At 41.6% G+C, this 72,089-nt stretch overlaps 3 protein-coding genes and 1 non-coding gene across 6 annotated transcripts; 3 read left to right on the top strand and 1 right to left on the bottom strand.

The window, feature by feature from the left end:
- The first annotated feature begins 18,636 nt into the window (after positions 1–18,636).
- LOC125523099 (uncharacterized) lies at positions 18,637–21,335 on the top strand. The gene is made up of 5 exons (XM_087535609.1): positions 18,637–18,944; positions 19,795–19,845; positions 19,930–20,063; positions 20,517–20,608; positions 20,888–21,335. The coding sequence occupies exons 1-5, from the start codon at positions 18,684–18,686 to the stop codon at positions 21,073–21,075; spliced, it is 726 nt and encodes a 241-aa protein (XP_087391735.1). The 5' UTR covers positions 18,637–18,683; the 3' UTR covers positions 21,076–21,335.
- Positions 21,336–21,342: 7 nt separating this feature from the next.
- Positions 21,343–21,500, bottom strand: LOC125526213 (U1 spliceosomal RNA). Its single transcript, XR_007291625.2, has one exon. It is a non-coding gene; the product is annotated as a U1 spliceosomal RNA (small nuclear RNA).
- On the top strand, positions 21,472–25,916 carry LOC147958729 (uncharacterized). The gene is made up of 3 exons (XM_087535608.1): positions 21,472–24,615; positions 24,798–25,018; positions 25,114–25,916. Exons 1-3 carry the CDS (start codon positions 24,306–24,308, stop codon positions 25,702–25,704), a joined length of 1,122 nt encoding a protein of 373 aa, XP_087391734.1. The 5' UTR covers positions 21,472–24,305; the 3' UTR covers positions 25,705–25,916.
- A 14,808-nt stretch (positions 25,917–40,724) lies between these two features.
- Positions 40,725–49,984, top strand: LOC125525764 (ABC transporter G family member 48). Of its 3 annotated transcripts, XM_087536832.1 has the most exons (18): positions 40,725–40,875; positions 41,290–41,374; positions 41,471–41,761; positions 41,844–41,934; positions 42,177–43,077; positions 43,178–43,338; positions 43,462–43,565; positions 43,703–43,868; positions 43,962–44,075; positions 44,205–44,320; positions 44,455–44,787; positions 44,899–45,189; positions 47,683–47,766; positions 47,974–48,107; positions 48,268–48,495; positions 48,600–48,771; positions 49,178–49,432; positions 49,537–49,984. In XM_087536832.1, exons 2-18 carry the CDS (start codon positions 41,291–41,293, stop codon positions 49,804–49,806), a joined length of 3,795 nt encoding a protein of 1,264 aa, XP_087392958.1. In that variant the 5' UTR covers positions 40,725–40,875; position 41,290; the 3' UTR covers positions 49,807–49,984. The 3 variants fall into 3 exon arrangements, with proteins under 3 accessions (XP_087392958.1, XP_087392959.1, XP_087392960.1); XM_087536833.1 differs by lacking the exon at positions 48,268–48,495; XM_087536834.1 differs by having other exon boundaries at positions 40,792–40,875; positions 41,290–41,761.
- The last annotated feature ends 22,105 nt before the right edge of the window (positions 49,985–72,089 follow it).

Here is a 72,089-nt window from a genome sequence, read left to right as displayed (position 1 = left end):
CTAAATAGTTACACTATCGGGCAGTCTAGCGGGCGCGGCGAAACTCTATACAGAGACTTATGAAGGCTGGTGGTTCATGGTGTGTGGCTCCATCAGAGATGGAACGGATGGCCAATTCATACTTCAAGGAGGTTTTTACTAAAGACCCGACCTTGGATCCGAACGAGGTGCTGGATAGTATCGCCCCTAAAGTCTCCGCGAAGATGAATGAGGCCTTGTGTCAAGAATATATGGAGGAGGAGATATCCAATGCGCTGTTTAAAATCAGTCCGTTGAAAGCACCAAGATGTGATGGGTTTCCGGCCAGGTTTTATCAGCGGAATTGGGTTGTTCTCAAGGATGAGATAGTGGCAGCTGTGCAGGAGTTTTTTACCACTGGTGTCATGCCGGATGGAGTTAATGACATGTCCATTGTGCTAATTCCTAAAGTACCACACCCGAGAGAGCTGAAGGATTTCCGGCCCATTAGCTTGTGCAATGTGGTGTATAAGATCGTGTCAAAGTGCATGGTAAATAGGCTTCGGCCTCTCTTATCTGAGCTTATTTCTGAAAATCAAAGTGCCTTCATCCCCAGGAGGCTTATCTCTGATAACTCCATCATCGCATTTGAGTGCATTCATCACATCCAAACCGCCAAAGCAAATTCACCATCGTTGTGTGCTTACAAACTAGATTTGTCAAAGGCTTATGACTGTGTTGATTGGAACTTCCTAGAGAGGGATCTTTCTAAGTGGGGATTCTCCAATGAATGGATCTCCCGTGTTATGGCATGTGTTACATCAGTGAAGTACTCGGTGAAATTCAATGGGAAATTGTTGGAGCCCTTCTCCCCCTAGAGAGGGCTCTGCCAAGGTGATCTGTTATCTCCCTTCCTCTTGCTCTTTGTGGCTGATGCTCTTTCTATTCTTTCGAATAAGTCAATGAGAGAAGAAGGACTACAAGGGGTCAAGATATGCAGGAGTGCTCCGGTTATATCACATCTTTTGTTTGCGGACGACTCATTTCTGTTTTTTCACGCATCGGAACAACAAGCTAGTTTGGTTAAAGGTGTGTTCAACACGTATACGGCAGCGACTGGACAATTAATCAACCCGTCGAAGTGGTCCATCCTTTTCTCGGATAATTGCTTGCCAAGTGTGGTGCAAGAGGTTACGTCTGTTCTGGAGATTACACAAGAAGTTTTTGAACCAAAGTACTTGGGTCTCCCGGCCCCGGAAGGAAGAATGCACAAAGGGAATTTTGAAACCATCCATGATCGATTGCGCAAGAAACTCATTGATTGGAGTGAGCAATATGTGTCCTCTAGCAATAAGGAGATTTTGATCAAGGCTGTGGCACATGCCCTGCCTACTTATGTCATGAGTGTCTTTAAGCTCCCTGCTTCGGTTTGTGATGAGCTAACTTGTATGATCCGTCAATATTGGTGGGGTGTTGAAAACGGGAAGAAGAAGATGGCATGGATGAGTTGGGACAGATTGAGGCTACCTAAACCTATGGGTGGCATGGGGTTTAAGGATATGAGGGCCTTTAATCAAGAATTGTTGGACAAACAAGCTTGGTGCCTAATAGACACGCCAGATAGCCTCTGTGCATGACTTATGAAAGCCAGATACTACCCTTCGGGACAACTGTTCGATACGTCGTTCTCAGGCAATGGTTCTTCAGTTTGGAAGGGTATTTTACATGGTCTCGATCTGCTGAAGAGAGGTGTTATTTGGAGGGTTGGCAATGGAGCTGATATTCGCACGTGGAGAGGCCCTTGGATCCCTCGGCCGTCGATGTTTCGCCCTATTACACCCAAGGGTAACTGTCGGCTGAACCGGGTGGCGGATTTTATCGATGATAAGGGTGCTTGGCGTGTTGATCGCCTATGGGAATTCTTTTGGCCTATGAACGTGGATTACATACTGAAAATCAGAACTTCTCCCTGCAACCGCGATGATTTTGTCTCCTGGTTCCCGGAGAAGACTGGAGTTTTCACGGTAAGGAGCGTGTACAAGTTGGCCACATGCGATCATAACGTCACTTTTGCTAATGGATCATCTAGTACAAACCCGGAGGGTGACCGCTCAGTGTGGAACCGTATTTGGTTGGCCAATGTGCCTCAGAAGATGAAAATCAATGCATGAAGAGTGGCAACCGGCACATTGGCAACTCAACAGTGCAAAAATCAGAGGCACTTGGCTACACGTTCTCTATGCCCTCTCTGTGGGATAGATGAGGAGACTACTTTTCATGCTCTGATTGCATGCACGCAGGCGAGGATCTTGTGGATTAACATGCGTAGAAGATGGCTGCTGCCTAATGATGATGTTCTTATCGATAACGGGAAGGAATGGCTCTTGTTCCTTCTCAGCTCTTGCTCTGAGGCGGTTGCAGACATGGTGCTTTTGCTGATTTGGAGGATTTGGCAGATCCGTAATGACATATACCATGGCAAGGAAGCCCCTCCTGTGCTGGCCTCGGCAGAGTTCTTGGATAGCTACTATAAATCTATCAACCTGGCGGGCAAGTTCACCGTGGAGGAGATTGTTAAAGGCAAAATGCCCTCGGTGGCCCTTGTGTCGCCGCGCCAAAAAGCTTCAACGACTGTCACGCCGCGGCCGGCACCACGGCAAGGCTCTGTGGCCCTGTCCGTCGATAGTTCTTTCCATCTGTAGGACGACACTACGGCGGTTGGGCTGGTCCTAAGGAACCACGAAGGGGTGATTCTTTTTGCAGCGTACATATATGTATTTCACTGCAATGATTCTCTAGAGGCGGAACTACATGCGATGATGCAAGGTACGACGCTGGCTATTGAGCATTCCGATGCTCCGGTGATACTTCAATCGGACTCTTCTGAAGCGTTGTCATGCCTGTCTACGGATGCTCTCCAGCGTTCAGCTTATGGCCACTTAGTATTGGAGATCAAGTACTTATCTGGTAATAGGGAGTTTGTTCCTCAAAAATTTAGTCGTTCTCATGACAGACTCGCTGATCGTCTGGCAAACTATAGCCGTACGAAGCGAGCTACCGCTGTCCGGCTACGCTCAGTTCCTCCTTGTATTGAGGATGTATGGCCTCTCGACTGTAACTCTATGAATTTGCAATAAAACTCCTTTTACCCTCGAAAAAACTATATAACTGCTTTACTGACATGTGGTCGGTCAATCTATGCAGCGTCTATCCCTGCCATGCCACACGAATCCTGCCTCTGATTGCTCGGCCGAGGCCATGGGCACTCTGTAGATTACGTCAGTCAAAGTTGCATCAATCGGAGGGGTATTGCACTGGCCACTGCATGTTTTGGTATCGTTGCTGCACGTGATTACTTGGATCGTGGACTCACTGCCAAACCATAACTCAGGATGTTCGTATTTAGCTCTCATCTCCTCTCTTAGTTTTGTCTCATCATCTTGGTACTATGTGCAAACTTTTCTGTTAATTGTACGCATTTTTTCTTCCACATTTGCCATTGCTAAATTCGGTTATTGAAGCGATCATAAACAACCTTTTCTACATTTGTTGCTGTCAGATTTATTAGTAATTCAAGTTAGATGATTAAGTTCTAGTACATCTTGCCATTTTGCTGTTAAAAGTATAATATACATTGAATATTCTACTTCAGAGTTGATTGCTATTTGATGAAATGAACATTTTTTTTCTGGAAATGGAGGCATGCCCAGCCTCTGCATCATGAGATGCATGCAGCCCTGTTATTAAAAAGTCTCGAAGTAGCACAAAGTCGTTAAAGTATTACAGCTCGCAAAAGGAGTGGAAAAAAAAGAAAAATACATGCTTAAGATCGCAACCGGTATGGCAATGTAAAGGACAAGCTCCCTAGACTCCTATCCTGTTATGTGACCGCCATCCGAACCGGTCGAATATAGCCCGTGCTACCATCTCTCACTGGTTGCACCCGGTAACCAAAGGCTCCCTGGAGTCCATAGGAGTGAGTAAGGACCACATATGGATCCACGCGGTAGCTCTGAAGATAACCTTCCAGAAAGTTAAAGTATGTTGTCTGTTAAAAATCATATCGTTCCTGCAATTCCGTATAGCTCATATGAGCGCACATATTCCAATCCGGATACGATCCGCGGTGATAGTCTTGACCCCAGCTAACCACGTTCCAAACAATGATTCAATGTTAACTGGAGGAGTAATGTTAAAGACTATATGAATCGATCGCCAAAGCAATTTGGCAAGTGGGCATTCTAACAATAAGTGTTGTATTGTTTCATCATGATCGCAAAAACAACAACATGAACTACCTACCCACTGCCTCTTTATTAAGTTATCTTTAGTGAGGATCACTTGCTTGTGGATGAACCACATCAATATTTTAATACGCAAGGGAACCTTAACCTTCCAAATATGTAACGATCTCGAGATTGGGCCGGAATTAATCAGATCCATGTAGAAAGATTTCACCGTAAATACCCCATTTTGGATAACCTCCAGTGCAATGAATCAGGTTGGTCTGATAATTGAACCTCTATCAATTGCCGGACCAGGTGCATCCAGGCCGTCTATCGTTCACCAACTAATGCACGTCTGAACTGAATATTCAAGGGAGTTGTTTGAAAGACTGTGCCTACGTAGTCCTCCTTACATTGCACAATGCTATATAGGATGGGGTATTGTATGGCTAGGGGCGTCTCTCCTAACCACGTGTCTTCCCCAAATCTGGTTGACATCCCATTGTCAATCAAGAATTTGACCCTACGAAAGAAACATTCTTTCGTTCGCATGAGTCCCTTTCAAAATGGCGAATCAGTTGGTCTCACGGTGACCTAGGCAAGCGTTTTTGAATGTAAATACTTATTGCGTAGAATCTGAGCCCACATACCTTCCGGCTCAGTCTCTAACCTGTAGAGCCATTTACTCATAAGGCATTTATTCTTGATTTCCAAGTTCTCAATACAGAGCCCCCTTGGTCCTTGGGTAGGCAAAGGATATCCCAACGAGCGAGACAGTATTTCTTCTTGGCCTCATCTGACTGCCAGAAGAACCGAGATCTAAAGAAATCAAGTCTTTTCCACACCCCTTTCGATATCTCAAAGAAAGATAGCAGGAACATCGACATACTAGTAAGTACTGAATTTATCAATACTAGACGACCTCCATAAGACATTAGTTTGCTCTTCCAGCAACTAAGCTTTTTTCAATTCGATCTTCGATGCACTTCCATTCTTTATTAGATAACTTACAGTAATGGATCGGTATGCCCAAATAATTGAAAGGAAAAGAACCAAATTCACACCCAAACAATTGCATGTATGTGTCTTGTTCATCTTTGGCCTTACCAAAGTAGAACAACTCGCTCTTGTGAAAATTTATTTTTAATCCAGACAATTGTTAGAAGAGACATAGTATGAGTTTCGTATTTCGCGCTTTTGCAATGTCATGATCCGTAAACAGGACAGTGTCGCCAGCATATTGTAAAATGGAGACTCCTCCATCCACTAGATGAGGGACTAGCCCCTCCACTTAACCGTTTTGCTTGGCTTTGCCTATCAGAATGGTCAACATATCAGCCACTATATTAAATAGGAGAGGAGACATTGAATTCCCTTGTCTCAATCCCTTGCGTGTCTGAAAGTAGTGATCGATATCATCGTTAACCTTAATACCGACACTCCCCTTCTCAACTTGAGAACTCACTAAATCCTTTCATGTGCATTGCCTGTTGAAGAAATGGCCATTTTACTTTATCATATGCCTTCTCAAAATACACTTTGAAAATAACCCCATCTAGCTTCTTCGAATGAATTTCATGCAATGTTTCATGTAGGACGACAACCCCTTCAAGAATGTGTCTCCCAGGCATGAAAGCTATTTGGCTCGGTTGCACTACTGAGTGAGCAATCTGCGTCAATCTATTCGTGCCCACTTTCGTGAATAATTTAAAACTCACGTTAAGAAGACATATTGGCCTGAATTGTTCGATCCGAACTGCCTCCTCCTTCTTTGGCAACAACGTAATCATGCCAAAGTTAAGATGGAACAGTTCTAAATGACCGTTAAAAAATCATGAAACATAGGCATAAGATCTTCCTCAATAATATGCCAACATTTCTTATAGAATTTCGCGGGAAACCCATCTGGTCCCGATGCTTTGTTTGGTTTCATTTGTGAAATTGAATCCAACACCTCTTTCTCAGTAAACGGTGCAGATAGAATATCGTTCTCCTCTGCTCGAAGCAGAGGTACATCTCCAATAACAGATTCATTAAGGGACACCGTGCTTGCCTCCAGAAGACCAAAAAGTTGTTTATAATAATTAGAGATATACGCTTTTAGATTATCATGACCGACAATTGTCCCTTCATCCTGTTCAAGCTGAATTATTTTCTTCTTTCTATGTTTACCATTCGCAATCATATGAAAGAATTGTGTATTGTCACCCCCTTGGACAACCTTGATCACCTTAGCATGCAATGCCCACTTGAGTTCTTCTTCTCTAAGAAGACAAATTAGGCGTTGCTCGGCTTCGGATTTCGAGCTTCACTCAGCTACAGTAAGAAGGTTGACTTCTTGTTTTAAATCTAGAGCATCTATTAATTGGGTGAGTCGCTCTTTTTCTTGTCTGTATATCTCACTCTTGTCTCTAGCCCAACCTCATAAAAACTGTCGTAAATGTCTAATTTTGTTTTTCCATCTCTCAACACTCGATCTTCCCCTAACAGGTTTTGCCCATTCATGTGCGATAATCTCCATAAAGTTTATTTTCTCTCTCGAACCAACCTAGTTTGAAAGTGAAAGCATTCTTGTTTGCAATATGTGTCGCAACTCCCGAGTCTACTAGTAATGGTGTGTGGTCTGAGATCGCCCTCTGCATCGCATGCACCGACACTAATGGGTATTTTTGTTCCCATTCCACACTAGCTAGCACCCTATCCAGCTTCTCATAAGTTGGATTGGGCAATGAATTGGCCCATGTATATTGTCTACCTGTGAGCTCTATTTCTCTCAAGCTTAGACTTTCAATAATCATGTTAAACATCATAGACCAATGACCATCGAAGTTATCATTATTCTTTTCATCTCTCCTTCGAATTGTGTTAAAATCCCCTCCGACTAGGATTGGAAGGGTCTTGTCCCCACAAATCCGTACCAAGTCTACTAAAAAATCTGGTTTAAGTTCGGGTTGTGCTGCCCCATAGACCGCTATGAGAGACCATCGGAAGCCATCCAATTTCGATCTCACCCGAAACATGACCGCAAAGTGCCCCCAAACCACATTAATTACCTCAAGCATTTCGCACCGAACCCCTAGCAAAATCCCACCGGATCTTCCTCTAGGAGGTAAACAGTGCCAGTCAAAATCAATTCCTCCGGACAAACTTCTAAGGAATTGTGAGGTGAAATTATCCCGTCCTATTTCAAGTAGTGCAACGTAATCTAATTTTTGCTCTATCATTGTCTCTGCCAAGAACCTTCTTTTAGCCAAGTCAGCTAGACCTCTGCTATTCCAAAAGATTCCTTTCATAGATCCTCATGAATTTTTTTCTTAAGCTTAATCCTATCACTCCTACGAACCGCCGAAGTTAGATATATTTTCCGTTTCTAGGGTCTCTTGGGATTCTCCCCATCACCCTTCGAGAATGCATGATCGGCAGAACTCGAGACATTACCCTCCGCCATGAGAGGCTCTACAATGTCCACATTCTCCGACCCATCCTCATCTTCGACCTCCGTACTAGGCAATAGATTATTACATATGTTTGCAAGAGCGGCCATTCCTAAATTTTGAACATTAATATTTAGTTAAATTGTTTTTCTGCCCATGTAGGATTGCTACCTAGCAGGCTTAGCACGCTGGAAATTCAATATGCTCATATTTACCACTCGGTGGAGGCCACAGTCTTCATAAGAATCATTGGCGGGTCGTGGCCAGATGGTTTTCGGGGTGTATTCAGTGCCGCCTCCAGTAGTGATGACAACCTAAAATTCAAGTTACTTGACTCTGAAGATGGTGGGTTGCCTGTTGATGCCAATGGTGTGATCGCGCTCTCACGACGTGTGGTCTCCATTGGACTTGAGAGGATCCTGAAGGTTTCTGTAATGGCATCTTCAATTAATGAGGGACATGCTGCTGAGACTAGCGAAGCTATTTTGAAACCTCGTAGAGCCGGTGTAAGCCCTCCAGGCATCAATCTATGTGTTGGATCCTGTAGTATGGAAGTTTGTGTTGCTTGGCCTTGTTTTTGTTACGAGTGTTGACATGAGACCATCTTTAACTCATTTAACCTATGCATTATATGTTGGTGTAGTGGTGCAGTTGCATTTGTTCTATTGGTGTATGCAGGAAACTTGTTCCTAGTTTGTAGTAGTGGTAATGTGGCATTTGTTCTAGTGGCCAGGTGGTGTTTTAGTGGTGTATATGCTAGAATCCCGTTCCAAGTGGTATTTTGTACTAGCTTTAGTGAGACTAGTTGGAAGGAGATCGGTAGTTACTTTCAAATGTTGTTCATTTGTTGTATCCATCATCCACTGACATGGCTTTCTCTGAACCTGTAATCTGATTACCAGATGCTACCTTTTTTTCTTAGAGTATTGGATGCTAACTCATAACTTTGTGCACATTGTAGCAACCTTTACATTAGTACATTCCTATCGTGTAAAACAATTCTGTTCCGTAAAAGAGGGAAAGGGTAAATATTTTTGGGATAAAACTACCAAAATAATCATGCCTTAGATCAGTCAAGAATTGAGGAATGTTGTCATTAGTTCATTGAGGACATAACCTTCCAGCCTTCCGCACGGCTATTGGTCACCACATGAGGTCTAAGAAAAGGAGACCTTGGGCATTGTTGAGCACTAGATTTTGTATGTTCCCTGGAAATGGCAATTCATACGTCCTAGAGTTACTCCTAAAAATACTGATAGAATTAGAATCAGTTCATGGGTAGTACTCCCTTCGTTTCTTTTTAGTCCGCATATAAGATTTGTCTTAAGTCAAACTTAGTGAAGTTTAATAAAGATTATAGAGAAAATATCAACATTCATAATGTAAAATTGATATCATTAGATGTATCATTGAATTCACTTTCATATTGTATATATCTAGTATTGTAAATATTGATAATTTTGTATGTAAATTTGATCAAATTTTATGAATTTGACTTAGGACTAACATTATATGCGAAGTAAAAAATAAAATGGAGGGAGTAGTTCAATTTGAAGTGTTTACAATCATCATTAGTGCATTTGGTTTTGAATTCAAGAATTGGTAGGGGTCACGCGAACTCATACCCCCTCTACCACAAATTATAACATACACTCGATAAACTAGTGTGTCTACAAAATGCAATGTAGGCCATTGTTCTAGGCTGCTACCTCTTGAGCATGCGTTGGTTTTCCCTTGAAGAGGAAAGGGTGATGCAACAAAGTAGCGTAAATATTTCCCTCAGTTTTTGAGAACCAAGGTATCAATCCAGTAGGAGACTACATGCAAGTCACCTAGTACCTGCACAAACAAACAAGAACCTCACCACAAACGCGATAAAGGGGTTGTCAATCCCTTCACGGTCACTTACGAAAGTGAGATCTGATAGAGATAATAAGATAAATATTTTTGGTATTTTTGTTGTATAGATTGAAAAGTAAAGATTGCAAAATAAATAGTAAACTAGAGTTGTAGATTGGAAACATATATGATATAAAGTAGACCTGGGGGCCATAGGTTTCACTAGTGGCTTCTCTCAAGATAGCATATATTACGGTGGGTGAACAAATTACTGTCGAGCAATTGATAGAAAAGCGCATAGTTATGATGATATCTAGGCATGATCATGAACATAGGCATCACGTCCGTGTCAAGTATACTGAAATGATTCTGCATCTACTACTATTACTCCACACATCGGTCGCTATCCAGCATGCATCTAGAGTATTAAGTTCAAAAGAACAGAGTAACGCATTAGGCAAGATGACATGATGTAGAGGGATAAACTCAAGCAATATGATATAAACCCCATCTTTTTATCCTCGATGGCAACAATACAATACGTGCCGGTTCCCTTTCTATCACTGGGATCGAGCACCGCAAGATTGAACCCAAAGCTAAGCACTTCTCCCATTGCAAGAAAGATCAATCTAGTAGGCCAAACCAAACTGATAATTCTAAGAGACTTGCAAAGATATCAAATCATGCATATAAGAATTCAGAGAAGAATCAAATATTGTTCATAGACAATCTTAATCATAAACCCACAATTCATCGGATCTCGGCAAACACACCGCAAAAACAATTACATCGAATAGATCTCCAAGAACATCGAGAAGAACTTTGTATTGAGATCCAAAGAGAGAGAAGAAGCCATCTAGCTAATAACTATGGACTCGAAGGTCTGTGGTAAACTACTCACACATCATTGGAGAGGCTATGGTGTTGATGTAAAAGCCCTCCGTGATCGAATCCCCCTTCGGCAGATCGCCGGAAAAGGTTCCCAGATGGGATCTCACGGGTACAGAAGGCTGCGGCGGTGGAAAAGTGGTTTCTTGGCTCCCCTAGATGTTTTCAGGGTATAAGAGTATATATAGGCGAAAGAAGTAGGTTGGTGGAGCTGCGAGGGGCCCACGAGGGCGGGGGGCGCGCCGCCCTACCTCGTGGCCGCCTCGCTACTTCCTTGACGTCCACCCCAAGTCTCCTGGATTGTGTTTGTTCCAAAAAAGATCCTCACGAAGGTTTCATTCCGTTTGGATTCCTTTGATATTCCTTTTCTGCGAAACACTGAAATAGGAAAAAAAAACAGCAATTTGCACTGGGCCTTCGGTTAATAGGTTAGTCCCAAAAATAATATAAAAGTGCATAATAAAGCCCATTAAACATCCAAAACAGAAAATATAATAGCATGGAACAATAAAAATTTATAGATACGTTGAAGACGTATCAAGCATCCCCAAGCTTAATTCCTGCTCGTCCTCGAGTAGGTAAATGATAAAAACAGAATTTTTGATGTGGAATGCTACCTAACATAATTTTCAATGTATTTCTCTTTATTGCGGCTTGAATGTTTAGATCCGAAAGATTCTAGATAGAAGTTTAATATTGACATGAAAATAATAATACTTCAAGCAATGATAACCAAGCAATCATGTCTTATCAAAATAACATAGCGAAAGAAAGCTTATCCCTACAAAATCATATAGTTTGGCCATGCTTCATTTTCGTCACACAAAATGCTCCCATCATGCACAACCCCGATGACTAGCCAAGCAATTGTTTCATACTTTAGCCTTTTCAAACTCTTTCGACTTTCACGCAATATATGAGCGCGAGCCATGGACATAGCACTATGGGTGGAATAGAATATGATGATGGAGGTTGTGTGAGAAGACAAAAGGGGAGAAAGTCTCACATTGACGCGGCTAATCGACGGGCTATGGAGATGCCCATCAATTGATGTCAATGCAAGGAGTAGGGATTGCCATGCAACGGATGCACTAGAGCTATAAATATATGAAAGCTCAACAAAAGAAACTAAGTGGGTGTGCATCCAACTTGCTTGCTCACGAAGACCTAGGGCATTTTGAGGAAGCCCATTATTGGAATCTACAAGCCAAGTTCTATAATGAAAAATTCCCACTAGTATATGAAAGTGACAACATAAGAGACTCTCTATCATGAAGATCATGGTGCTACTTTGAAGCAAAAGTGTGGAAAAAGGATAGTAACATTGCCCCTTCTCTCTTTTTCTCTTTTTTTTCTTTTTCTTTTCTTTGGCCTCTCTTTTTTATGGCCTTTCTCTTTTTTTTTCAAAGAACTTTCCTCACATGGGACAATGCTCTAATAATGAAAATCATCACACTTTTATTTACTTACAACTCAAGAATTACAACTCGATACTTAGAACAAAATATGACTCTATGTGAATGCCTCCGGCGATGTACCGGGATATGTAATGAATCAAGAGTGACATGTATGGAAGAATTCTGAAGGTGGCTTTGCCACAAATACGATGTTAACTACATGATCATGCAAGGCAATATGACAATGATGGAGCGTGTCATAATAAACGGAACAATGGAAAGTTGCATGGCAATATATCTCGGAATGGCTATGGAAATGCCATAATAGGTAGGTATGGTGGCTGTTTTGAGGAGGATGCGAGGAGGCTTATGTGTGATAGAGTGTACCATATCACGGGGTTTGGATGCACCGGCGAAGTTTGCACCAACTCTCGAGGTGAGAAAGGGCAATGCACGGTACCGAAGAGGCTAGCAATGATGGAAGGGTGAGAGTGCGTATAATCCATGGACTCAACATTAGTCATAAAGAACTCACATACTTATTGCAAAAATCTACAAGTAATCAAAACCAAGCACTACACGGATGCTCCTAGGGGGATAGATTGGTAGGAAAAGACCATCGCTCGTCCCCGACCGCCACTCATAAGGAAAGCAATCAAAGAACACCCCATGCTTCAAATTTGTCACACAACTTTTACCATACGTGCATGCTACGGGACTTGCCAACTTCAACACAAGTATTTCTCAATTCCACAATTACTCAACTAGCACAACTCTAATATTACCATCTTTATATCTCAAAATAACTATCAAGTATCAAGCTTCTCATAACATTTAATGCACTCTATATGAAGGTTTTTATTATACCTATCTTGGATGTCTATCATATAGGACTAATTTCATAACCAAAACAAATTACTATACTGTTCTAAAAGACTCTCAAAATAATATAAGTGAAGCATGAGAGATCAATAATTTCTATAAAATAAAACCACCACCGTGCTCTAAACAGATATAAGTGAAGCACTAGAGCAAAATTATCTAGCTCAAAAGATATAACTGAAGCACATAGAGTATTCTAATAAATTCCGATTCATGTGTATCTCTCCCAAAAGGTGTGTACAGCAAGGATCATTGTGGTAAACTAAAAAGTAAAGACTCAAATCATACAATACGCTCCAAGCAAAACACATATAAAAATATAGCCTCAAGTAAAGTTACCAATAGATGAAGACGAAAGAGGGGATGCCTTCTGGGGCATCCCCAAGCTTAGGCTTTTGGTTGTCCTTGAATTTTACCTTGGGGTGCCTTGGGCATCCCCAACCTTAGGCTCCTGTCACTCTTTGTTCCGAAATCCATCAAATCTTTACCCAAAAACTTGAAAACTTCACAACACAAAACTCAACAGAAAATCTCATGAGCTCCGTTAGTATAAGAAAACAAATCACCACCTTAAGGAACTGTGATAAACTCATTTTTTATTTATTTTGGTGTTAAATCTACTGCATTCCAACTTCTCTATGGTTCATACCCCCCGATACTAGCCATAGATTCATCAAAATAAGCAAGCAACACACGAAAAACAGAATCTGTCAAAAACAGAACAGTATGTAGTAATCTATGAGTTTAGAATACTTTTATAACTCCAAAAATCCTGAGAAATTAGGAAGTCCTAAATAATTTGTATATTGATCTACTGCAGTTGGAATCAGTATTTTATCGCTCTCTGGTTAAAAATTAAAATTATTCTCGTGAGCACATATTTTTTTTTCAAGAAGATCAAATAACAATCATCCAAGAAGATCCTAAAGGCTTTACTTGGCACAAACACTAATTAAAACATAAAAAACAATCATAACAGAATATAGATGATTTATTTATTACTAAATAGGAACAAAAAGAGAGGAACAAAAATAAAATTCGGTTGCCTCCCAACAAGCGCTAGCGTTTAACACCCCTAGCTAGGCATAAAAAACAAGAATAGATCTAGGTATTGTCATATTTGGTATGCAATCCATATGTGGCTCTCATAATAGATTCATAAGGTAATTTAATTTCTTTCTAGGAAAGTGTTCCATGCCTTCCCTTAATGGAAATTGGAATCTAATATTTCCTTCTTTCATGTCAATAATTGCACCAATCGTTCAAAGGAAAGGTCTACCAAGAATAATAGGACATGTAGGATTGCAATCTATATCAAGAACAATGAAATCTACAGGCACATAATTCCTATTTGCAACAATAATAACATCACTAATCCTTCCCATAGGTTTCTTAATGGTGGAATCTGCGAGATGCAAATTTAAAGAACAATCATCAAATTCACAGAAACCCAACACATCACACAAAGTTTTTGGAATCATGGAAACACTAGCACCCAAATCACATAAAGCATAGCATTCATGATATTTAATCTTAATTTTAATAGTAGGTTCCCACTCATCATAAAGTTTTCTAGGGATAGAAACTTCTACTTCAAGCTTTTCTTTATGGGATTGCATTAAAGCATCAATGATATGTTTAGTAAAAGTTTTATTTTGATCATAAGCATGAGGAGAATTTAGCACAGATTGCAACAAGGAAATACAATCTATCAAAAAGCAATTATCATAATTAAATTCCTTGAAATCCAAAATGGTGGGTTCATTGCTATGTAAAGTTTTGACCTCTTCAATCTTTTACCAATTTTTGCATCAAGATCTAAAAATTCTGAATCATTGGCACACCTTCTAACTAAAGTTGACTCATCTCCAGTCCCATCTTTATTAAGATTCATATTGGCAAACAAAGATTTAATAGGAGACACACGAATCACGTTTAGATCTTCATCATTATTATCATGAAAACTAGAAGAACACACCTTCACAAAGCAATCTTTTTTAACACGCATCCTAGCGGTTCTTTCTTTGCACTCATCAATGGAAATTCTCATGGCTTTGAGAGAACCATTGATATCATGCTTAGGTGGAATAGATCTAAGTTTCAAAGAATCAACATCAAGAGAAATTCTATCCATGTTCCTAGCCAACTCATCAATCTTAAGCAATTTTCTTCAAGCAAAGCATTGAAATTCTTTTACGAATTCATAAATTATTTAACACTAGTCTCAAAATCAGAGGGCATCTTATTAAAATTTCCATAAGAGTTGTTGTAGGAATTACCATAATTATTAGAGGAATTACTATGAAACGGCCTAGAATTAAAATTTCGTCTATATGTGTTGTTAGCAAAATTGTTCCTACCAACAATATTCACATCCATAGATTTATTATTATTCTCAATCAAAGTGGACAAAGACATATCATTAGGATCAGAAGAAGAACTCTTATTAGCAATCAATTTTATAAGTTCATCCATCTTTCCACTCAAAACATTAATCTCTTCAATCGCATGAACTTTTTATTAGTAGATCTTTCGGTGTGCCATTGAGAATAATTAACCATAAAATTATCTAGGAGTTTAGTAGCTTCTCCTAAAGTGATTTCCATAAAAGTGCCTCCCGCGGACGAATCTAAAATATTTCTAGAAGAAAAATTCAATCTAGCATAAAAATTATGTATAATCATCCATAAATTCAAATCATGTGTAGGGCAATTACATATCATTAATTTCATCCTCTCCCAAGCTTGTGCAAAATGCTCATGATCAAGTTGCTTAAAGATCATAATATCATTTCTAAGAGAGATGATATTAGCGGGAGGAAAATACTTAGAGATAAAAGCATCTTTGCAGTTATTCCATGAATCAATACTATTTTTAGGCAAAGAAGAGAACCAAGTTTAAGCATGATCTCTAAGAGAAAACGGAAATAACTTCAATTTAACAATATCATTATCCACATCTTTCTTCTTTTGCATATCACATAAATCAACAAAGCTGTTTAGATGGGTAGCGGCATCTTCACTAGGAAGGCCAATAAATTGATCTTTCATGACAGGATTCAGCAAAGCAGTATTAATTTCACAAGATTCAGCATCGGTAAGAGGAGCAATCGGAGTGATAATAAAATCATTATTGTTGGTATTGGAAAAGTCACATAATTTAGTATTATCTTGAGCCATCGTGACAAACAATCAATCCAACAAACAGTCACACAAGAGGCAAGCGAAAGAAGGCGAACGAAAAAAGGGCGAACAGAAAAGAGGCGAATAAAACGGCAAGGGTGAAGTGGGGGAGAGGAAAACGAGTGGTAAATGGTAAATAATATAATGCGAGGGATAAGAGTTTGTGATGGGTACTTGGTATCTTAACTTGGCGTAGATGTCCCCAGCAACGGCGCCAGAAATCCTTCTTGCTACCTCTTGAGCATGCGTCGGTTTTCCCTTGAAGAGGAAAGGGTGATGCAGCAAAGTAGCGTAAGTATTTCCCTCAGTTTTTGAGAACCAATGTATCAATCCAGTAGGAGACTACACGCAAGTCACCTAGTACCTGCATAAACAAACAAGAACCTCGCAACCAACGCAATAAAGGGGTTGGCAATCCCTTCATGGTCACTTACGAAAGTGAGATCTGATAGAGATAATAAGATAAATATTTTGGGAATTTTTGTTGTATAGATTGAAAAGTAAAGATTGGAAAATAAATAGTAAACTAGAGTTGTAGATCGGAAACTTATATGATGTAAAGTAGACCCGGGGGCCATAGGTTTCACTAGTGTCTTCTCTCAAGATAGCATATATTACGGTGGGTGAACAAATTACTGCCGAGCAATTGATAGAAAAGCGCATAGTTATGATGATATCTAGGCATGATTATGAACATAGGCATCACGTCCGTGTCAAGTATACTGAAATGATTCTGCATCTACTACTATTACTCCACACATCGACCGCTATCCAGCATGTATCTAGAGTATTAAGTTCATAAGAACAGAGTAACGCATTAGGCAAGATGACATGATGTAGAGGGATAAACTCAAGCAATATGATATAAACCCCATCTTTTTATCCTCGATGGCAACAATACAATACGTGTCGGTTCCCTTTCTATCACTGAGATCGAGCACCACAAGATTGAACCTAAAGCTAAGCATTTCTCCTATTGCAAGAAAGATCAATCTAGTAGGCCAAACCAAACTGATAATTCGAAGAGACTTGCAAAGATATCAAATCATGCATATAAGAATTCAGAGAAGAATCAAATATTGTTCATAGATAATCTTAATCATAAACCCACAATTCATCGGATCTCGGCAAACACACCGCAAAAAGAATTACATCGAATAGGTCTCCAAGAACATCGAGGAGAACTTTGTATTGAGATCCAAAGAGAGAGAAGAAGCCATCTAGCTAATAACTATGGACCCCGAAGGTCTGTGGTAAACTACTCACACATCATCGGAGAGGCTATGGTGTTGATGTAGAAGCCCTCCGTGATCGAATCCCCCTTCGACAGATCGCCAGAAAAGGTCCCCGGAAAGGATCTCACGGGTACAAAAGGTTGCGGCGGTGGAAAAGTGGTTTCTTGGCTCCCCTGGATGTTTTCAGGGTATAAGAGTATATATAGGCGAAAGAAGTAGGTCGGTGGAGCTGCGAGGGGCCCACGAGGGTGGGGGGCGCGCCGCCCTACCTCGTGGCCGCCTCGCTGCTTCCTTGACGTCCACTCCAAGTCTCCTACATTGCGTTTGTTTCAAAAAAGATCCTCACGAAGGTTTCATTTCGTTTGGATTCCGTTTGCTATTCTTTTTCTGCGAAACACTGAAATAGGCAAAAAAACAGCAATTTGCACTGGGTCTTCGGTTAATAGGTTAGTCCCAAAAATAATATAAAAGTGCATAATAAAGCCCATTAAACATCCAAAACAGATAATATAATAACATGGAACAATCAAATTATAGATACATTGGAGACGTATCATAGGCCATGAGACTTTCTTGATCTCTTCTTGACCCAGTCGGTAAGTAAGTTTCTAGGCCACCCTGCCTGGCGTCTAAATAGTCAGCTCTCCTCTCGAGGGTGCTTGAGCCTTCGATATGAGACATAACGGGAGTACAAGAATCCTTGTGGCTCTGAATCGCCTTACCTTTATTAATTAATTTATTTTTTAAACATAAAAATATTTTTATTCACTTGGCAACATTTTACATAGAACATTTTACAGAGAGGAGTGTGAATGGACTCATACTTGACCTGGAGAGAACATCCCTACCAAGAGAAAGACCTACATATGAAGAAAGGCATCTAACAGCTAAAGGCCCAGTCTGAATTTTAAGGGCTAGCTTTGCGTGATGATGTGTCTTAAGTCTTAACATTAAAGTGCCTGTTGACTGAGCTATCCCGTTGCTATGGAATATCCATGATCTAAAAATCTTTGTGGTGCCATGAGGGCGATTTGAAGGCCAAGCTCCATAGAGACTGAAATTTTAAAACATTCAAAATGCAAACATTTTAGTTTTAAAAAATTCTAAAAACAAATATACACACAACAAGGATGTAGTGTATATGTGTGTAAAATTTCATAGTGAAATACCTTGAATTGTGAGTCGCATACAAAAATCATGGATTTTTTTTTTTGAAAGTTCCAACCCAACTTTATTAAACTAAATTAGGAATTTCGTCTGAAACAATGCTAAGAATACAATCTGGGGAGACCAAGTCCCAAAAAACCGAATCACTAGAACTCACACCCAGTTTAGCCAACGCATGTGCAGCTCCATTTGCCGTTCTCCGAACCTAGGTGAGCTTGAATTGATCTCTTGACTTGATCAGAACTTTAATTTGTTCTTATAGAGTGAACAATGCATGTGCTAAAAAGCCACATATTTATTTCTTTGAAGTCCTCATTTTAACATATTTCATAATGAAAATGTACACACATACTCCATAGTGTCTAAACACTTTTATATTTCTTTAAGGGGGAGTACTTCTTATGAGCTCGGCCTCCGTTTTGGCATTAGACATAGACATTCTTCCGTTTCCATCACTCGAACTCGCGACTACCAGATGTTGTCCCTTCCTCTTCCTCGCCACGCCGAAGCCCCCAACCCCAAGCTCCCGACCACCTCCGCCTGCCTCCTCCGCCCGCGCGGCCGTCTCCTGCTCGGGTCCAGCAGATGCAGAGCTGCCACGAAGTATCAGTCGGCTGAGTCCCCGGATGCTTCGAGCCTGCGCCTCGCCTCCGTGGCCGCTCCCTCCCCGCCCGCCTCTGTCCGACCCCCAGACGGCGGCGGCCTCCTCCTCCTCCTCTCCGTCGCTGCTTCCGCGGTACGGCCCCCTGCCCCGTGCTCCTCATTTTAAAGCTCGTATCAAGCTCTTAATCCAGAGCTTTATCCAAAACCGCTCGCTCAGATGATTTTTGCTAACTAACGCGTGGTAGACTAGTGTCACTGCACTGAAATAATGCAGGCATAGCAGATTCAGATTCCTAACCAACTTATGTTTTTGTGTGCCCAACGGGTCTCTTTTAAAGCAATGTTCAGGGTGGAAAACTTACTCGAAACTGAAAGCATGTTTGGAATGCATCTACGTGCTGCACGTACGTTAGGGATTGGCTTATGACAGATATAGGCTGAAGTTTTGTACCCTGATTACAATGGATACTTGTAGTACGAATATTCATGACTTTAGATTGTTTATTAATTGACATATCAAGGAAGTCAGCAGTCCTCCTGCGGGGGAAAAACGGAAGCCAAATGCTCTCCATTTTCCAATCTGAAAATAGCACGCCGCAAGTTAAGTTGCAGAAAATTCAGTCACTGACCCAGTCCATAAATAATATGTATGCATATTTTGAGTTTCTTTCTAGGTGCGCAGGTACTTAGTTTGGATGCAGGAGCACTTCCCATACAAGCGAAAGTGCTTTTGTCAATTAAATAGTTCTGATAAGAAAAAATCATTGCAAACGTATATGTTGGTAAAAAAGATAGTGATGGGAAAACTGCACGAGCATGGTTCATCCAAGTGAAAGTCGCAGTTTCTCTTGTGAAGAATACTTCTTATATAGAACCATATCTTGTCAGGTTTATTCTGGATAATTTGGCTCCCATCTTTAATTTGCGCTTGTCAGCGTCGGGAGCCTACTGTCTCTGTTGATCACAGTTACTATCTTATGTAGGTTGCAATATCTGCCAGCTTCATATTCTTTTCGGCGATTCCCTCCATGTTGGTAGGTTGGTCCATTCGGTAAAACTTAAAACTTCTAAATGAAACATGTAGCAACTATGGATATTGATATGCTAAACATTTTCAGGACTGTAAGAGGGCAGCAGAGTCTCTTGAAAAGTCATTTGACCTCACAAGAGAGAAGCTTCCTGAAAGTATGGCTTCAGTGAGACTAGTTGCAAAAGAGATTGGTGCCTTGAGTGTTGATCTCAGTGACCGAAGGCAAGTAACTAAACACTTCTCACACCTGTTTCCTTTAATCTTTTCTTTTATATATATTATTAGATGATCGGCTGATTTGCATATATGAAACTGCATTAACTCGAAGTGAATCTTTTCTTTTATATATATTATTAGATGATCGGCTGATTTGCATATATGAAACTGCATTGACTCGAAGTGACCTGGATGTGTAATTACTTTTGGCTATGGTAGTTAATTCCAGATATTGTTCACTTGCTGTATCTGCCATCCACAGACATAACTCTTTTCTGAGATTGTATTCTGATTACTGGATGCTGCCTTTTTTTCTTCTCAAGAGTACTAGATCGTGACTTTGTGTCCACACATGTTGGCAACTTTTGCAGTATTACAGTGTGTTGTGTAAAAGAGCTCAAATTCCTTAATAGGGGATAATTTCTGGATAACTAACAATATAACCATTCCCTAGATCAGTCAAGAATTGACGAAGGTTGTGAGGAGTTCCTTGAGCATTGTTCATACAGCTGACGCTCAACTTCGCCAGCTGGCAACCTCAGCCCAACAAGGTGATCTCTGCTCTGGTGGCATTAACTTCTACTCCATCCGTTCCTAAATATAAGTCTTTGTAGAGATTTCACTATGAACCACATACGGATGTATATAGATGCATTTTAAGTGTAGATTCATTCATTTTGCTCCGTATGTAGTCCACCTAGTGAAATCTCTACAAAGACTTGTATTTAGGAATGGAGGGAGTACATGGCTTACCCAGCAAAAAAAACTTCTAACATGGCTTAAGAACCATGCCCAAGGTTTTTTGCCTTAGCATTTGTTCCGTTTTTTAGGAACCTCTCAGGGGGTGGCTAACCGGAACAAAGCAGTAGGTGAGCCATTGGTGGCTACTACTGTGAGAGAAGTCCGTGAGTTGATTGCGGACATCCGGTCAGGATTTGGAGCAGCCTCTGGCATCACCAGCCTTTTCATGTGGGCATCAAAAGTTTGGTCAAAGCGCCCTACGAATAACTCACAGTGATATAACACGATGTCTCTGAATTTATCTCGTTACTGATGCTATGAGCATATGGTCTAACCAGGCAGGACATAACTTAGTCTTCGGCACGGCTATCGGCCACCACTCGTGAGGTCTAAGAGAAGGAGATCGCAGTTAGTGTGTCCTAAACTGGGTGAACTGAATTATGTGTGCTCATCTGTTGTTGCATCATCTTTGTTGATACTGAATAGTTTGATATTTCTGCTTGAAATCTTTGAATAACAGGTAATTTTTCAGTTTAAGTGTTGGTAGGGGCCGCGCGAACACGTACCCCCTCTGTAACAAATTACAACGTCCACTCTCCCGGAGGGAGATGGTAAACCAGTGCGCCCACAAGGTGCAATGTAGGCCACTGATCTAGGCCATGAGACTTCTTGATCTCTCATCGACCCCGTCCAGGTAAGTGAGTTTCAAGGGAGCCCTTGGTGGCGTCTAAATAGTCGGCTGTAGCTCCCGATGATGCTCAAGTCCCCGATGTGGGACTAAACGTCCGTACAAGAATCCTGGTTTTTCTTTTAGCAAAGGTACAAGAAGGGCCACAAACCTGCTAACTCAGGCCCACCGTGTCTATTAGTAGTAATCCAGGCCCAATAAGCTGCAGCTTATACGTGCATCGGTCGGTGCTTGAGTTCGAATCGGGAACGGCTGCTTGCTTCGATTGCGTTCCCTCAAAGAGCGGCGGCGACGGAGACCGATCGACCAAGGGGAGTCTTCGATAGAGTTGATGGCGGCTAGGAAGAAACCCAAGGCGAGGCCTCAAAGACCAGCCGTGGTAACGCCTGAGGTGGGGATGGCTGAAGGGGCTGCGATGACAAGAAAGCTGACGCCTGAAGAAAGGGAAATGATTATGATCAGCCGGCCGATTCAACCCAGGGGCGTCCGCCACCACTAGCACGTGACGCGTGTCCTCTATGGGCCGCTGCACCGCTCTACTCTTTCTTGCATCGCTCAGTTGAGTTGATCCTTCCTTACCCATCCAGATCCCCTTTTCTCACTCATCTCCCTCCGTCATCTCTTTATGCGTGGTCATGCGTGGACACCTCCCTGGCCGTCGGACGCGTCCACTACGACCACCGGCAGCCACAGGGCTGCAGTGGAGCGCCCGAGCTTGTCACAGTCCGACCGACCTCCTCCATGCAGTTTCCAACCATCACTGCCAATGCGACGGAGACGATGCTGCAACATGCGTCGGCAAGGGTGGGCGGCGTTTATGCAGCATCATCTTCGTTGCAAAAAATTCAACAACATCAACTATGTTGCAAAAATGATGCACAAAAGAAAAAAAATGTTGTAAAAGTTTTCTGCAACATGACCTCTGTTGCAAAAGTTTCTTCCGCGACAGTCCCTATGTTGCAAGAAGACGAAGAAGAAAAAAAATCTGCAATCTAACCTATGTTGTAAAAGTTTTCTGCAACATGACCTTTGTTGCAAAAGTTTCTTTCGCAACAGTACCTATGTTGCAGAAAGACGAAGAAAAAATTCCGCAACTTGACCTATGTAGCAAAAGTTTTCTGCAACATGACCTTTGTTGCAAAGATTTTTGCGGCACGACCTTTGATGCAAATGTTTCCGCAACATTACCTATGTTGCAAAGATGAAGAACGCCACTCGGCCCTCGATGGACATAGGATCTGACGGTGCGCGACCCGACCGATCTTTTAAAAAGATCAGCCGGTGGACGTGTAGCAGCCCCCTTACTATTGTGTAAAAGAATTCCATAAGATAACGGTAAGTATTTTCTAGATAAAACTATCACTTTCATCCATTAATTAAGAAGAGAATTGCATATCTCCCCCGGCAGCCATTAGATCTGGCGTTATCCAACGACCCAACTCCTTTCAACTGAGCTCATATATTGCAGAAACATCTGTAACAGAAGTTGTGTTATAGATTTTTTTTTTCTTCAGCTTCACCTTTTTGCAACAGAGTTGATGTTGCGGAAAGAACTTTTGCAACATGAATGATGTTGCAGGTTTTTCTTGCAATGAAAAGGATGTCGCGGCAGCACTGTCGTGGTGTCGCCGTTTTGCAACTTCGTCGTTGTTGCAGAAACTTGTCGGCGTGCGAACGCACAGCCTAGTGGGCACGGGCGTCTTTCGTTGCGCGAAGCCGACCCGACCGTGCCTTGACGCTGGTCTTGCACCGGCTTTGCCGCCGGCGACAAGGATCTCCGGCCGGGATAACACCGCCGCGAAGGCGGCTAGGAGGACACGCATCATTCTCCATGGACTTGTTGTGTCGTGGTCCCAGCTTCTCCTGGGCTCGCCAGACATGGCTCTTCCTGTCAGCACTACCTGGGTGGCTTCGACGGCGACAACTCGGGTCGACCGCCCTTGTCGCCCCACTGTGGTTTGGGAGGCCACCGACGATGGAGGTTGTGTCGTTGTCGTTGCCCTCCCTCACGGTTCTCTCCTGGTGGGTGGGCAACAAACCGTTGGTTTCAGTGTGCCTTTTGAAATATGAGTCCAGTTACAAGAATATATGTGGCTAGCGTTTTAGTGAAGATAATAAGGATGAAAGAAGAGATGTGGTGCGCTGCCATAAAGACGCGTGGCAGAGACATAGAACGCCGCGGACATTAGAGAAACGATTGGTGGATTGAGCAGATCTTTTTTCAAGGAGGCAAGTTTGATCATTCAGGGCTTTTTTAGGTGACTTCGATCGATCAGTTTTGTTTTTCCTTTTGAGCAGAGGATCCATCAGTTTTTTTTTCTTTAGAAATCGACCAGTTTTTTCTTTTAGAAAAAGAATATCGACCAGTTTTTTTAGGGTAAAGAATATCGACGTTCCTTCGAGCGTCCACGTTCCCGATCCAAGAATTGCTTGGCCCGGCCCGCTAGGCGTCTCCTTGGAGCGCCAGAAGCCTAAACCGGCGTTCGCTCAGAAAAAAAAATGCCTAAACCGGCGCTGAGAGCGAGCTCTCCGACATCGACGCCGAATTTGAATCGGAGGCAGTTTCTTGAGCCGATCGCGTTCCAATTAATACGCTGGCCAGCACGAACCCTCGATCTCTCTACGGTTTTCTCCTTTTTATAACCCACGGAGAGCGGCGGCGGCGACTGCGATCGATCGACCGACCGACCGTGCCCACGGTGCTCTTGAGAAATTTGAGATTCAGATTCAGGCGACAAAACGAAATCAGAGGAATCGGATTGTTGAACGAGGCGTGGCTGGAGAAGAAGCCGCTGAGGCCGATCGAGAGAGCGAAGCCGATGGCGGCGACGAAGAAACCCAAGGCCAAGCCTCAAAAACCAGCCAAGGTGACGGCTGCGAGGATAGCAAAGATGATGGCTGAAGGGGACGAGATGATAAGAAACATGACGCCTGAAGAAAGGGCCAGGCTTATTGCCGAGTCCATGGCTAAAAAATCGGCCGAGGAAGCTGCTGCGGCGAAAGATGAAGTTGGAGATGACGAGGAGGAGACTGCACCGACACAATGCGAGGAAGAATGGCTCGCTGCCAAGTTTCGCTCTATGTGGAGAAGATACCTAGCTCCCTGTGGTGTTACCTTCGACCAAACCAGTAAGCCCCCTCCCCGCTCAATCACTTTCCTTGATCCTTGCTCACGAACGTCCTCGTATGTTCTGCTTGTCACTCAATTTGATAAGATAAGTTGCAGCATATACATCAATGGATCTGAATTTATCTCCTGTAGCTAACTAATTACCTGCTTTATTTACATGTGATGTGGTCAATCTATGCAGCATCTATCCCTTCCATGCGTCATGTGAATCCTGCTTCGGATTGCTCGGCCAAGGCCATGGACACTCTGCAGATTATGTCAGTCAAAGTTGCAGCAATCAACGGGGGCTTGCACTGGCCACTGCAGGTGTTTGGTATCGTTGCCGCGCGTGATTACTTGGATCGTAAGCGCAATATTATTTTCCACCGGCCGAGGACTGACTGCCAAACCATCACCCAGGATGTTCGTATTTAACTCCTCTCTTGGTTTTGTCTTTAACATCTGATGAAATGAACATTATCATTTAGTTAACTGTTATTCTACGCATGCGCATGCAGGATTGCTACCTAGCACTGTCGGGTCCAACCCGTGCCATTGTCGTGTCATATGATCCTACATACCTTGAGGTATCGCTCAAAGTGAAGGGCGCTACTGAATCTGAGGATAAAGATTTAAGTGCTCTTGTTGTGGTGTTTAGAGCTGGAGCCTGTCCTCAAAGTGTCTTCCCTAGCAGGCTTAGCACGCTGGAAATTAATTTTGATCACATTTATCGCTCGGTGGAGGCCACGGTCTTTATAAGAATCATTGGCGGGTCGTGGCCGGATGGCTTTCGGGGTGTATTTAGTGCTGCCTCCAGTAGGGATGACACCCTGCAAGTCAAGTTACTTGACTTTCAAGATGGTGGGTTGCCTGTTGACGCTAATGGTGTGATCACGCTCACACGACATGTGGTCTCTGCTGCGCTTCAGAGGAACCTGAAGGTTTCTGTAATGGCATTTCCAGTTAAGGAGGGATTTGCGGCAGAGGTCAGCGAAGCAGTTTTAGAACCTCATAGAGCCGGTGTAAGCCCCCCAGGAGTCAATCTCTGTGTTGGCTCGTGTAGTATGGAAGTTCGTGTTGCTTGGTCCTGTTTCTGTTGTGAGTGGTGACATGAGACCATCTTTAACTCATTTAATCTGTGTATTATATGTTGGTGTAGTGGTACTGTGGCATTTGTTCTATTGGTGTATGCAAGAAACCTGTTCCTAGTTTTGTAGTAGTGGTAATGTGGCATCTGTTCTAGTGGCAGGTGGTGTTTTAGTGGTGTATATGCTACAATCCTGTTCCAAGTAGTAGTGTTTTGTACTAGCTTCAGTGAGACTAGTTGTGGATCTGGTAGTTACTTTCAGATGTTGTTCATTTGCTGTATCCAGCATCCATTGAGATGGCTTTTTCTGAACCTGTAATCTGATTACCGGATGCTACCTTTTTTCTTCTCAGAGTACTGGATGCTAACTCATGACTTTGTGTGCACACGGCTATTGGTCACCACTCATGAGGTCTAAGAAAAGGAAACCTTGGCCATTGTTGAGCACTGGATTATGTATATTCCTTGGAAATGGCAATCCATACGTCCTAGAGTTACTCCTAAAGTTATTGATAGAATTAGAATCAATTCATGGGCAGTACTCCCTCTATTTCTTTTTAGTCCGCATATAAGATTTGTCTTAAGTCAAACTTAGTAAAGTTTGATTAAGATTATAGAAAAATATCAACATTCACAATATAAAATCGATACCATTAGATGTATCATTGAATTGTACATATCTAGTATTGTAGATGTTGATAATTTTGTATGTAAATTTGGTCAAATTTTATGAAATTTTATGAAATTTGACTTAAGACAAATTTTGTATGTGAAGTAAGAAAGAAACGGGGGGAGTAGTTCGATTTGAAGTGTTTACAATCATTATTAGTGCATTTGTTTTTAATTCAAGAATTGGTAGGGGCCACGCCAAACACATAACCTCTCTACAATAAACGTCCACTCTACCGGTAGGCAGATGGTAAACCAGTGCTCCTACAACGTGCAATGTAGGCCATTGATCTAGGCCATGAGACTTCTTGATCTCTTATTGACCCGTTTAGCTAAGTAAAAAAAAGGTAAGTAAGTTTTTACGTCGCCCTAGCGTCTAAATAGTCAATGGCGTCTAAATAGTCAGCTCTCCTCTCGAGGGTGCTTCAGCCTTCGATGTGGGACAAAACGTGAGTATACAATAATCCTCGTGGCGACTTATTGGAAGTTGAATGCTAATGCTGTCGTCTTTGGTAATTAGGGCCACTCAAACTTGCTAATTCAGGCCCACGTTGTATAGCTTAGTAGACGTGGCGGAGACTATGGCATTTAGGCCCGATATAAGGTGCAACTTGCAGATACAAAGCTTGTAATAAAATGCAAACAACCATTTTGGTATACCTCTTACAAAGGTCCCCCCCCCCCCCCCCACCACCACCACACACACACCTTCTCTTGTTTGACAAATGACGCATTTGTGTGCATCACTTGTCGCAACCTACGAACTTTTTTTTTTACGTTTTTTAAACGTTTTATCTCTTGAACCCTGCATCCAGATATAGAACCGTTTTCATTGTTGAATTTCTCGCGTTGAGATCTTCGAAACTAGATCCTATGTTAATAGGTTTCGATGGACTTTTTTCACGAAAAAAATGAAATTCGTGAGAAAACGATACCGGAAGATAAAAAAACCCCAAAAAAAGAAGACAAAAACATGTTAGTGCAAAAAAATGAATACCAAAAAGGAAGAAAAAAACTGGAGCCTGGAAACATGGTTGTGCTTTTTCACTTTTTTTTGGAAGCATATGCTGTGATTTTTTTTTGGAGAAGCACAACACGGAAACAAATCTATGCGCTTCTCGCGGAAGCAAATTAGTGCTTCCACGTGAAGCAAATCAGTGCTTCCTGTGCCAGCACATATTTTTCTGCGCAAAAAAAAACTCCAAAACCTAGGGAAAATAGGCGAAAACCAAAAAGCTGAAAATCCCCGAAAAATAAACCCATTTAAAACCCAAAAATGCATCAAAAAATAAAAATAAAAAAAATCCAGAGAAAGCATCCAGCACCCAACATGTAGTGGCGGCTAAACACACCACTTGATGCGCTCCCAGACCACCAAAAATGACCCCAGGAGGTCGCCCGCAAGGGGTAACCGTTGGTTAGTTATTTGCAGACAAGAGGGAAACAAGCCTGGTACATATTAAAGGACCCGTCTGATTCCATGAAATATGGCCAGAAGTAAAATGGGCCTAAATGTTTACTACTCCGGTATATTGTTGTGCCTTAGCGGCCACTGCTGGACATGTTCATCTTCAATGCTCGTCCTCCGCACACAACTCCACCTCTCGCCGGGCGGCCGGCAAGAATCCTCCTCTCCGCGACCTCGTTTTTTCCCTTCTCCTCCAAGCATTGATTTGTCACCGATTTTTATGTGTCACTGCTAGAATGCCACCATTTCTTGAGACGGATACATAGGGAGAGATCGATCGCAGGCGACCGGAGACAGAGAGGATGAAGGTGCTTCTCACACGTGCAGGTGGCGAGCGGGCGATGCTTGCATCCTTCCGACGATGTGGAAAGCAGGTTGTCCACATTAAAAACAAGTCCCATTTTAAAGGTGCAACAAACTGAGCATGGACGAAGGATGCAGTTATTATCTTTCAACTTCTCTATTAACTTTACTTTTGTCTCTTCCTGAAGCATATAAAGGATTTATATGTATTTCTTCTTTAACCTCTATTTTTTGACAAATGTAACTGTTCAATCCCACTTTTTCATAAGGATGCTTCCTAGCATGTAGTTTATACATGTTGCCGCGTTATGATTTTCATGTTAACGTGAAGTTTAATGTTTATGTATGTTAGCATTTAGTTTAGTAGTACTTGTCTTAAGTAGTGACTTGCACATGTACTTGACAGTTTACCTGCATGAACCGATAAGATCTTGTACACACACACACACAAAGAGAGAGAGAGAGAGAAGATCAATTGTAAAAGTTCACCGAAAGTACAAAGCATCTTAAACATAAAAAAAATTATATTGAGATTTTGAGACCACCGAACGATCAATACGTCTGCCAGAACGAGCCACCGCGCCGATGTCGCCACTCCTCTATCGGAGCCGGCTTGACCTTGTCGATGACAGTCGGGAACTCTTTATGCAGGTGGCCCTAAGAACCAACGTTCTGGAGCAGTAGTCGTCGCTGTTGAACTCTTGCATAGATCTGGAGCACTTGACATCAAATCTCGCCACATAACAAGAAACCTAAACCTCACCAACCAAAGGAGATGGCAGAAATCTACGCCGGACCTCCATTGTTTATGTCCAAACGAACAAACTTGAGGGAGGGTCGAACCCCGGAAGACAAACTCGAAGAAGAAATGCTGCCATCCACCCAAGCGCTGCACCTGCGAGGACTAAAAAAAACTAATGTAGACTACTAACTGGAGCGGAGGAATTGGGATTCCCCTCCCTGCCACCGGCTTTCGGAGCGACAGGCAGATGGGAGGCCAATCCATTGGCTCGCGGTGAAGTCTAGAGAGGAAAGTTTTCCGTAGCCGCCTAGGATTAGGGATGGAGACATGTAAACTAAATAGGTTTCTTCTTCTTTTGTTGTCTCTTTAAGCCACTATTTAGTAGCTTTACAAAATCTTCACTAGTCATCAGGTGAACATTAAGCTTAATGCATGGAACAACATATAAATGCTAACTACATTGCAAAAATAACCAAAAAATTCTACCCTTGTTTAAATAATTAAATACCAAGCCACCCCGCATCAAGGGCACATCATCCTGGTTCTAACTGGACGTGAATTTTTCAATCAACATATGTGGCATCCATGTTTGTCTTTGGATTTAGCCACTGACTTGGGTGTTGGGAGACTTTCGTATTCTTTAGTTGCTTTCATTCGCTCAGCTACATGCACACAAACTTCCCATTCCAAAAGAGGAACCAAAAGACAGAGCACAAACTGAACTCTCCTGGCTAACCGGTAGTTCTCCAAGCTATTGGTCCTGGCATTCATCCGCATCTTGTCCATGATATATTTGCATCCCTTTCCGTTCCACTTTCCCCTTTTCTCCTCATGCTTGTCTCTCATTTTCCTCCGCAAGTCCATTTTTCGGTTTTGCCTACCGCCTTTCTGCTTCTTCTTCTCTAGAATGCCAGAGCGGCCAATAACAAGTTATAGATATGCCAACCTGGCACATTAACAACTAATTATTGGCCAAAACTTTGTCTTAATCAATCAAGAAACATGGTATAATTTGAAATGAAGGGAGAGTCACATTTATACCTTTGTCCAAGTTCCTAATTGCTCAATATCTATCCTGAACTCATTTGTTTACAGTTTTGAAAACGTTTGAACTTGTGTTTTCATATGAGATGTTAATAATGATAACTGAATTGTGCAAGTGACGTCCAGCAATTTCGGTGGTAAAACTTTACACCCATAAATCGATCCACCTTAATATCACACGACCTTAACTTGCCAGTTAGTAGTGCATAACCAGACAAATTGATTAATTTGTTTCTTCATTTATTTAGTTTATATGGTGGACGAATGGTGGTATAATCTCCACACTCATCAATCAATTGAGTGTTTACTAGTCTGAAACCCAGATCAATTTGTTGGACTAATCAACAGCTTACCTAGCTAGCTAATTAATACTCTAGCTCTGTTTTTAAAAAAATACTCTAGCTAAGACCACTTCCAATGCGTCGTCTCTTAACGTTAGTGTGTACTAGTATGTTAGATGTGTATATACAACTAACTCGATGCATTGTAAATTTCATTCGTAGGTCAAGTACTATTTGTCATATACGAGACTCCATGTCTATAAGATTATCTTAGTCTAATTGAATGATGAGCACAAGGTTTGATGATCTATGTATTGATGTGTGTAGGGACGGTATCCATGAGTACGAGATAAGAGAAAACTTCATCCTATCCTATTCATTACTTTGTTTTAGGGGGTATCCTCTTCATTAGTTATGTGTCACATGAACAAAAAATCTGATGTACTAGCATCTCTTAATGTGTATTAGTATGCTTTTTTTGTGTCGCTAGTTTGTACTAGTATATATTTTTTATTTTGCAAGAAAGTTTGTACTAGTATGATAGATGCTTATATATATACAACCAACTCGATGCATTGTATCTTACATTTTTAGGTTAAGTAAGTATTTTTCGTAGTAAACTTGATGTCTATTAAGATTATTTGAGTCTAATTGGATGACGAGTACGAGGTTTAATATACATGAGTACGAGATAAGAGACAACTCATTTCCTCTTCACTAATAAGTTGTGTGTCACATGGACAAAAAAAATCTGATGTACAAGACTATGAGACAACAGAAAGTGAAGCACCGGGAAAAAGACCTAAATACTCCTGCTCCACTAGGCGGCTGCTCTGGCCGTAGCCGCCGCAGGTAAAATAAGCACCCTTTCGATTTCAATTGAAGAGATGAACTTTCGTGTAAGTAGCTACGAGGAACAGACAGGCAGCTACTAGACATCATATGGCACACATGCATGCCGGCTGCTAAGCAACGCTAATAGTAATGCATTGATTTCCATGCATCAGTTGCTTGCCTCCACGCCTACGTACATACAAACAGAGAGCAGGTGAACCTTGCCGTGGTCACTGTCAATTAGTTAATGATCACCCTGACATGGTACGAAACAAAGAAAATCACAGGTGACTACAATATACAACACGCTGTTGGTATAAGAAAATACAACCCCGATATGTTGATGTCCACGGTTTACCTAGCTTCCTGCATATTTTCTTCTTCCAAGAATTCCCTTCATTTTGGTCTATTTTTATTGTTATTAAATTATTTTTGTTTTGTATACACAGTTCTCCATTTTGCTAATGTCTCACTAAGGTTTTTATCGAGGTTTTGATCAGTCTTCAAAAAGTTCAAGAAGAGGTTTGACATAAACTCAAGTAGATCCAGAACTAGTGTAGAACTATCGACATAATCTGTATGAAAATAATGAAATCATGGCGAATTCACCGGAAGCCATATGAAACATACATTATTCTGAAACCACTATGAAAATCCACTGAATTACGTATCGAAACTATATGGACACAAGAAGCCAGAACTAGAGTCGCTAAAAGCCATATGAAACTTGCAACAATGACAAATTTGTTTTTTTTATTAAAGTTTCAAAACATGTTTTTTTGAAAATCCACTGAAATACGTACCAAAAGTATGTGAAACCATGAAACCACAAGGGAAGTCGATGTAAGGCATATGAAACTTGCATCGATAAAAAAATGGTTTCAGAAAGTTTGATCAATGTCATTCCAATTTCGAAACATGAAAAACTATATTTTCAAAACATATTTAACACTGTTATTTTTTTTAAGATCTCGTCAACATAAAGATCATAGTGAAAATGGACTCCAAATTGGTCATTCGGCTCAAATTTATGGCCATGCCTAAGTATGAACATAAATTTAAATCCATTGGTTAATGGATAGGAGGGAGGGATGTTGAACGCGGGTTGAGTTATGCAAATTACGTACAAAGTTCTGCAAAAGATAAATGATAAATGTTTGCACACATCTCAAAGTGCCAAGGAACTTTAGATTGTCCTTGAATGTCCACATGCGAAATCCACGTTGTGGCGACATAGCCTCTCTTTCTGTAAGTTTTGTCTCGCGTCTGCAGCTAGTTACTCCGGGTCGTTGATGTAATAGGACACTTGAGCAGAGTAGCAGTTATTTGTTGAAAGTGCATGAAAGCATGCATGCCTTCATGCTATTAATAAATTAATTACTTAGCGAGTGGTAAACACTCTAGCATCAACGAAAAAGACAAATACATGTTCCAAAAACTAAATAAATAAACATAGATAGATATCAAAGCATGCATGTAGGCAGCCCTCAGTTAGGCAGAAATATTAACTAAAAAATTGATAAGATTCACTCATCACTCATGCGGATCGAAGATCTCAGCTGCTACTCCACTACCTAAATGGAACTAGAATATGTATGTTTTTTAGGGAATACCTAATTTTACTTAGGATCCCACCTAGTTATATATGGAATTGATGTGACATAATTTTCAGAAGTCTAAATGAAGACAAAAGGAAGAGGGGGAATAAAAGAAAAAAAATCAACATAGAAGGCCCATAAAAAGAAGCCACCATACTCTAGGGATGATTGTGCTAGTCCAACATGAACTATGAACCAACCCCTCCTCTCTAGTCGGCCACTGGCTAGTGCATGGACCTTTATTTAACCTCTCTTACCCTCCTACTACCATCACAATAGTACTTGGTCATTTGTCAACAACTTTTAGCCTATATGACCCTATCTACATGGACATGTACTCTAACTCCCTGCCACTAAGAACATAACCTAAAGGGAGAGGAATCCCATAAAACCAGCACGGCTTGGAGTTTTGGGTCAGCAAGAGACCTCGTAAGACTAGTACATCTCCGTTATTTGCAGAAAAACATGGGTCTTAAGCAAAGATATAATCCTAAAAACCGCCTCAAGCATTGCAGAAGGTTCTTACAATGAAATTATTAAAGACAGTATCATAGTGCTAGGACCAAGCCATGAGTAAAAAAATAATGTATCACTTCTCTCACATGAAAATATTGAGCGCTTGTGTGGTTAAGTGATTAAGGCTTGAAGAGAAAGAAAAATAAATGATATGCGGGTGCAGATTAAGATTCATATAGATTATTGGCGTGTCAACTCGTTGTCACGGAAGAAAGTATCGACGTATACCAACTTTATTTCACGATGACACCTACACACATGCGGTTAATATTAAGTTGCAATCGGTGATGTTGTGTCTAGATTCGCCGGAGGGCGTGTGGAGGTATGTTTCATCGGATCTTGTGAGATTTAGTCGGTGGTGGTTTTTCGTGAATTTGTTTCTTCGTTCGTGTGTTACATGTTTGATCCTTCCAATTTACGACTCTTCATCGGCGGTGATTGCTGCTCTGGGGCCTGGTCCCATGGAATATTAGTATGATGTCTTCTCCACTGTCTATTGCAAAAAGGTTTGCCCGGCTTCGGTGAGGGAGTGACGATGATGGTTGTGTGCCTTCGGCTCGCTCCAGTGCTTGTAGTTGTTGCTAGGTTGTTCGTAGATCTGGTTGTAATTTTTGTTACCTTTATTGTCCTTTTGTAGTGTCATGATTAATTATTAATTATGAATAGGTAGGAAGTTTCTCTGGCAAAAAAGAAAGTACTGTTACGTTGCAGTCGCTAACGGGCACGCTGTGTATATATAAGATCCAGCGGCGAGCAAGCTAGTTTTCGCAGCAGCCTGCCCTATCTATCAGCACGGCAGTCGTGACTCGTGAACCTAGCTAGCTAGCTAGGCAGCTAGGCAATGGAACCGACGATGGCAGCAGCAGCATCAGGGGCGTCGGCCCAGTCAAGCAACCGGCGGAGCATGAGCTGGGGCTCCTCCATCTCCCACTCGTTCCGGCAGCCGGACACGGACGACCCGTTCAGGCGGGCACAGTCGCGCAGCGACAACGACGAGGAGAACCTCCGGTGGGCGGCGCTCGAGAAGCTGCCCACCTACGACCGCATGCGGCACGCCATCGTCCTCAACCAGGACGGCGCAGGCCTGGTGCACATCGAGCAGCTTGCCCGCGGCGAGGCCGGCCGCGCGCTCCTGGAGCGCGTCTTCCAGGACGACAGCGAGCGCTTCCTCCGGCGACTCAGGGACCGCGCCGACAGGGTGGGCATCGACCTCCCGGCCATCGAGGTGCGGTACCAGGACCTCTCCGTTGAGGTCGACGCCTTCGTCGGCAGCCGGGCGCTCCCCACGCTCTGGAACGAAGCCACTAACTTACTACAGGTATGTACCTTCCATACATACGTACGCATGGACCCTACGCACACTTGCATGCGTGGCTTGCTTGTTTCATGGCCTGCATCATCGTTTTTAATTCTGTCTCGTTTCAACTTTCAACACAAGACTCGTCATTTTTCGTCTGATCCATCCAATCCAAGGGCTGCCCGTTTGGGTTTCAACATACTGCAAGGCTAATTTTGTAGCAAACCATGTAGGTTTCAACGGCTAACGCACGCTTTGTTCGCCGTTCTTCACTTATGGGATTACTTACCTTTTTTTTTTCTATTACTATGTTATTGCAGTCGGTTGTTTCATTTTCGCTTTATCTATGCTGGCTTGGATTTTAATTGTGTTCTGGTCTTGGTTTTTTTCATTTGTATATGGTGTTGGGCTGATATTGGAGACGATATTTGTTTGAGAGAAGAGTAAAGTTGTTAGGTGCGTGATTGTGGAGATATTAACACATTTCAGCCTCGGTCTCAGCTCTTATTCTACGTTGAAACTGTAAATTATTGTTATAATGCTCACATGGGCCAATCCATGAGGCTCTTGCTCGCTCGGCTCCCTACCCCGCTTAGCAATTTTTCTACTCACTCCACTGCTAGCTTAGAAAAAACCGCCTATCGTATTTTTTTAATTTAAAGAAGTTCATTAAATCAAAAGAATTCAAGTATTTTTAAAAAATCTTGAAGTTTAAAAAAAGTTGCACATTTAAAAAGAGGAATTTAAAGAAATGTTTTGCGAGTTACAAAAATATTTGTGGATTTCAAACAATGTTCGTGAATTTCTAAAAGGTTCAAAAAATTAAAAATGTAATGGAATTTAAAATTCTTGTTGAACTTTGAAAATATTCCTGAATTCAAAAACATATTCGTATTGTTTTTAAATTTTCATGACTTTTAATAAATATTCATGAATTAGCATGTGAAAAGAAATAAAAGGGAAAAAGGGGGAAATAAAATCTAAAAAAAGAAAAAATAATAAAGAAAATAGAAAAGCAGGAAACAAACAAAAGAAAAACTATTATAACCGGTGTAAAATACCGAAAAGAAAGAAGAAGAAAACATCATACACTGCCCTCTCAAAATCGGGAAAACCGGCTGGCCCGGCGAGAGAGACCCTAACAGATGGGCCCATAACATATCCCACAATCCCCAATGCGCTAGGTGGCTTCAAATCTAGAGAGCTTAGTATCTTAGCAGATGTCTTAATCTAATAGAGTAACTATATACTCTCTTTTTGCGATGGGACTACCAATATACTTCACTTTGAAAAATTAGTGCATGTAGAAACCAAATTAGCCAAAAAAAAACTCATGGAAACTGCGTTTGGATCTCTTTGGAGTGAGCATGTGTCATTCATTAGTCAGTCCACGGCACAACACAACACATGTGGCACGAAGGGAAGACTTTAGAAAACATAAAACCCTAGCAAAAATAAAATTACAAAGAGACCTTTGGGGGTCACTACACACAACACCGTCCTTGCTCATCGCTGTAGGTCGTAATCATCGAAGCCACAACAAAAAGAAGAGTATGTCCATTACGGCCTTATCTATGGAAGCACCAGAATGTAACAAATTGTGTTGTGAGCTGAATATGTAGCTCACTACAAGCCAAGGTCTCGTGGCGTGTCGGTCGAGACCTTGATAATGATGGTTGAAACACTGATCCGTTGCCTCCACTCAACGAGGTTGGAGGAGAGGAGCAAATTCGTCTGCCTCTATTCACCAGTCGTTCACCAAAGCACTCATCCTTTTAAGAATGACTCTAGTGTCGCACCTAGAGGAGTGTACAATTATTGTCCCAATAACTCCTGAAAAAATTGACCCCGCCTTCCAATGTCGCTAGAGGAGACACTGTAGATATGCAGACGAAGCCAAATGAACAAAAATTCCAAGGGAGGCATTGTTATCACTAACACTCTAGAAACCCTAGGGAACCCTAAATCCACCACGCCGAAGGAGCGGTGAAGAAACCACCCTATATCCAACTAACTCTATCTTTGGTGGCCTTCAGAAACAAGCGACGTCTATCCTGTGAGACCATCTTATGCAGCACGTTTGGCAGGCCGGGAGGTGATCCCTGTGGCAAGGCTTGTGTGGAATTTGAGAGCCCTTCTAAACTACAGGTTATTTGTCTGGCTTGCTACGAAGAATCTTTGTTGGACCTCTGATCGCCTAGCACATTGTGGACTACCACACCAGGCGGCATGTTCGTTATGCGACTAATGCATGAGATAATTGATCATCTCCTAGTCGGTTGCGTCCTTGCCTTTAAGGCCAGTTCTTTTGGTGGCTTCTAGAATAAGCTGAAATAAGCTGTCCCGTACCTAGCCTATTCTAGAAGCCCAACCAATTTTTTTAGAAGCCTAGTGGTTGAGACTTGATTAGTATGCTTCTAAAATGAAATATTTGGTTGCGCTTCTAGAATAAACTGGGTAGGGGGAAGCTTATTCCGGAAGCCCAAAAAAGCCAGGAAAAGAACTGGCACTTAGTGTGGCTTGGGGTACTCTATGCTTGTGCTAGAGCCGAGTGGGTGCCTTGAGCCAATGACAGACTCGTCGGCTAGGGTTCCTCGTGTTCCGAGGTTGCCTCGAAGGACTTCTGAACGATCCTCACTATCACGCTCTTGGAAGTCTGGAAGCATAGGAATACGGTGATGTTTCATCATGTGGTATCCGCCGTGGATGTGGTCCTCTCTGCCGATGATTGGGAAGGGAGAGTGTGGATTGTGGCTAGGCTTCTGCGATCAGATGGGGAAGCCTTTTGCTCATCGTTAGCTAGGCTGAGAGATTCTAGATAGTGCCATTGGTGTTTTAGGTAGATGGATGATGTGATTTGTGCATCTTGTCGGGATGTACGAACATGTCATTTTAGCTGAGTGGTCTCACTCCTTATTCTCTAATATATGATACGCACTAGAAAAGAAGGAAAATGAAATTAAAATCATAAATAACAGCATATATACAAAAAGATATTTTCAATAAAGGATAGCCAGAATACCACTAGGTAAATCCTTTCAAATACCACTAGTGATAACCAAAGTGCCAAAATATCCCTAATGTCAAACAGAGACTAACATATTTCAAGAAATACACATATGCTCCTTGCTCATCTCCCTCGGTCCAGAGGAAAGTATACGACAATGCATCTTTCTTAGGGTCGAGATTTAACAACATCATTCAAGCACGTGACCATGTGAATCAGGAAAACAACTGCAAGAAGGAATACTCTGTAGACACCATAATAGATGTGCAGGTGGCGATTTGGCTCCTAGGCTCATATGAGCCCGGACATGAACCATAAAATCACTAAAAATGGTTTAAAAAATTAAGAAAAATCTGAGAAATAAAAATGGCAAGCTAGATGCTCAAATGCATGATCTCTGTGCAAAAATTGATGAAATTTGGCATTTGAGGAGCTCGTGGCAAAAAGGACAAATTTTAGGTGTCTAAGAAACTTTTGAAAATCGCATTGTTCGCGTATATTTTATCTTTTTTGCCACAAACTCCTCGAATGTCCAAACTTCATAAAATTTTGCGCGGAGTTCACGTACAGGAGCATCTTGTGCCAAAAAAATGGATTTTTTTTTAAAAAACATATATTTTGTTACTACTCACCAGGTGCATCTGAGCTTGGGTTCCAGATTGAATTATCGTAGTATAAGTATGAATTACTCTATAGTAGTACTACCATTAGTGAAGGCTATCTATCATTTTTTAAATATATTTAGGTGAGGAGTCTTTCCCGTGACCGTTTCAAAAAAGAAAAAACTGTATAGACATTGCAGTCACAAATGATGCATTGCTCTATCATTTGCTTTTGCAGGTTCTGTTTTTGCAGCTTTTCCACTTTGGCCAAGAAACCATAAAAGCTTCTAAATAGATGCTTTTTTGAGTTTTTATGGTTTTTGTAGCTAAATATTGTTATATTGATTCCTCAAAATGCCTAAAAGCTTTAAAAGTATCTATTTAGGAGTTTTTATGAGAGTAAAATACATGCACAGTCTTAATTCTTTTGCAGAAATGTCATTTAAGTCCCAAATCTATAAAAATGCACATCGCAGTCCTAAATCTTTTATAAGTGGTTAATGGGAGGTCCTATTGACCTCTGACCCTATTGACCGACTGGTGTGGCGCTTTGACCACTGCCATGTAAGCACTATTTTGCACAGAACCCCCCGCGAAGTCATATCTTCTAAGTTCATGGCCCTCTTCATGCAACTCGGCACTGCAGTAAACCAATCAATGCATGGAGCTCGCAGCGCTGCTGGCTGCTCCCGCTTGTTCCCTTCGCCGGCCTTCTCTACCTCGGGCTCTGAAAAAAGAACGGCGAAGACGACAGGGACTTGGCACGGCGCCTCTCCCTCCGGCTCCTTGGCCGGATCCCCGCGCTCTACCAAGTTGATGTGCGTGCATGGTGCACTCGCCCAGTTTACGCAGGCGCAATTAGTGTCGGCCGCCGCGAGGTAGTGGGCCCGTCGTCCTTGGGGGCCACTGCTCGAGCGCCCAGCTGCTAGCACCGCTCCCGCCGTGCCATGGCCGCTGCGTGCACGGTGGCCGAGCACACAACAGCTCCGTCACTGGGACTGGGTCACGCCGACCATTCTCGAGACCTGTTCCTCCCTATTCAAGCTCTGCCCCTTCTTCAGGATCCTCCCACCGCGGCCTCCTCATTCATCGTCTCCGGCTAGGTAAGCCACCACGGCGAGCGACAGCCAAATTGAGGACTCGCGTGCCGGTGAGTTCAGTCACAACGATGGCCGGCAGGAGGTGCACGAGGCTGTGTGCGTGTACTGGTGTACACCCGAGACCGGACAGACGAGCCCGCCTGCAGCTTGACTGCGTGATGCGTGCTCAAGTTCCCTCGGCCAATAACATCGCTAGCTAGCTACGTGGTGCGGCGCGACATGAACCTGGTGACCAAGGTCACCAAGCTGGCTTTAAGCAGGCAGACAGGTGGATGGATTTTCAGGGAGCTAGCTCACATACGTACGTCGCAGCTTACACGCCTTCTAGCTTGATCGATCTGCGTCGGCTTCGGGGTCTCGCACATGCGCCCATGGCTGGCGGGATGACAAACGTGGCGTGGCATGGGTCCTCGGCACACACACCTGGCCGGCGGCACGACACCTGGGAACGTCGGGGCATGCCCTAGAATTTGGTATGCACCGCAGTGCCGGCTACTGCAGGTGCTTGCAACGAGGGGAGCATCTATCGCCGCCGCGGTGGACATGAGCAGGGCGTTTTACCGGTTTAGTGAAAGACGTGATTTACCGGATGGTCTGATCTAAGAGGCCGTCGAGAGAGGAAGAGGGCGTCGGGGACTACTTCCTGGCCCTGGTGTGGGCGGACGTAATGCTGTCCAGCGGGCGGCACGAGGAGGTGGGTTGAGCTGCTGGAGAAGGTGGTCGTTGAACACGGGGGGAAGAGGAGCGGGCAGGAGAGATGGCGGTGGCAGCCTAGCAGCACGGAGGAGACCGGAGGTCCATGACATTAGAGGATACATCTTCGCAGGGGGTTTTGTGCAAAATATACTGCCTACATGGCGGTGGTCAAAGGGCCACGTCAGCCGGTCAAGAGGGTCAGAGGTCAATAGGACCTCCAATGAACCACTTATGAAAGATTTGAGACTGCGATGTGCATTTTCATAGATTTAGGACCCACTTGACATTTCTGCAAAAAAATTAGGACCGCGTATGTATTTTATTTATTTTTTATAATTTTTTAGTCAAAGTAGAAAAGCTGCAAAAGCAAAAGCCCAAACAAACAGAACTAACATAGTGTGCTCGAGAGCTGCGGTTCAGAGAACTAAAAAACATATAAGGGACAGAGAGGTAGAGCCACAGCTCGGAGAAGTAATTCAGACGAACCACCACCGCAGTTGCGCTCCACACCCGCCCTTGCCTACCCGCCGACGCACCGGGAAGAGAGAGGACACCATGAGAAAGAGACAGGGGAGAGGGGCAGCAGAGACCTCGACCTGCGCCGCCGGCCCTTGATTGGGCGGCGGAGATGGGACACGCGCACTGGCTCCAATGGCGAGCGTCATGGAGGTGTTCGACGAAATGTCTTTAAGAGGCCAAGGCGTGTGCTACGCTGGAGTCGTGACTACGTGATCCTGGAGGTGGTGAAGTCACCCTTACCACGAAGGAAACAGAGGCCAATTAGGCGCTTCTTGCCCTATCATGAACTAATTCATTGCTCGTTTCTAATATTGATTGCTTATTCACATGTTGTATGATCTACCCATAATTATCCATTACCGTACAATTAGGCGTATATGCATCGTCATGGATGAATTGAATTTGATGTTTTGTTTACACGATGACGACGACAGGGTCTTATTGGACGATTTGGCTCCTCAAACAAGAGGACCACTACCGTACTCAAACACGCCTATGGCATCCTCAAACCATCCAGGTAGCAAGCAAATCATCACATTCTTCTTCCTGCAGTTGTTTCTTTCATTATACCAGCAAGAACAATAACCATAGCAGGCTCATTATCTCTCTCATGCACATCCTGAGCCAATATCAATTTATTACGTTACATCTAGCTAGGTATTTTTATTCTGCAGATAGTCCCCAAGATCGGTTTTCAGTGTGTAGCAATCATCCTTCCTGCAAGAAAAGCAACTCGTTCGTTTTGTTGCTTTCCACTAAATGTAATCTCAAAAGGAAAAAAAAAATACACAGTGGCTTCCCTCAATTTTATTTTATTTTTGAGATGTGGCTTTCCTCAAATATAAACTCAAAAAGAAAAAGGGAAATGCACAGGCTGGTCAACTGTACCTTTTGAAGCAAAGTAAGTATTCGACATGCATATTGTTTTCAGGATGACTCTTCTTCTTGGACCTCCTTCTTCAGGGAAGAGCACGCTTATGCGAGCCCTTACAGGGAAGCTTGAAAAAAGCCTCAAGGTTTTAACTCATCTTGTCAATTTTTTGCTTATGCATTATGATCACATCCATAAGATAAAAATAATCACCATCCTTTGGATACTTCAACACACCCAGGTATCTGGCAGCATCACATATTGTGGTCATACTTTTTCCGAGTTCTACCCTGAGAGGACCAGTGCGTATGTCAGTCAGTATGATCTCCACAATGCGGAGATGACTGTAAGAGAGACATTAGATTTCTCCAGGCGATGCTTGGGTATCGGTGCCAGATATGACATGCTTGCGGAGCTCACTGCAAGGGAGCGCGAGGCAGGCATAAATCCAGATCCCGAGATCGACGCTTACATGAAAGCTACTGCAGTGCAAGGACATGAGACTAATATTATAACCGATCTTACTCTCAAGGTGAGCTTTGACTATTCTATGAACTATATGGAGGTCTCTAGCAAAATATTGCACGCTGAGTCTAAAAAAAACCTCCCATTAGGTGCTTGGGCTTGACATTTGCGCCGATAACATCGTCGGTGATGAGATGACCAGAGGAATTTCTGGAGGGCAAAAGAAGCGTGTCACAACTGGTATGTACACACACCTACATAGAATAACCTCTCTGCACGTTGCACCGTGCCTATGTAATTCTGTACTCACTGCCACGGCAGTCCTTTGAGTAATATATTCAGGTGGGGGAGCCCCCCCCCCCCCCCCCCCCCCCCCCGCGGTGATTCTCAAAAAAAAAAAAACCTCCACAGCCCAACTCATCGTGGAAACGAAAATCTCACTTAATTAATGTTATGCTAATATTCACTTCTGTTGATGGCAGGGGAGATGTTAACAGGACCTGCAAGGGCTTTGTTCATGGATGAAATTTCCACTGGTTTGGATAGCTCTAGCACGTTTCAGATTGTAAAATATGTAAGGCACTTGGTCCATGTGATGAATGACACTGTGATGATCTCCCTTCTACAACCACCGCCAGAGACCTACAACTTGTTTGATGACATAATTCTGCTATCAGAAGGATACATAGTGTACCATGGGCCAGGTGAGAACATCTTGGAATTTTTTGAATCCGCTGGTTTCCGGTGCCCGGAGAGGAAAGGAGTTGCTGACTTCCTTCAAGAGGTCACTTCCAAGAAAGACCAGCAACAATACTGGTATCTTGACCAGGAGCAGTATCGTTACGTGCCAGTCCTAGAGTTTGCTGAACATTACAAGTCATTCCATGTGGGTCAACAGATGCTGGAGGAACTGAAGATTCCTTTTGAAAAATCCAAAACCCATCCTGCCGCATTGACCACGTCGAAGTATGGGCAATCCAGCTGGGAGTCATTCAAGGCAGTGATGTCGAGAGAACAACTATTGATGAAGCGCAACTCCTTCATCTACATCTTCAAGGTCAGCCAGTTGATCATCCTTGGGCTCATGGCCATGACTGTATTCCTCAGAACAGAGATGCCCCATGGACAGATTTCCGACGGTGCTAAATTCTTTGGAGCTCTGACATTCAGTTTAATCACCATTTTGTTTAATGGGTTTGCTGAGCTACAACTAACCATTAAAATCCTTCCTACGTTCTACAAACAAAGGGATTTCTTGTTCTTCCCCCCATGGACCTTTGGACTGGCAAACATCATCTTAAAAGTTCCTGTTTCATTTGTGGAGGCTGGGGTATGGGTTGTCCTCACGTACTATGTGATGGGCTTTGCACCTTCTGCAGGAAGGTATCCATCTGTATATAAATAATACTTGTGCTCATTCTATTCTCTGCATTTTAAAGTTTTTAATTGATAACTCCATTATTCATCTATCTACTCGCTATAGGTTCTTTCGCCAGCTTTTAGCTTTCTTCGTTACTCACCAAATGGCAATGGCTTTGTTCCGATTTCTTGGTGCTATTTTGAAATCAATGGTTGTTGCCAACACTTTTGGGATGTTTGTTCAACTTATTATTTTCATATTTGGAGGATTTATCATCCCTAGAGGTAAGCATACTGTCATGATAAAATCATTCATATTTCGCTATCTAGGCATGATAAATCAGCTACCTGTGTCGCATTTGCATGGATCAAAGTGACCTTCTCCATCCCTGATTTTGATGTGGACAGGTGACATCAGACCATGGTGGATCTGGGCTTACTGGGCATCTCCTATGATGTATAGTCAGAATGCAATATCGGTCAATGAATTCCTTGCCAGTAGGTGGGCCACTGTAAGTTTTTCTCAGAACACTGTATTATTTTTCCTTTGATTTCTTTAAACTCGGATAGTGAGGATATCATTATATATTAGTGTGATGTAAAGGCGGCAACATCTCAACTAATGCGAGGCCTTTCATTTTTACTACAGCCAAACAATGATCCTACTATTGATGCACCAACGGTAGGAAAGGCTATTCTTAAATCCAGAGGATTGTTTACTGGAGACTGGGGCTTTTGGCTTTCCATAGGAGCCGTTATAGGATTCACTATTTTGTTCAACATCTTATACCTTCTGTCCCTAACATACTTGAACCGTGAGTATCATTATTTTCTGTTGGCTCAGATTATTGTTTGATGCCTTAGTGAGCAAGGTACTTACAGACTACATATGCTCTGTTTTCTTCCAGCTAGTAGTAGATCAAACACACTAGTTTCAGATGTGGAGAATGAGAATGACACAAACAAAGAGCAAACGGCGGAAGCCAGTGTGTCATCTACTATGCCATCTTCAATACCTATGGGTGAGGTCTTCTTTAAGTATCCATCTTAGACTATTGCAGCCTCTACAATATTCTCAAGTTTATGAAGTATTTATAAAGTCGATTGACGCCTTAATAACAATACTAATTAGTCACTATCTGCACTTGCAGTTTCTACAGGTGCTAAGGAAGCCACAAATAGGCCAGCTCAGTCACGAACTACCTTGCCCTTCCAGCCTCTTTCACTTTCCTTCAACCATATAAACTATTGGGTCGACATGCCTGCAGTAAGCCTACCTATCGTCCTCCTCACACATATCTTATTATGACATAAGTTCATTACTTGTATGGTAAACTTATCTGTTGATATGGACAAAAAAAACTTAGTTCTAACATTAAAATGTGTCACCTTGTGTTTCAGGAAATGAAGGAACAAGGATTCACAGAAAGTCGTCTCCAGTTGCTCTCTGATATCAGTGGTGCATTTAGGCCAGGAGTTCTGACTGCACTAGTTGGTGTGAGTGGAGCTGGGAAGACCACTCTAATGGATGTCCTGGCAGGAAGGAAAACCAGTGGAGCTATTGAAGGAAGTATCACCCTTTCTGGTTACCCTAAAAAACAAGAAACTTTTGCCCGCGTTAGTGGCTATTGTGAACAGATTGATATCCATTCACCAAATGTTACAGTATATGAATCCATTCTCTACTCTGCCTGGCTGCGTCTTTCCTCAGATGTTGATGATGCTACGAGAAAGGTATATATTTCAAGCCACTTCATACTCAAGTAAACATGTGATGTTCTATATATTTGGAACTTCAAATTATATATTTTTGGTGACTGAAGAAATTAATCTTCACCCACATAGATGTTTGTGGAGGAAGTCATGACCCTTGTAGAACTTGATGTGCTGCGCAATGCTATGGTTGGTCTCCCTGGAGTTGACGGGTTATCGACTGAACAAAGAAAGAGACTGACAATTGCCGTGGAGCTGGTAGCAAATCCTTCAATTATATTTATGGATGAACCAACTTCTGGTCTTGATGCTAGAGCCGCAGCAATTGTCATGCGGACAGTGAGAAATACAGTCAACACCGGGCGTACCGTGGTTTGCACAATCCATCAACCGAGCATCGATATATTTGAGTCTTTTGATGAGGTTCGCTCCTCCCTCCCTCCCCCCACCTCTCTCATGTATATATGTGTGTGGGTGCGTGCACGCATATATACGGAAAACCATCATACACATGGGAGTATGTACTCTGGTACTCCCTCTCCCTGTACACCATATAGATGAATCATGTGAGTTCATATACTTCATATTATCTGCATATATTTTATTATATTTAGGTAAAAAGGGTATATCGTAAAAACTAAGGTCTCTGATGATAGGCATATTAGAAAGTTATCTTAGAAAAGTTAATGAGGTATATTAAGAAGTATAATAGATACATGTAAGAGGTGTATTAAATATGAGAGTACATACCCCCAGGAGTACAGAAAATGAGTCATGTATAGGAAAATGATTATAGAATAAGCTATTCTACAACACCATCCTCTAAAAGGGCACACCCATTGCAAAATGTCCTCTGCCTTCCCACGCAAACCCAACGCTTCTCTGCTTTTGCCTCCCCTCGTCAGCCCCCCCCCCCCCCCCCCCCCCCCCCCCGCCCACCCACCCATCGAAATCATCATTGTCGCTGCCTCGCCATCGCTCACTTCCCATCAATGCACCTTGCTGCCTCCCACCACCATCTGCTGTTTGCCACCTCCCCACCATCTCACTTTCCTACTGCTAACTCGCCACTCCTCTAAAATAGTACTCCCTCCGTTCCTAAATATAAGTATTTTTAGAGATTCCAATATGGACTACATATGGAGCAAAATGAGTGAATCTACACTCTAAACTATGTCTATATACATCTGTATGTAGTCCATATTGAAATATCTAAAAAGACTTATATTTAGGAACGGAGGGAGTAGCTCCCTTTCCACCATCACGGGCTACCCAACTCCCCTCAGCCATCACGTGCCGCCCTCTAAACACCCTGATTCTCGTCCTCTGGCACGACGTCGTCAAGAGGCTGCCGCCCGTGCTCCCCCCCCCCCCCCCCTCCCTATCTCTTTCTTGGAATTTGCACATATTAGAGGTACACCCTTAGAATGTCCACAATTTAGTATATATGAAAATTAGTTGCACCATTAAAGCTGGCAAACTCGTGCTATATAACATAGAAGTCAGCTTGACTAAATTGCAACATTTCAAAAAAAAAAGGTTCGAACTTAAAAGCTTTGTTCTATACCAAATGGTAGAAGTCCACTTTCCATAATTACTACAAAAAGAAAAAGTTCAGTGATAAACAAATCATAAACTTTTAAGTATACTTTGGAAAACCAAAAGTTCGCTATATGCACGACGCAAGTTCATGCTACAAAAAGGAAGTTCACTCTCCAAAAAGGTAAAATTAAATAGAAGTTCACCCTGTCAACTATGGAAGTACACTAGGTAAAACAACTGAAGAGAGGAGCTTACTCTGGCAACTAAAATGCAGATCACTATACAATCAAAATAAAATGCAGAAGTTCACTATGAAAATCACATCAACTTTCAAAATCACTATATACTAAAAAAGAGGAAGAATTAGCCCTGTAAACTACTAAATATCAGTTCACTACAAAAAAGGCAAAAGTTGATTCTGCAAAACCATATAAAAGAGGCAGTTCAGTATATAAAAATGATAAAAACAGAAGTTCACTCTTCGTAAAATGCGTCTGTTGACTATATTAAGAATATAGAGCTTCACTACTCACAATTCACTGTATTGAAAAACATAAAGTTCACTCTACAAGTACATCAAAATAATTCATTATGAGAAGTGCACTTCTCATTACCATTGGTAATTCAGTCATGTACTCCAGGAAATCCAGCAGAGTAACTCGTCGCTGCAAGTCCGGCCGCCTAATCACTGGACCTAGAACCTCGAGAACCCATCATGAAAGTGTATTTGCACTTCCCCTGCTCCTCCAATGTAGACTTCTGCACCACCGTCCATCGGAAGCGGGCCACCTCGTGGCACCCGTATTCTTGCCTCTTGCACCGCCAGATACAGTCGAGCCGGGCGCCAGCCTCCCTCGCCACAAAATGTCGACGAATGGACCGTCATCCTCCCATGCTACCATCCCCCAACCTCCTGCCATGAAACCTCCCGTGCCTCCAGTACATCTCCAAAATAAATGGTAATAACTTCCTGTGGTAGAATAGAATACATATATAATTATATATACTTGCATCCCCCAGAGTTTTATTGATGTCATTATTTTCAGAATTGACGTTTGATATACAAATATTTACATTCATGTTGATTTACAACACAAAAATTGGAGCAAGAAATGCAAGATAACAATGTAAAATCACAGAAATTAATCGGTGTAGAATTACATTTTTTCCACTTTAGTGTCTGGTATACACTTTCTTCTTCATGACTTTTGACATAAGGTACAATTTAGGTGATGTAAAAATCAGAGGGTGTAGAATAAATATTCTTCAACCTGACTGTTGGTTAGCGATATTTATGTATATATTGTATATAATTTTTTTATAACTATGTTAGTTCTTGAAATGCAAATAACTCACAGCTGGTTCCTTTTCTAGCTTCTGCTTTTGAAAAGAGGAGGGCGGGTTATTTATGCTGGTGAACTTGGTCGTCACTGTGATAAACTAGTTGAATATTTCGAGGTGAGTTTTCTTTGCTTACATGTTTTAGTTCAGGGCAGCCAAGATTTTACTGATTCAATCGAGTTTGGAGGTAGCCAGTATTTTACTAGTTTTCAGTTGGACAGATAGCCTACTGACAAATACGATCAATGGGCTTAGAAAAGTCATTAAAGACCAAACATATATGCAAAAGTACGACTAACCCATGAGGCTGTCATTGCATTGCAGGAAATTCCAGGTGTGGCTAAGATCACAAAAGGATATAATCCTGCAACATGGATGCTGGAAGTTAGCTCCACTTTAGCTGAGGCTCACTTGAACATAGATTTTGCGGAAATTTATGCTAATTCCGTTCTTCATAGGTAAATAGCCCCAGTCGTTGAACATAACCTTTGACCATTATTAACTAGTTATTGTTATTTCCACTAAAACAAATACATATGCTCTTGAAATAAAGCGCCAAAAGCCAGTTGTTTTCATTTATACTATCCACACGAGTTCACATTTGTTAAATATGGCCAGGAAAAACCAAGACCTTATTAAGGAATTGAGCGTTCCCCCTCCAGGCTATCAGGATCTCTCATTTCCTACAAAGTATTCTCAAAATTTCTACAATCAATGTGTTGCAAACTTCTGGAAGCAATACAAATCTTATTGGAAGAATCCACCCTACAATGCCATGCGCTATCTTATGACGTTGCTCGATGGTCTTGTATTTGGCACTGTGTTTTGGCAAAAAGGAACAAAAATGTATGATCCTATTTTCTTGCTATAGTCGAGGCTTGAGAAGATGATACATTAATTTAACTCTATGGAGGCACTAATATTTTCTCATCTGGTTAATTTTTGGCTAGAGAATCGCAACAAGACTTGTACAATCTACTTGGGGCCACTTATGCTGCTGTCTTCTTCCTTGGGGCTACCAATTGCTTCACCGTTCAGCCTGTTGTGTCAATTGAGAGAACAGTTTTCTATCGTGAAAAGGCGGCAGGGATGTACTCTCCATTATCCTATGCATTAGCTCAGGTAATTTCTTTATCAATTTGATACTCATTTTTATTGAAATTTAATAGTTTGGATGCACTGAGCTTGTTTCAGCTGAAGGTATGAGCACATTCTATTCCAAATATAAGGATTGCAAGTTCCAAAGTTGCTATGATTGTCACTTAGCTAAAACTTAAGGAACAATTAGAAACCCCAAATCAGGGAGGATGGAAAATTAGATTTTTTTTTAAGGAATTAACAGCGGCCTACTTATAACATTAATAAATTGATGATTTTAAGAAAGTAAAGGCGATGAAAGGTTTGATTTTGTTTGTGAACCATTTTAACCTTATATAGCTCCTCTTTGAAGTGGTCTGCTGAAAATTTGAGATATAAACAAGTTTTAGATCCATCCATTCTTAAAATTGTTCATTTTTTATTTGTGCAGGCATGCATGGAGGTCATCTACAACATCCTCCAAGGGATTTTATACACAATCCTCATCTATGTGATGATTGGATATGACTGGAAAGTTGACAAGTTCTTCTATTTCATGTTCTTCATTATTGCAAGCTTCAACTACTTCACATTGTTTGGCATGATGTTGGTGTCATTGACTCCGTCTGCGATGCTTGCAAGCATACTCGTATCCTTTGTACTCCCTCTCTGGAACCTGTTTGCTGGGTTCCTCGTTGTCAGAACGGTAAGCTAGCTAAGATTAACCGTGTTACGTGCCAATTAACCAAATTCGTTGATTAAGGATTGTTGTGATGGATGTATGGATGGTTGTTGTTTTTATTGTTGCAGGCGATACCGATTTGGTGGAGGTGGTACTACTGGGCCAACCCAGTGTCTTGGACCATCTATGGTGTTGTTGCATCGCAGTTTGGTGACCATGGCGGTTCTCTGCTAGTCCCCGGTGGGAGCCCTGTGGTGGTGAAGCAATTCTTGGAGGATAATTTGGGCGTGCGGCATGATTTCCTTGGCTATGTTGTCCTAGCCCACTTTGCCTATATCATTGTCATCTTCTTCGTCTTCGGCTATTCCATCAAGTTCTTAAACTTCCAAAAACGTTAGGCAGTGTGCAATCTGTCTTGCCGCAATAAAGTAATGTGTATGTATATATAGTACAAGCAGTAGGATTCAGAGACTCTACATAAGCTCTATTGTTATGTAATCGAGAGTTGGTAGTGATATACCTGATTCTACTATTATAATATTAAGTAAATTAAATAAATATAGAAAAGTTCCTTTTGTCCCTCAGCGTTGTCAAAGTCTATGTCTGGTCATCAACTCTATGTTAGTTATCCCTGACCCTCAAGTCTCAAAACCATGAAATGTTGTTATTTTCTCACTGAAAGCTGATTTATCTTCGGTCTTCGTAATTCTAGCATGGGATTAGGATCATGCTCGTGTGTATGTCTGGCATCCGTTAGCGTGTGCATGAACCTTGTAATGGTTAGAGCATTAGTGACTGTATAAGTAAAAAAATTGAGGAATCACCGGGTGGAGTCCCCCACCTAAATATATTGCTCAAAAGGGGTAGTCGGTTCAAGAGCAATTACCCAAGTTCACCAGAATTACATAGAGAGGAATGCCAACACAAGGAAGTGGACTCCTTATGAGAATCTTTTTTAAGTCTATGTGTCCAGAGGTCTAGATCATCAGTACATCGTACATCGTATGGAGATGACCGAATTAATGTCTTTCCCATGAAAAGCCTCGGTGTTTCTTGCCTCCCATATCTTCCATAGCATTCATATGACAATGAGGCTCCATATGTCAGGATTGGAGGCTAGCGGTGTAGTCGTCCCAAAGGTAATCGATTGATGTTGGAGTAGAGAGGCCCACCCTTTGCCAAACAACATGATCCCAAGACCTACACAAGTATTTAGTGAATTGTGACCTTCAGGTGGCGTGTGTTGGTATCAATGAGGAGCCAAGATAATATGGGAATAACAGGAAGCCACGATATTTAAAGCATTGGTCCGGTCTAATGGCCTTAATTACCGAGTTGACCATTGCAAATGGTAACGGAAGGAAGGACAATAGAATCAAACAATCCTGACAAGAGGAGTTTGGCTATTCAAGGGTTCTATACTCACCATGACCTAAATTTCTCTGTGCCTAACTTCTGTATTGCAGGAAAATTGCAGTTTATTTCCCGTTCTTTACTTTTCTGTCCTGTGCTTGCAGTCTTAGTTTTAGCCTATTTATTTTACATTGTAATCATTTGTCTCCCGTCACCATTGTAATCCTTGCAGATAACAAAATAGTCAATTCAAGCGAGACTTGTGACAACCCGTGTGTGATAGAAACATTCACATTAACACTTGCATCCTGCTCGTTGTGGGAACGATGCTATATTGGGACACTTACACGAGAGAGTTGGGTAACTAGCCATGTGTGTCTTGCAGGACATCAAGTATTTTCTGGCGCCGTTGCCGGGGAGCTAAGCATCGAGTGTTGGTTTCTTAACTAATTGTAGATATTATTATTACTATAGATGTTTACTGTTTAACACAGGAGTTATATACGTTCAAGGAAACAATATCTGCGAGACTATATTGATAGATTCCTGACATGAGAGAGTCCAAAACTACTAGAAAAACTTAAAAGGTCTAGTATTATCGACATTAAATCTTTGTATTCAGACATGACTATAAGCTCGAAGGTGGAAAAACTTTAAGGGATATGGTTTGACAGGCTTCCACATAATTGCATAACCAGTTGGAAGGGTTGCATTGGTAGATCTATGTAGAAGTTTCTCCCTTACTCCAAGATGGCCAGTCTGAGAGGATGTAGTAGCTCTCACTCAAAATATTGGAGAGTGCATATCTGAAGTTTAGGGGAGATTTTCTAAACTCATAATTCTTTACCAAATCATGGCTTTGCCGAACACATTATACTTCAAATGTTTTATGATGGATTGAGTGGTGAATCTAAACTTGTTCTTGACATTAGTGTAGGTGGAGTGTTCATGTACTTGACAATGAAGGAAGGAGAAACCTCACTCAAACAATAGTGACTACGAGAGTACAATCGTACGATGAAGAGCTTACTGAATTTAATCCAAGGAAAGTCTATCATGTCAAAGATATGGAAGAATTCAGAGAGGTGATAATAGAAAAAGGTGAGCCTACATGATTACTTCGGAATAAAAGTATAAATCCATTTAGTCTCTACCAATAGAAAGATGAACTTTATGAGTCGTTTAATAAATTTAGACAGTATCAAGAAGACTTTAATCAAGACCTAAATAGATGTATCTATCAGAATGAGAAAATTATATCTCACCTTACTGAAGGGTGACGGATTAAGTCATGTCGTGAAAAATCTTGACAAACATTCTCGCATGATTGAAGCTCAATGTGAACAAATTATTGAAACTCATCTTTAATTCTAGGTCAATATGATAAATATAACTTTGTTTCTTCTAATATCATTACTACCAGAAGTGGTAAAAGCACGTAGGATACGAAGGGACCAGCTTGGTATGAAGAAGAACAAACTCAGAGGAGGAGAGAAAGTCAAAAGCAAAGTCAAGATGAAGAAGATCTTCTAAATTATAGCTGAATAGGGCTCTCCTCAACAAGATGCGCATGAGCAAGATGAAGGTACTAAGGATATTGAAGAAACTGATTCAGACAGCGAGACAACGGACACAAGAGATAGGGAGGAAATGATTCGAGAGCAAGAAGAGGCTCAAAACAATGGAAAAGAGAAGCATGACAAGCCTCTACAAGAGGAAAGCGCCAGATTATATTGTAACTACCACATGAGCTAAAGAGAAAGGTAAAGCAAAAAAATCCTCTCGCATATCCAAAAGCAGCAAAAACTCATTCTAACAATGAGATTTATGATTCTTTCACGGAAGCCTTACAAAATCTTCATATGCAAGTACCTATTGTTGATATTATGAAAATCCCTACTTGTGCTAAATTCTTAAGAGATATCCTTAATAAGGAAAAGAGCATTGTTCCAAAGGAGCTCGTGACTACTATAAGAAGATGCCTAAAAAACTTGGATCCAGGTATACCGAAAATCTCTTGCTCTATCGGCACAATGGATATTCATAATGGTCTATGCGACTTAGGAGCGGGGGTAAGTGTTATGCCACTTTCGCTCTATAAAGAGTTAGATTTGGGAGCATATGTTCCTACTACTATAACATTGTAGATGGTAGGCTTTAGATTTGGGAGCATATGTTCCTACTGCTATAACATTGTAGATGGTAGGCTTTAGATTTGGGAGCATATGTTCCTACTGCTATAACATTGTAGATGGTAGACCAGCCTACTAAACAACAAGTAGGATTGTCAAAACGTCCTATTAAGGCCAGATCAACATGACATTCCTACTAATTTTGTTATACTTGATATGCCGGAAGATGAAAAATTATCTATTATTTTTAGGAGACCCTTTCTTAATACTGTAGGTGCAGCAGTGGATGGAGCGAAAGGAAAAGTAACATTTAAAGTCCACAACACAGAAATCTAAAATACTTTTTGAGGAAGCCTGGAGAAATAAAGAAGTACGTTCCACCTCCCAAGAGAGTATATATGGCATGTGTTAGAAGAAACGGGCCGTCAAGAGTCCGTATGCGAATGTAAGAAAATAAGATTGAACTAAGAAACCTTAAAAACAACATTAAATTGGTCGTGCTTTTTTTACTGTGCCCTGGTACTCTGCAGGGAGAGGAAGGAGTACTAGTTAAATCTAACCCTTCATTCAAAAGGGTACTTTAGACTTTTTGTCTTGTTGATGTAACTGTAATTATTATTTTCTTAAACTCTATTCTGGTTCCCTCCCGAAGTCTCGGTCAAGCACTTGTTGCGGCCTCCATGATCGAGCAACCAAGCACGACCATGGCTGCCTCCTTCCGCATACCACTCTGCATGCATCTACCGCCGCCAACGCGCCTAGATGAAAACTTAATTGCAACCTTAGTCGCCGGCGAGGCCTCTTGGACGTCTGCTTGATCTGATTACTCCACCAAATCATATTTATCTTCTCAGATCTAGTTGAGCAAGCAGTTGCATGTTTGAAAGCAATTATTTATTAATGTTCACCACTTCGCTTTTCTTTCGGGTTGTACATGTCTCATTCATAGTTGTAGAGGATGGCAACGATCGAGTATTGATGCATAGTGTGATTCTGGCCGAAATCCTCGGGTAGTTCGTGCAAATGGATATCTATCCCATCCCGTAATTAGTGGAGGATTACATATCATCCTCTCACGTACCCATAATTAGCGGGGAAGTAAATAACAACCTCAGGTGGTACAATATTTTGTGAGTCCCGATTACCAATTTACCTCTCAAAGCAAGGTACTGCTGAACTTTTGGTCATGGTACTCCCGTGCATCTATATTGGAGTACCAAACACTGGTATCCGTCCGATTTAAGTAAATGGATGGCTCACATTTATTTGTGGGTACTGTAAAAGAACTCAAAAAAAACTAGATTAGCTCGCTCAACAGTGACCTTGAACAAGAGGACATTGTACCGCTTCTCATACCAGGTACTGTAAAAAAAACCTAGATTACCTTGCTCAACAATGACCTTGAATAAGAGGAGATTGTACCGCTTCTCATACCAGGTACAGTAAAAAAAATCTTGATTGGCTTGCTCAACAATGACCTTGAACAAGAGGAGATTGTCGTCAACGAAGAGCAAGATGGAAACTCCGTGATTAATTTTTGCAATCTTTGTTAGAGATAATGTATTACCCCTATTTCGTAGTTCAAAATACTCAAAAGACCATCAGCCATAAAAAGGAACAGATAGGGATTTGAATTACCCTTAAAAAGATAGAGACTTGAAGAATCAACTTGCTTGACCCGCCTCAAAATAATTTAATGGAAGGAGAATCTCATCATTACACTTACCAGAATATCTCATCGAACTCACACACTGTGTCACCCAAGCTGACCACTTACTGTAGAAACTCAGTTTATTAAAGCTCCCTCGAGAAATCTCCAATCAACTCTGTGTTCATAACCCAGATACCAACAATAAAAATTTACATGTGAGCATCTACAGCTGGGCTCCCTATACTGACCAGGAGGACGGCCCAGTCAGTGACTAGCCACTTTTCCCCAACCCAATGGACTCCTCAAACAGCCTCTATATGCCTGGGTTGACCGACACCCCTCATATCCAGCATAAATCTAGGATGGATATAAGGCGTCCGGACGCGTCTGGTCACGCCCGCCATGTCAGTCTGATCCACCCTGACCCGCACGTACACCACTCAATTCCCACTTAAAAGTAAATATCCTACCTAGACCAAACCCTAGCACACTCTCTCACCATCCGCTCCGCTCTCCATCGATTCCCTCCCCTCTTTGTCCTTTTTCCTTTTCTCTCCATCCTAGTGTCAAGCACCAGCAATGGTGGTGGCGCCGGATCCGGTAGCGAGGACGACTGGGATGCCTTCGTCCGTGAGGCGGACCAGGGCGACGATATGGAGCTAGCACTCTGCATCGCGATGCAGCGGTCGACACGGACGGAAGCTTGGTCTCCGATCCGTCCCCTGTCGCCCAGCGCCACAGCGTGGATGCTAGCGCTGGCCCGTCGTGCAATGTGGTCAGCTCCGTGCTCTCGGCCTTCTTTGCTCCACTGGCCCGACGCCCTTCTTCTCCCCCTCCAGCAGCAACTCCTCACGGGCATTACTGGGTGCTCATGCCCGTGCAGCGGGTGCAGACGTCAGATCAGAGGCGTGTGCAACCCGCCGCAAGAGGCAGCACGCTAGGAAGAGGACAACGGGGCAGAGGCGACTGCATCTTCCTCTTGTTGCCGATGCAGTTTGCCAGAGCCTAATGCGGAGGAGAAGCTCATCGTAGTTGTTCTTGATACGTCTCCAACGTATCTATAATTTTTGATTGTTCCATTCTGTTATATTATTAATCTTGGATGTTTTATAATCATTTTATAGTCATTTTATATCATTTTTTGGTCTAACCTATTGACATATTGCCAAGTGTCAGTTGCTGTTTTTTCATGTTTTTTACATCGTAGAAAATGAATATCAAACGGAGTCCAAATGCCACGAAACTTCACGGAGATTTTTTTATGGACTATAAGGAATGTAATGGGCCCTGGCTGCGCCTGGGGATGCTCCTAGGAGAGCACAACCCACCAGGGCGCGCCAGGAGGCCCAAGCGCGCCCTGGTGGGTTGTGCCCACCTCGGGTGCCCCCCGGACTGCCTCTTTGCTCTATAAATACCCCAATATTCCAGAAACCGTAGGGGAGCTGATGAAATATTCATCCAGCCGCCGCAGAGTCCAGAACCACCAGATCCAATCTAGACACCATCTCGGATGGGGTTCACCACCTCCATTGGTGCCTCTCCGATGATGCATGAGTAGTTCTTTGTAGAACTTCGGGTCTGTAGTTAGTAGCTAGATGGCTTCCTCTCTCTCTCTCTTGATTCTCAATACAATGGTTGCTTGAAGATCCATATGATGTAACTCTTTTGTTGTGTGTTTGTTGGGATCCGACGAGCTTTGAGTTTATGATCAGATCTGTCTCTTTTTATATCCATGAAAGTATTTGAGTTTGATCTCTTTTATGCATGATCTCTTATAGCCTCGTATTTCTTCTCCGATATTGGGTTTTGTTTGGCCAACTTGATCTATTTATCTTGAAATGGGAAGAGGTGCTTTGTAGTGGGTTCGATCTTACGGTTCTTGATCCCAGTGACAGAAAGGGAACCGACACGTATGTATTGTTGCTACTAAGGATAAAACGATGGGGTCTACCTCTGAAGGAAATATGCCCTAGAGACAATAATAAAGTTGTTATTTATATTTCCTTATATGATGATAAATGTTTATTATTCATGCTAGAATTGTATTAACCGGAAACTTAGTACATGTGTGAATACATAGACAAACAGAGTATCACTAGTTTGCCTCTACTTGACTAGCTCGTTGAATCAATGATGGTTATGTTTCCTAACCATAGACATGAGTTGTCGTTTGATTAACGGGATCACATCATTATAGAATGATGTGATTGACTTGACCCATCCGTTAGCTTAGCACGATGATCGTTCAGTTTGTTGCTATTGCTTTCTCCATAACTTATACATGTTCCTATGGCTATGAGATCATGCAACTCCCGAATGCCGGAGGAACACTTTGTGTACTACCAAAGGTCACAACATAACTGGGTGATTATAAAGGTGCTCTACAGGTGTCTCCGATGGTGTTTGTTGAGTTGGCATAGATCGAGATTAGGATTTGTCACTCCGATTGTCGGAGAGGTATCTCTGGGCCCTCTCGGTAATGTACATCACTACAAACCTTGCAAGCAATGTACCTAATGAGTTAGTTACAGGATGTAGCATTACGGAACGAGTAAAGAGACTTGCCGGTAATGAGATTGAACTAGGTATTGAGATACCGACGATCAAATCTCGGGCAAGTAACATACCGACGACAAAGGGAACAACGTATATCGTTATGCGGTTTGACCAATAAAGATCTTCGTAGAATATGTAGGAACCAATATAAGAATCCAGGTTCCGCTATTGGTTATTGACCGGAGATGTGTCTCGGTCATGTCTACATAGTTCTCGAACCCGTAGGGTTCGCACGCTTAACGTTCGGTGACGATCGTATTATGAGTTTATGTGTTTTGATGTAACGAAGGTAGTTCGGAGTCCCGGATATGATCATGGACATGATGAGAGTCTCGAAATGGTCGAGACATAAAAATCGATATATTGGACGACTATATTTGGACATTGGAATGGTTCCGGGTGAGATCGGGCATTTACCGATGTATCGGGAGGTTACCGGAACCCCACGGAGGTATATGGGCCTTATTGGGCCATAGTGGGAGAGAGGAGAAGGGAGCAAAGGAGGGGGCGCACCCCCCAAACCCAATCTGAATTGGGAGGGGGCCGCCCCCCCTTTCCTTCTTCCTTCCTCCCCCTTCCTTCTCTCCTAATCCAACTAGGGAAAGGAGGAATCCTACTCCCGGTGGGAGTAGGACTCCCCTTGGGGCGCACCTAGGAGGCCAGCCCCCTCCTCCACTCCTTTATATACGGGGAGGGGGCACCCCATAGACACACAAGTTGATCATTGATCTCTTAGCCGTGTGCGGTGCCCCCCTCCACCATAATCCACCTCGGTCATATCGTAGCGGTGCTTAGGCGAAGCCCTGTTCTGGTAGCATCATCATCACCGTCATCACGCTGTCATGCTGACGAAGCTCTCCCTCGACACTCTACTAGATCGTGAGTTCGTGGGACATCACCGAGCCAAACGTGTTCAGATCGAGGAGGTGTCGTACCTTCGGTGCTAGGATCGATCGATCATGAAGACGTACGACTACATCAACTGCGTTGTCATAACACTTCCGCTTATGGTCTACGAGGGTATGTAGACAACACACTTCCCTTTCGTTGCTATGCATCACCATGATCTTGCATGTGTGTAGGAATTTTTTTGAAATTACCGTGTTCCCCAACAGTGGCATGCGAGCCAGGTTTATGCGTAGATGTTATATGCACGAGTAGAACACAAAGGAGTTGTGGGCGTGGGTATATACATATTGCTTGCCGTCACTAGTTGATTCTTGATTCGGCGGTATTGTTGGATGAAGCGGCCCATACCTACATTACGTGTACGCTTACGTGAGACTAGTTCTACCGACGTGCTTCGCACACAGGTGGCTGGTGGGCGTCAGTTTCTCCAACTTTAGTTGAATCAGATTCAATGAACAGGGTTCTTTCTAAAGATCAAAAAGCAAGCACTATACCGCGTTGTGGTTTTTGATGCGTAGGTAAGAACGGTTCTTGATCAGCCCGTAGCAGCCACGTAAAACTTGCAACAACAAAGTAGAGGACGTCTAACTTGTTTTTGTAGGGCATGTTGTGATGTGATATGGTCAAGACATGATGCTAAATTTTATTATATGAGATGATCATGTATTGTAACGTAGTTATCGGCAACTGGAAGGAGCCATATGGTTGTGGCTTTATTGTATGAAATGCAATCGCCATGTAATTGATTTACTTTATCACTAAGCGGTAGCGATAGTCGTAGAAGCAATAGTTGGCGAGACGACAACGATGCTTCGATGGAGATCAAGGTGTCAAGCCGGTGACGATGGTGATCATGACGGTGCTTTGGAGATGGAGATTAAAGGCACAAGATGATGATGGCCATATCATATCACTTATATTGATTGCATGTGATGTTTATCCTTTATGCATCTTATTTTTCTTAGTTCGACGGTAGCATTATAAGATGATCTCTTACTAAATTTCAAGGTATAAGTGTTCTCCCTGAGTATGCACCGTTGCTACAGTTCGTCGTGCCGAGACACCACGTGATGATCGGTTGTGATAAGTTCTACATTCACATACAACGGGTGCAAGCCAGTTTTGCACACGCGGAATACTCAGGTTAAACTTGACGAGCCTAGCATATGCAGATATGGCCTCGGAACACTGAGACCAAAAGGTCGAGCGTGAATCATATAGTAGATATGATCAACATAGTGATGTTCAACATTGAAAACTACTCGATCTCACGTGATGATCGGACATGGTTTAGTTGATATGGATCACATGATCACTTAGATGATTAGAGAGATGTCTATCTAAGTGGGAGTTCTTAAAGTAATTTGATTAATTGAACTTTAATTTATCATGAACTTAGTACCTGATAGTATTTTGCATGTCTATGTTGTTGTAGATAGATGGCCCGTGTTGTTGTTCCGTTGAATTTTAATGCGTTCCTAGAGAAAACTAAGTTGAAAGATGATGGTAGCAACTACACGGACTGGGTCTGTAACTTGAGGATTATCCTCATTGCTGCATAGAAGAATTACATCCTGGAAGCACCGCTAGGTGACAAACCCGCTGCAGGAGCAACGCCAGATGTTGTGAACACCTGGCAGAGCAAAGCTGATGACTACTTGATAGTTCAGTGTGCCATGCTTTACGGCTTAGAACCGGGACTTCAACGACGTTTTGAACATCATGGAGCATATGAGATGTTCCAGGAGTTGAAGTTAATATTTCAATCAAATGCCCGGATTGAGAGATATGAAGTCTCCAATAAGTTCTACAGCTGCAAGATGGAGGAGAATAGTTCTGTCAGTGAACATATACTCAGAATGTTTGGGCACCACAACCACTTGACTCAACTGGGAGTTAATCTTCCTATTGATAGTGTCATTGACAGAGTTCTTCAATCACTGCCACCAAGATACAAGAGCTTCGTGATGAACTATAATATGCAAGGGATGGATAAAACGATTCCTGAGCTCTTCGCAATGCTAAAGGTTGCGGAGGTAGAAATCAAGAAGGAGTATCAAGTGTTGATGGTCAACAAGACCACCAGTTTCAAGAAAAAGGGTAAAAGGAAGAAGGGGAACTTCAAGAAGAACAGCAAGCCAGTTGCTGCTCAAGTGAAGAAACCCAAGTCTAGACCTAAGCCTGAGACTGAGTGCTTCTACTGCAAAGGAACTGGTCACTGGAAGCGGGGCTACCCCAAGTATTTAGCAGAGAAGAAGGATAGCAAAGCGAAAGCTATATTTGATATACATGTTATTGATGTGTACCTTACTAATGCTCGCAGTACGTAGTGCCTGGGTATTTGATACTTGTTCAGTTGCTAACATTTGCAACTCGAAACAGGGGATACGGATTAAGCGAAGATTGGCTAAGGACGAGGTGACGATGCGCGTGGGAAATGGTTCCAAAGTCGATGTGATCGCCATCGGCACGCTAGCTCTACATCTACCTTCGGGATTAGTTTTAGACCTAAATAATTGTTATTTGGTGCCAGCGTTGAGTATGAACATTATATCTATATCTTGTTCGATGCAAGACGGTTATTCATTTAAATCAAAGAATAATGGTTGTTCTATTTACATGAATAATATCTTTTATGGTCATGCACCCTTGATGAGTGGTCTGTTTTTACTAAATCTTGATAGTAGTGATACACATGTTCATAATATTGAAGCCAAAAGATGCAGAGTTGATAATGATAGTGCAACTTATTTGTGGCACTGCCGTTTAAGTCATATTGGTGTAAAGCGCATGAAGAAACTCCATTCTGATGGACTTCTGGAATCACTTGATTATGAATCACTTGGTACTTGGGAACCATGCCTCATGGGCAAGATGACTAAAACTCTATTCTCCAGAACAATGGAGCGAGCAACAGAGTTATTGGAAATCATACATACTGATGTATGTGGTCCAACGAACATTGAAGCTCGCGGCAGATATCGTCATTTTCTCACCTTCATAGATGATTTGAGCAGATATGGGTATATCTACTTAATGAAACATAAGTCTGAAACATTTCAAAAGTTCAAAGAATTTCAGAGTGAAGTGGAAAATCATCGTAACAAGAAAATCAAGTTTCTACGATCTGATCGTGGAGGTGAATATTTGAGTTATGAGTTTGGACTTCATTTGAAACAATGCGGAATAGTTTCGCAACTCATGCCACCTGGAACACCACAACGTAATGGTGTGTCCGAACGTCGTAACCGCACTTTATTAGATATGGTGTGATCTATGATGTCTCTTACTGATTTACCGCAATCGTTTTAGGGTTATGCTTTAGAGACGGCTGCATTCACGTTAAATAGGGCTCCATCGAAATCCGTTGAGAGGACACCATATGAACTGTGGTTTGCCAAGAAACCCAAGTTGTCGTTTCTTAAAGTTTGGGGCTACGATGCTTATGTGAAAAAGCTTCAACCTGATAAGCTCGAACCCAAATCGGAGAAATGTGTCTTCATAGGATACCCAAAGGAGACTATTGAGTACACCTTCTATCACAGATCTGAAGGCAAGATATTCGTTGCTAAGAATGGATCCTTTCTAGAGAAGGAGTTTCTCTCGAAAGAAGTGAGTGGGAGGAAAGTAGAACTTGACGAGGTAATTGTACCTTCTCCCTTATTGGAAAGTAGTTCATCACTGAAATCGGTTCCATTGATTCCTACACCGGTAAGTGAGGAAGCTACTGTTGATGATCATGAAACTTCTGATCAAGTTATTGCCGAACCTCGTAGGTCAACCAGAGTAAGATCCGCACCAGAGTGGTACGGTAATCCTGTTCTGGAAGTCATGTTACTTGACCATGACGAACCTACGAACTATGAGGAAGCGATGATGAGCCCAGATTCCGCAAAATGGCTTGAGGCCATGAACTGAGATGGGATCCATGTATGAAAACAAAGTATGGACTTTGGTTGACTTGCCCGATGATCGGTAGGCCATAGAGAATAAATGGATTTTCAAGAAGAAGACTGACGCTGATGGTAATATTACTATCTACAAAGCTCGACTTGTTGCAAAAGGTTTTCGACAAGTTCAAGGAGTGGACTACGATGAGACCTTCTCACCTGTAGCGATGCTTAAATCCGTCTGAATCATGTTAGCAATTGCCGCATTTTATGATTATGAAATTTGGCAAATGGATGTCAAAACTGCATACCCTAATGGATATCTTAAAGAAGAGTTGTATATGATGCAACCAGAAGGTTTTGTCGATCCAAAAGGTGTTAACAAAGTGTGCAAGTGATGCCCCACAAGTATAGGGGATCTATCGTAGTCCTTTCGATAAGTAAGAGTGTCGAACCCAACGAGGAGCAGAAGGAAATGATAAGCGGTTTTCAGCAAGGTATTCTCTGCAAGTACTGAAATAAGTGGTAACCGATAGTTTTGTGATGAGATAATTTGTAACGAGCAACAAGTAAATCCTTTTTGTAGCAAAGGACAAGCCTGGACAAACTCTTATATAAGGAAAAGCGCTCCTGAGGACACATGGGAATATTGTCAAGCTAGTTTTCATCACGTTCATATGATTCGCGTTCGGTACTTTGATAATTTGGCATGTGGGTGGACCGGTGCTTGGGTGTTGTTCTTACTTGAACAAGCATCCCACTTATGATTAACCTCTATTGCAAGCATCTGCAACTACAACAAAAGTATTAAGGTAAACCTAACCATAGCATGAAACATATGGATCCAAATCAGCCCCTTACGAAGCAACACATAAACTAGGGTTTAAGCTTCTGTCACTCTAGCAACCCATCATCTACTTATTACTTCCCAATGCCTTCCTCTAGGCCCAAATAATGGTGAAGTGTTATGTAGTCGACGTTCACATAACACCACTAGAGGCTAGACAACATACATCTCATCAAAATATCGAAAGAATACCAAATTCACATGACTACTAATAGCAAGACTTCTCCCTTGTCCTCAGGAACAAACGCAACTACTCACAAAGCATATTCATGTTCATAATCAGAGGGGTAATAATATGCATAAAGGATCTGAACATATGATCTTCCACCAATTAAACCAACTAGCATCAACTACAAGGAGTAATTAACACTACTAGCAACCTACTAGCACCAATCTCGGACTTGGAGACAAGAATTGGATACAAGAGATGAACTAGGGTTTTGAGATGAGATGGTGCTCATGAAGATGTTGATGGAGATTGCCCTTCCCGATGAGAGGAGCGTTGGTGATGACGATGTCAATGATTTCCCCCTCCGGGAGGGAAGTTTCTCCGGCAGAACAGCTCTGCCGGAGCTCTAGATTGGATCCGCCAAGGTTCCGCCTCGTGGCGGCGGAGTTTCGTCCCAAAAGGTTGCTTCTTCTTTTTTTCTCGACGAAAGACTTCATATAGGAGAAGATGGTCATCGGAGAGCCACCAGGGGGCCCACGAGGTAGGGGGGCGCCCCCCACCCTCGTGGGAAGGGTGTGGGCCCCCTGGTCTTCATCTTTGGCGAGGATTTTTCATTATTTATTATAAGGTATTCCGTGGAGTTTCATGACTTTTGGAGTTGTGCAGAATAGGTCTCTAATATTTGCTCCTTTTCCAGCCCAGAATTCCAGCTGCCGGCATTCTCCCTCCTTATGTAAACCTTGTAAAATAAGAGAGAATAGCCATAAGTATTGTGACATAATGTGAAATAACAGCCCATAATGCAATAAATATTGATATAAAAGCATGATGAAAAATGGACATATCAACTCCCCCAAGCTTAGACCTCGCTTGTCCTCAAGCGAAAGCCGATAACAATAAATATGTCCCCATGTTTAGAGGTGGAGGCGTCGATAAAAATAAAATACGGACATGAGGGCATCATGATTATTCTCATAACAGCAACATACATAGATGTTGTCATATGATTACTTATGTTCAAGTGATGATCTATTCACAATGCAAAAGTATGAATCAGAAACCTTATTGAGAACCAACAACCTATAACCTCAGCCATTGAAACAATTGCAATTTATCATAACATCAGAAAGAGTCTATGTCAGAGCTAAAAAGCAAGTCTGCATACTCAACTATCATCTAGTCCTTGATAATTGCTAACACTCGCGCAATACTTGTGGTTACGGAGTTTTAATCGGACACAGAGAAAGATAGGGGCTTATAGTTTCGCCCCACAACCTTTTACCTCGAGGGTAATGTCAACAATAATAACTCATGCCCCCCTAGATCCAATTAGATATATATATATATCAGGTTCTTCCCAACATGCTGGGCTTGCCAAAGGATAAAATGAAAAAGGGAGAGGTGAAGATCACCATGACACTTGCATAAGCTTAGACCTCGCTTGTCCTCAAGCAAAAGCCGATAACAATAAATATGTCCCCATGTTTAGAGGTGGAGGCATCGATAAAAATAAAATACGGACATGAGGGCATCATGATTATTCTCATAACAACAACATACATAGATGTTGTCATATGATTACTTATGTTCAAGTGATGATCTATTCACAATGAAAAAGTGTGAATCAGAAACCTTATTGAGAACCAACATACTATAACCTCAGTCATTGAAACAATTGCAATTTATCATAACATCAGAAAGAGTCTATGTCAGAGCTAAAAAGCAAGTCCGCATACTCAACTATCATCTAGTCCTTCATAATTGCTAACACTCGCGCAATACTTGTGGTTACGGAGTTTTAATCGGACACAGAGAAAGATAGGAGCTTATAGTTTCGCCCCACAACCTTTTACCTCGAGGGTAATGTCAACAATAATAACTCATGCCCCCCTACATCCAATTAGATATATATATATATATATATATATCAGGTTCTTTCCAACATGCTGGGCTTGCCAAAGGATAAAATGAAAAAGGGAGAGGTGAAGATCACCATGACACTTGCATAAGGTAGAGGATAATAATAAAAGATAGGCCCTTCACAGAGCGAAGCAGAGGTTGCCATGTGCTTTTATGGTTGGATGCACAAAATCTTAATGCGAAAGAACGTCACTTTATATTGCCCCTTGTGATATGAACCTTTATTATGCAGTCTGTGGCTTTTATTACTTCCACATCACAAGATCGTATAAAACTTATTTATCCCACACTAATCATACATATTTAGAGCAATTTTTATTTCTTTGCACCAATGACAACTTACTTGAAGGATCTTACTCAATCCATAGGTAGATATGGTGGACTCTCATGGCAAAATTGGTTTAAGGGTATTTGGAAGCACAAGTAGTATCTCTACTTGGTGCTGAGAATTTGGCTAGCATGAGGGGGAAAGGCAAGCTCAACATGTTGGATGATCCATGACAACATACTTTATCCCAGATATAAGAAAACATAACCCATTACGTTGTCTTCCTTGTCCAACATCAACTCTTTAGCATGTCATATTTTGATGAGTGCTCCCAATCATAAAAGATGTCAATAATAGTATATTTATATGTGAAACCTCTCTTTCCTTATTACTTCCTATTAATTGCAATGATGACCAAAGCTATGCCTGCCAACTCCCAACAACTTTTAATCGTCACACTCTTTCTATGTGAAGTCATTACTATCAATAAGATCAATATGAACTTTTGTTTCTTCTTATTCTTTTTCTCTTTTCTTTTATTCACCCAAGATCATAACAATAAAATCAAGCCCTTGACTCAACACTAATCTTTATTATATAGCTCACGGACTCGATTACATAGAGAGATCATAAAGCAAAACTTAAAACTAGATCATGCCATAACTTTATTCTACTAGATCAAAATACTACTAACAGGATCGAACTAAGGAAAATGGTAAAGATAGGAGTTGTGGTTGTGATACGATACCGGGGCACCTCCCCCAAGCTTGGCAGTTGCCAAGGGGAGTGCCCATACCCATGTGATTATATCTCCTTGGTTGGTGAAGAAGGTGGAGGTGTTGTTGATGAATAGTCGCACATCGAGCGTAGGAGGTCTTCTAACTTGCGGATAATGCCTTTGAGTGCGATGATATGCTCCTTCAACAAAATATTTTCATGTGTGAGATACTTATTTTGTATACGTGCTAACTCAATCATCTTGAAAGATTCAATCTCAGTTGGGGTAAGAAGATTGTGATCAAGTTGAAGGATGTCTTCTATTGCCGGAACTTGGTCCTCCATGGCCTTCTTGATCCCTTCATCCTTGTTGACCTCCATGGGTTCTTCTCTCTTCAGCTCTATCTTCATTAGCCAAGCATTGTTGCCCTCATGGTTGGAGGAGGAGGGAGACGACATAGTGCCTGGCCTTGACAACCCTGACAGAAAACAGCTCGAAACAAAGACAGGAAATTTTTGCGTGATACGGGAGTCAAAACCTCCGGGAGATTATATAGTGAATTTTTACCGACCAAAATATGTATCGTGCAAGAAAATGGAGTCCGGAAGGCACACGAGGTGCTCACGAGGTAGGGGGCGCACCCAGGGGGGTAGGGCGCGCCCTCCACCCTCGTGGGTCCCTCGTGTCCTTCCCGGACTGCTACTTAATTTTCTATTTTTCTAAATTTTCCAAAACGGAGAAATATTGCCTTAAAAATTGTTTTGGAGTCGGTTTACTTACCGTACCACATACCTATTCCTTTTCGGAGTCTGAAACGTTCTGGAAAGTGTCCCTTATGTATTCCTCCGGTGTTACGGTTTCAATAATATTGGTTTCAATATTTATGGGATTACCTAAGATATAATGTTTAATTCTTTGACCGTTTACCACCTTCGGATTTGTGCCTTCGAAGTTGTTGATTTTTATGGCACCGGAACGATAGACCTCCTCGATAACATAGGGGCCTTCCCACTTAGAGAGAAGTTTCCCTGCAAAAACTCTTAAATGAGAGTTGTATAGCAATACATAATCACCTACATTAAACTCACGCTTTTGTATCCTTTTGTCATGCCATCTTTTAACCTTTTCTTTAAACAACTTAGCATTTTCATAAGCTTGGGTTCTCCATTCATCAAGAGAGCTAATATCAAATAACCTCTTCTCACCGGCAAGTTTAAAATCATAGTTGAGTTCTTTTAATAGCCCAATAAGCCTTATGTTCTAGTTCGAGAGGTAAGTGACATGCTTTTCCATATACCATTTTATACGGAGACATACCCATAGGATTTTTATATGCAGTTCTATAGGCCCATAATGCATCATCAAGTTTCTTGGACCAATTCTTTCTAGACCTATTGACAGTCTTTTGCAAAATTAATTTAAGTTCTCTATTACTCAATTCTACTTGACCACTAGACTGTCGGTGATACAGAGATGCAATTCTATGATTGACGTCATATTTAGCAAGCATTTTACGGAAAGCACCATGAATAAAATGTGAACCACCATCAGTCATTAAATATATAGGGACTCCAAACCTCGAAAAAATAACTTCTTTAAGCATTTTAATAGAAGTGTTATGATCAGCACTACTAGTTGGAATAGCTTCTACCCACTTAGTAACGTAATCAACAGCAACTAAAATATGTGTATATCCATTAGAGGTAGGAAAAGGTCCCATATAATCATAGCCCCAAACATCAAACGGTTCAATAACAAGTGAATAATTCATAGGCATTTCTTGACGTCTACTAATATTACCAATTCTTTGACATTCATCACAAGACAGGACAAACTTACAGGCGTCCTTGAAGAGAGTAGGCCAATAAAACCGGATTGCAATAACTTATGTGTAGTTCTATCTCCTGTGTGGTGTCCTCCATAAGTTTCGGAGTGGCACTTGCATAGGATCTGTTCCTGTTCATGCTCAGGTACACAACGTCTAATAACACCATCCACTCCTTCTTTATAAAGATGTGGGTCATCCCAAAAGTAATGTCTCAAATCATAGAAGAACTTTTTCTTTTGTTGGTATGTGAAGCTAGGTGGTATGAATTTAGAAACAATGTAATTAGCATAATCAGCATACCAAGGGGTACTACGAGAAGTACTTATGACATTTAATTGTTCATCAGGAAAGCTATCATCAATAGGTAGTGGGTCATCAAGAACATTCTCTAACCTAGATAAGTTGTCTGCAACGGGGTTCTCAGCTCCTTTTCTATCAACAATATGCAAATCAAATTCTTGTAGAAAGAGAACCCATATAATAAGTCTAGGTTTAGCACATTTCTTCTCCATAAGATATTTAATAGCAGCATGATCAGTGTGGATAGTTACTTTAGAATCAACAATATAAGGTCTGAACTTATCACAAGCAAATACAACTGCTAAAAGTTCTTTTTCAGTAGTAGCATAATTTCTTTGAGCATTGTCTAGAGTCTTACTAGCATAATGGATAACATTTAATTTCTTATCAACTCTTTGCCCTAGAACAGCACCTACAGCATAAGCGCTAGCATCACACATAATTTCAAAGGGTAAATTCCAATCGGGTGGCTGAACAATAAGTGCAGAGACTAATGCTTTCTTAAGTATTTCAAATGCTTCTACATAATCATCATCAAAGACTAATGGTATATCTTTTTGTAATAAATTAGTCAGAGACCGAGAAATTTTTGAGAAGTCCTTAATGAACCTCCTATAAAATCCGGCGTGACCAAGGAAACTTCTTATACCTTTGATGTCCTTGGGACATGGTATCTTTTCAATAGCATCAACCTTGGCTTTATCAACTTCACTACCTCTTCCAGAAATTTTATGCCCCAAGACAATACCTTCATTAACCATAAAGTGGCACTTTTCCCAATTCAAGACAAGATTAGTTTCTTCACATCTCTGCAAAACTCGATCAAGATTGCTCAAGCAATCATCAAAAGAAGATCCATAGGCGGAAAAGTCGTCCATGAAAACCTCACAAATCTTTTCACAAAAGTCAGAGAATATAGCCATCATGCATCTTTGAAAGGTAGCAGGTGCATTACATAAACCAAATGGCATACGTCTATAAGCAAAAGTACCAAAAGGGCATGTAAAAGTAGTCCTTCATTGATCTTTAGCCGACACAGGTATTTGAGAGAAACCAGAATAACCATCTAGAAAGCAGTAATGTGTATGTTTGCATAATCTTTCTAGCATTTGATCGATAAAAGGTACCGGGTAATGATATTTCTTAGTAGCCTTATTAATTTGCGGAAATAAATTACCATCCTATAACCTGTAATAATTCTTTGTGGAATCATTTCATATTTATCATTAGGAACAACAGTAATACCTCCCTTCTTAGGGACACAATGAACAGGACTTACCCACTGACTATCAGCAACGGGATAAATTATACCTACCTCCAGAAGATTTAGTATTTCTTTTCTTACCACTTCTTTCATTTTAGGATTCAGACGTCGTTGAGGATCACGAACTGGTTTGGCATCTGCTTCCAAATTTATTTTATGTTGACATAGAGTGGGACTAATGCCCTTAAGATCATCAAGAGTATATCCAATAGCAGCACGTTGCTTCTTCAGAGTTTTCAATAATCTTTCTTCTTCATGCTCTGAAAGGTTAGCACTAATAATAACAGGATATATCTTCTTTTCATCAAGATAAGCATATTTAAGATTATCAGGCAACGGTTTAAGCTCAAACATTGGATCACCCTTAGGTGGAGGAGGATTCCCTAGGATTTCAACAGGCAAATTGTGTTTCAGAATAGGTTCCTGTTTAAAGAATACTTACACTATTTCCCTTCTTTCATTCATAAACATATTATTCTCATGGTCTAGCAAATATTGTTCTAAAGGATCACTAGGAGGTACGGCAACAGAAGCAAGACCAATAATTTCATCCTTACTAGGTAATTCTTCTTCACGGTGTTGTTTACTAAATTTAGAGAAATTAAACTCATGAGTCATATCATCTAAGCCGACAGTAACAACATCCCTTGTGCAATCTATGGTAGCATTAACAGTATTTAAGAAGGGTCTACCAAATATAATGGGACAAAAGCTATCTTGTGGGGAACCAAGAACAAGAAAATCAGCAGGATATTTAGTTTTCCCACACAAGACTTCAACATCTCTAACAATTCCCATTGGTGAAATAGTATCTCTATTAGCAAGTTTAATAGTAACATCAAATTCTTCTAACTCAACAGGTGCAATGTCATGCATAATTTCTTTGTATAAGTCAATAGGTATTGCACTAGCACTAGCACCCATATCACATAAGCCATGATAACAATGATCTCCTATTTTAACAGAAATAACAGGCACACCTACCACAGGTCTATGTTTATCCTTAGCACAAGGTTTAGCAATTCTAGCAGTTTCACCGCAAAACTAAATAACATGCCCATCAATATTATCAGACAAGAGATCTTTAACAACAGCAATATTAGGTTCTACTTTAACTTGCTCAGGAGGGGTATATGTTTTAATATTGCTTTTACAAACCACAGTTGAAGCTTTAGCATGATCCTTTATCCTAACAGGGAAAGGTGGTTTCTTAACATAACAAGTAGGAACAATAGGATCATTATAAGTGACAGTCTTTTATTCAACTTTAATGGGTGCAGCTACTTTTACTTCTATGGGAGGATGATATTTAAACCACTTGTCCTTAGGGAGATCAACATAAGTAGCAAAAGATTCACAGAAAGAAGCTACTATCTTAGAATCAAGTCCATATTTAGTGCTAAACTTATGGAAAATATCGGTATCCATAAAAGATTTAACACAATCAAACTTAGGTGTCATACCTGACTCCTTACCTTTGTCAAGATCCCAATCTTCAGAGTTGCATTTAATTCTATCCAATAAATCCCATCTAAATCCAATAGTCTTCATCATAAAAGAGCCAACACAAGAAGTATCGAGCATGGTGCGATTGTTTTCAGAAAGCCGAGCATAAATTTTTTAAAGAATTGCTTCTCCTGGGAGATCATGATTGGGGCATGAATATAACATTGATTTAAGCCTCCCCCAAGCTTGAGCGATGCTTTCTCCTTCGCGAGGCCCAAAATTATATATATAATTGCGGTCACGATGAACAAGATGCATAGGGTAATACTTTTGATGAAATTCCAATTTCAATCTTCTATAATTCCATGATCTTGTATCATAACATGGCCTATACCATATCAATACGTCTCCCTTCAAAGATAAAGGGAAGAACTTCTTCTTAGCAGCATCATCGGGTATATCTGCAAGCTTAAATAATCCACAAACTTCATCCACATATATTAGGTGTTCATCAGGATGCTTTGTTCCATCTCTTGTAAAAGGATTAGCTAGCAGTTTTTCTATCATACCCGAAGGATACTCATAAGGAATTTCATTTTCAATAGGTTCAGTAGGTTGAGGAGCAACTCTTTGTTCTACTGGTCGGGGTGAAGATACCCTGAACAAGCCCCTCGGAGGATTACTTTCCATAATAACAAGTGACAGTAAATTTCAGCACACTATACAAATTTTTTTCTTACCAAATTCCACCTACCAAAGGCGCTTCACTCCCCGGCAACGGCGCGAGAAAGGAGTCTTGATGACCCACAAGTATAGGGGATCTATCGTAGTCCTTTCGATAAGTAAGAGTGTCGAACCCAACGAGGAGCAGAAGGAAATGATAAGCGGTTTTCAGCAAGGTATTCTCTGCAAGTACTGAAATAAGTGGTAACAGATAGTTTTGTGATGGGATAATTTGTAACGAGCAACAAGTAACAAAAGTAAATAAAGTGCAGCAAGGTGGCCCAATCCTTTTTGTAGCAAAGGACAAGCCTGGACAAACTCTTATATAAGGAAAAGCGCTCCCGAGGACACATGAGAATATCGTCAAGCTAGTTTTCATCATGTTCATATGATTCGCGTTCGGTACTTTGATAATTTGACATGTGGGTGGACCGGTGCTTGAGTGCTGTTCCTACTTGAACAAGCATCCCACTTATGATTAACCTCTATTGCAAGCATCCTCAACTACAACAAAAGTATTAAGGTAAACCTAACCATAGCATGAAACATATGGATCCAAATCAGCCCCTTACGAAGCAACACATAAACTAGGGTTTAAGCTTCTGTCACTCTAGCAACCCATCATCTACTTATTACTTCCCAATGCCTTCCTCTAGGTCCAAATAATGGTGAATTGTTATGTAGTCAACGTACACATAACACCACTA

The sequence above is a fragment of the Triticum urartu genome, chromosome 7A, assembly GCF_056163025.1.
Source record: "Triticum urartu cultivar PI428250 chromosome 7A, HENAU_Tu73, whole genome shotgun sequence".
Classification (NCBI taxonomy): domain Eukaryota; kingdom Viridiplantae; phylum Streptophyta; class Magnoliopsida; order Poales; family Poaceae; genus Triticum; species Triticum urartu.
This window is presented reverse-complemented; position numbering and strand designations above follow the sequence as displayed.

Excerpts from the sequence above, each read along its gene's own strand:
- LOC125523099 (XM_087535609.1), top strand. The coding sequence starts at position 18,684 with ATGTTGTCCCTTCCTCTTCCTCGCCACGCCGAAGCCCCCAACCCCAAG. Across the intron at positions 18,945-19,794 it reads TCTCCGTCGCTGCTTCCGCG|GTTGCAATATCTGCCAGCTT; the intron begins GTACGGCCCCCT and ends TATCTTATGTAG. Across the intron at positions 20,609-20,887 it reads GGCAACCTCAGCCCAACAAG|GAACCTCTCAGGGGGTGGCT; the intron begins GTGATCTCTGCT and ends TCCGTTTTTTAG.
- LOC147958729 (XM_087535608.1), top strand. The coding sequence starts at position 24,306 with ATGGCGGCGACGAAGAAACCCAAGGCCAAGCCTCAAAAACCAGCCAAG. Across the intron at positions 24,616-24,797 it reads TGTTACCTTCGACCAAACCA|CATCTATCCCTTCCATGCGT; the intron begins GTAAGCCCCCTC and ends CAATCTATGCAG. Across the intron at positions 25,019-25,113 it reads GCCAAACCATCACCCAGGAT|GATTGCTACCTAGCACTGTC; the intron begins GTTCGTATTTAA and ends ATGCGCATGCAG.
- LOC125525764 (XM_087536834.1), top strand. The coding sequence starts at position 41,291 with ATGACTCTTCTTCTTGGACCTCCTTCTTCAGGGAAGAGCACGCTTATG. Across the intron at positions 43,339-43,461 it reads AGGATTTATCATCCCTAGAG|GTGACATCAGACCATGGTGG; the intron begins GTAAGCATACTG and ends TGATGTGGACAG. Across the intron at positions 43,566-43,702 it reads TTGCCAGTAGGTGGGCCACT|CCAAACAATGATCCTACTAT; the intron begins GTAAGTTTTTCT and ends TTTTTACTACAG.